This window comes from Temnothorax nylanderi, unplaced genomic scaffold (genome assembly GCF_030848795.1).
Source record: "Temnothorax nylanderi isolate EJ_2023f unplaced genomic scaffold, tnyl_v1.0 TNYL_tig0185_pilon, whole genome shotgun sequence".
Classification (NCBI taxonomy): Eukaryota; Metazoa; Arthropoda; class Insecta; order Hymenoptera; family Formicidae; genus Temnothorax; species Temnothorax nylanderi.
The window spans coordinates 288,359-350,482 of NW_027249247.1; the positions used below are offsets into that span (position 1 = coordinate 288,359).

Below are 62,124 nucleotides of genomic sequence, written 5' to 3' on the forward strand. Positions count from 1 at the left end.
TCTTGCTTCAACATCGTGTAAATTCAATGCAAAATAATCTATTAACATGGTGACCTGATTTAAAGCAGAAGTCATTGCATCTTCAATAGATTCATTTTCGATGATAACATTATGTTCATTAGGTAGATGAACTGGTAAACGTATTATAGCGTGACTTTTATCTTGTAATTTCTTACCGAGTATACGCCAGCTAGCTTCTACAGGTCCAACATAACGCGCTTCGATATAATCACGTATTTCATCATGATCTATAATTACATTTTCTGTTATTGGTTCAATTGTTATAGCTGCAGCATCATGACCTTTATAAATATATTTATACAGATATTTAACCGATTTAATACTGGAAACTATTTCGACGTTAATATGGCAATTAAATGTAATTGATAATATAGGACAGTATGGAACAACATATCGATTATCAATTATATATCCGTTGGGTCTTTCAAAAGTCTTTCCAGTATCTCGTCGACGATAATATAGATAGGCATCTTCATCCATTCTGGTTTCTTCTAGAAACGCTCTCGGATAACGTTTCGAACATTGTCCATCTATTAAACACCAATCGCCACAAGGCCCATGAATCATATGTTTCATGACTATATCATGCAAATTACGATTCTCACTTGGATCAGGAATTTCTGCAGATATATATTTATCAACAATTTCTGGAGTTGTTATTTTAAAATTGTGTTTTAAAGTTATCAATATATGGATATGTGGCAAACCACGTTTTTGGAATTCAATAACATATACATATGCTGCAACTAAACCAAAAAAATTTTGTTTAGTAATCAAATCTATTAAATAGTCTTTTTTAATATTAAAAACACGAGCGCAAATATCAGGTCTATCGGAAGCTTGTTGTCCAGGCAAAAGATTTTCCTCGATTTCACGCCATTTTGGATTACAGGTCATTGTGATAAAAAGATCTGGTTTACCAAATTTAGCAACAATTGCCATTGCATCTTGATAATTTTGTTGCATGTTACGCGGTGATCCGATAAACGTAGAAGGAAGTATAATCATTTTTCCAATACGTCCATTTAAGTTATTCGCCATATTTTGCATATAATCTATTAAACCTTGATATGTTTCAGAGCGTAATTCTTTTTGATGATTCTTGCAATAATCCATTCTATCTTTTTCAATTTTTACGTAATTATCTACAAGCCATTGTTGGAATAAGCGTCGTCCTAATAAGAAAACATTGAAGTCATTACGAATAGCCATACGATACTTAATATACTGTCCTCTTGTTATTCGTCTCTCGCTATTTAATTTCTTTAAATGACAATGCCATCCTTGAGTACCATATGGGTAAAACAATGGATATATCCATGGTTCAACATTTGGATCCATAGTACTAACTCTTTGCAAAGTTTTAGTATTTTTATTACGTATTATAACATATGATTCTGGAATTTCTCCATCAGCAGTTGTTGAAAAAACTGCAGCAACTTCATTCGTTCTTTGGATATTATATCGACGTCGATCCATTCCTGGCTTTAAAGTGAATACTAATTGTAATTCCGATAATGATTCATTAGATGTTAATTGTCGTTGATTTTCTAATTCTTCGCCCATCATTTGATATGATTTAGCAAATATATTACTATTTCGCATTATATGCTCAAGATTTTGTACGATTTCGAAATCTAGATTCAAATTTTCTTTTAGACGATGGTCTATCGCTTCGTTCGAATCTACAATAAAAAGTTGACCATAAGCTGGACTTTCATTTTGTGCAGCATATAATGCTGTATTAATCTGATAATATATTTGTCCTTGTATTTTGAAGCAGCATGGACCAAGTCGTCTATTTTGAAAATTAATTAAATTAGCGTTAAATGACGCAAATGAAAATGAAGTATTGTAAAATTTGAAAGATTACGAGATTTAATGTTCAGAATCTGATTCAGATGAACCATCATAATCATCTTCAAAATAATTATTTAAATATATCTGAATATTTTTCATAAATGGTTGACGTAGTTAGTAAAGAAACAGAACAAAAATAAAAAGATGTGACTGCATATATGTGTATATACAGAAAGTATAAAAATATATATATGTATGTAATAAAAAATATGTATTTAAATGTAATAAAAATATTATATACAATTTCATGATGCAAAATTCATTAAATGGAAATGTAGTGCTTGTTTTAAAACGTTTCACCTTTTATTAAACCGCTCAAACACAGTTACTTTAACAGACGTTTTAAACACATTATTATAGATTTTAAAATATTTCCCGTGGTTTCCTGGGTAAATGACTATTATTTCCTTCTTATTTCAACCTTAAATAAGGTGGAAAAAAATGTTTCACAGGTTTCCCAGCGGGGCACAAAACGGCCATTTTTGGACCCCCTCCTTTACTTACGGTCGCAAAAAACTTTCAAGTTGATTTTACGTCAACACGGCTGGAGCAATCTTAACACTGTAAACACACCAAAGATGGGCATACACTAACACGTTTTGGGAATGACGGGTGCTGCCCTCTGGTTATTAGTTTTTTAAATAAAGCCGATGTGACAACGTGCCCCGTGTGACAACGTGCCCCGGTCTACCCTATAAAACAGTTGGGTATATTTATACAATACGTAATTGAAAAGCTAATGTTAAAAGTATACATCGTTAAAAAAGACCTAATATATTTATACAAACTAATATTATTAATACAATCAAAGCGATAATGATGCTTAAGAGGAAAAATAAAAATGAATTAAAAAATTGTATACATTAAAATATAAATACGTTGAAAAATTCTCAGAATTGTCCTAAAGTCTATACTACTTATCTTAAAAAATTATTGTCTAACTGTAATTCAACGATGATAAAAATTTAATCAAAATTATCTGTTTGAAATAAGACCAAAATTATTTTGAAATTATACTTCTTAATATTTTTTACTTTAAAATACAGAATGATATATAAATAAATAAATATGTACCTAAATATTGATATAAAACTAAGAAATAAAAGTTTGTAGTTAAAAGAAAATATATCAATAAAAAATATAATCCAAATAATAGACTTTTACTTCGCGAATAATAAATAACATTAATATCATTTTTTAAATTGACTTTAACTGACCAATTTTTAACCGTTATTCCGATACGACAATATTTGGAAAACTACGTAGCCGACTTGGTTTGTCAGATTCAACACAGATATTTTCCAATCGTATTGTCAAGATGTTTTTGACCATGTGTTTTGGTCCGTTGATATTATATATAAGCATCCTATTTTTTAATAATTTTAACTTTGTTGCAAAAAATATTACCTTAGCCAGGAAAAAATTTAATAATTATTGGAAATTATTTAAATAGATTTTAGTGATTTTGTAAATAACATTGAATTTCTATAAACAGGAATTATAGTATATTTGTATGTTTAAGGCCTGATTTTATCAACGTCACGTAACTTTAATCCTTAGTTTAACTCATTCTTCATCTTTTTCTAAGGCAGACAGTTAGAAAGAGACGGAAAGTATGTTAAACTAATGTTAATGTTATGCACGACATTGATGTAACCTGATCTAAGAAAAAGAGAGGAAAAGAGATAAAGAAAGTAACCACATTTTTGAAAGATATTAAGAAAACTTACCCATACTGAAGGAAACAGGGAATAGGGAATACGGTACAGGAACAGGATACAGGAAATTGCTTTTGTGCAAGCTGTCAATACAATAAAGGACGTTCTGAAAATATACAATTTTTTGAAATACTTATGTAAAACTATTTTTTAAATAACACGTATAAAATATGTTCATACGTGTTAATCTTATTTTGAAATTTATATATGTTTAATTTGTTGTGTAATTGTAAATTAAAGAAACATATGTAATAATAGTACAATGATTCTAAATATTAAGAATATTTAACGAATATTACAATGTCAAAAAAGAAAATAAGATAATAGGAATTAAAATATGAAAAAATAGGGAAGAATATAGCGTATAAAATATTTATATATCTCAGGTTTTTAATATAAGACTTGAAAATAATAAATACAGAACATTTTATGTAAAATAAGTTAAAAATTAATTTTAATAAAATAAAATCAATAATAAAACAATTAAAAATACATTTAAACAAAAATATATTTTAAATGGTTTCATCAACGTACAACATGTAAGGTTATATTTATACAAACTTAATTCAATCAGATTGAAGATAAAGATGAAAAATGATGAAAGATTAACCTAATCTATATTTTATGATATAAATAAGAATAAAATTTTACAAAAATATACTTTATATCAAGAGTATGAAACATTTCTACGTAAAAGCCTATATAATTATCTCATGGTAAGTTAACAAAAAAGTAAAAATAATATATTAAAAATTATCTGCTTTAAATAAGAAACCCAAATTGTTTTGGGAATCACAATAAATATTTCCTTCAAAATCTTCTTTTAAGGACGAATGCAATAATGATACAATCTGTAAATAAAATTATGTGAATTTCTGTAGGAAAGCAAAAATTCAATAGTTACAAAAACAATTGAAAGAAATACCAAATAGAAATTGACTGCAACTTCAAGAAATCTCGTAATTTTAAATTAGGGTTATACACAAAATGCATAATATAACATAAGCATAGCATAAAACCGCTGGACAAATGAACATAGAGCATAAAGTTGCCATATTAATTTATATAAGATGCTTATTGGTCCAACGGTCTTATGCTATGCTTATGCGACATTACGTATTTTGTATATGATGGTCAGAGCAATGATACTAACAAAGCAGCAAGAATAAATGGATTAATTTATATGTAATTGTTTATATGTTTCATATAAACACTTACATATTGTATACTTACAATTATTTATAGGCTTCATATAAGCACTTTCATATAAATTTATGCATTTATTCTTATTTCCAACTTTGACTTTAAATAACTCTCAAACGGATCAACGTATCGACCTTTGGTTTGCGCCAAAATTTTTCTTATATTATGTTCTTCTAAACGGTATACTATAATATGGGGGTTTTACATAAAATTTTTTAGTGTCCCAGGGGACTCAAATTCAAAAGTTTGAAATAAAACTTTTCCATATTGTAGTGTATTATTTGAAAAGGTATAAAATAAGAAAAATTTTGGCGCCAATCAAAGGTTGATATGTTGATTCGTTCGGGAATTATTTAAAGTCGAAATTGGAAAAAGTCAATATTTTACCCTAAATAACTCCCGAACGGGTTAACGTATCAATCTCTAGTTTGCGCCAAAATTATTCTTATTTTATGCCCTTTCAAATAATATACTACACTATAGCGTGTTTCATTTAAGAATTTAAAGGTGACATTCATGTGTACTTTAAACAATCATCCAAAATCCAATCATTGTCACTATCTTATATCTCCCTTTCAATCATACAACTTTTGTCTGAATACAATCAAATAAAAGAATAAAAGTACACAATCAAATAAAAGAATAGAAAATATAATCAAGTTTGCTCTTGTCAATTTATGTTTGTTTAATATTGGCTTTACGATTGATTAATGTTCGAATTTAGAGGAAAATAATGATATAAAATAATGTTTTTAATTGGAAATAAAAGAATGCATGTTTATTTTAAATTTTACAATAACAATTACATGATAGAAATATATTAAAGTTATATAGATTTTAATTAAAAATAAGTAACAAGAATAATTATAGACAGATAAATCATATGCGACAAACAACAATAAATTAATAATATTTATATGGCTTTATAAATATCATATTTATATCTAAAGTTTCCAGTTTTTTGTAAATCGACGAAACTATTATAGATTGGAAACCAATAATATAATTAATTAAATCACACTTGTTTTTTCCTAAATTAATATATCTGTATATCTGTATATAGATGTAATGTCATGCAACCACTGATGAGATGTTATTAAAGACTGATAGTGATAGAAAATTATTAATTGACAATGCATAATTAAAAATAGGAATAGAATTAAAATACAAAAATTTATTCATATAGCAAAGTAAAATATAAAATATATATAATAAATATAAAACATTGTTAAATCATAATTTTTTTTATATACTTAAAATATCTATGAAATTGTCATTGATTTCAAGTAATCGTTTCGTTGTCTTTAGGAAAATCGCCAGAAAACTTAGCATCTACAAGAAAGTTCCTCACCTAAAATAGATAATGTCGTTATTCATTATCACTACATAATTTATTCTTTTAAAACGTCATTTATTCTTTATAACAGGAGAGATAGTATTTATTAATCCTTTATTCAAGAGACGAAAAAATAATCGAAGAAAAGGTCGAAATAGAAAATTGTGGAAAAGAAACCAAGAAGAATTTGTTTTGATAAAAAAAGAAAATTCCGAAAAAAGAAATTTGTTAAGTATTTCTCGATGAAGAATCGAGGAATAAAAATAGCGATAAAAAAAGAAAGGATAAGAGAGGAAATTGTGGGAAAAAATTAAGAGAAATCCTGTCAATAAGAAATGAGAAGGAAGAAAGAAAGTAGTCAATGTTTCACACAGAATAATCTACCTTTAATGACAGTCTTTAATTCAGCCTTGTTTGGATCTATATTATGTAGAGCTATCAATAGGCGATGTATGTTTAAGCGTAATTCTTCACTAATTTTCTTGACCTGTATATGCACCAAACTAAACAAATTGATTACCTAAAATAGATATTTGCAGTTTATTAATAATCATTTTGATAATTTACTTTTGTTAGTACATTATAGAGAATATTACCTGTACAGTAGGAGGTTTCATCCAATTGACAGTTATAGTTGGTATATAATCTGCGATATACTTCAATGTGGCAACGGATTCTAAGTCTTTAAGATTTACTTTTAGTTTTATGCCAGTATCACAGAGAATAACTTCTATACCGTCTTCCTTCACGTATATTACAGTAGCTGTCGCTTCAAATCCACCTGCAAGGCCTACCATATACGCAAAGCACACCTCCGTGCTCTGTTCCTGAGCTAATTTCGCACTATATTTCTTCAAATTACAATTGGCTGCAATTCTGTCGCAAATTAAATTGTCCAGCGGTTTTATGCTATACTTATGTTATATTATGCATTTTGTGTATAACCCTAATTTAAAATTACGAGATTTCTTGAAGTTGCAGTCAATTTCTATTTGGTATTTCTTTCAATTGTTTTTGTAACTATTGAATTTTTGCTTTGGTACAGAAATTCACATAATTTTATCTACAGATTGTATCATTATTGCATTCGTCCTTAAAAGAAGATTTTGAAGGAAATATTTATTGTGATTCCCAAAACAATTTGGGTTTCTTATTTAAAGCAGGTAATTTTTAATATATTATTTTTACTTCTTTGTTAACTTACCATGAGATAATTATATAGGCTTTTACGTAGAAATATTTCATACTCTTGATATAAGAGTATTCAAACTTTTGAATTTGAGTCCCCTGGGACACTAAAAAATTTTATGTAAAACCCCCATATTATATATATATATATATATATGGGAGCTTTCCAGCAAGCGACACAAGTCGACACAAGTGTCGTTTTGTCTTTGTTACTCATTGCTAAAATAGAAAGATAGAACGACGTTTGTGTCGACTTGTGTCGCTTGCTGGAAAGCTCCCTATATTAACCCCCATATTATATATTCCCTGTTTTTTATACTTTATGTTTTATTATTTTTTTCTCTATTGTTGGCATTACTCATTAATATATATAATATCTACAATTTTTATTTTCATTTTGCTGTTTGAAATATAGTTTTACATATTTCAAGTACATACAGTATTTCAAGAAATTCTATATTTTCAGGACGTTCTTTATTCCTATATACTGAGTACATATAAATAATTGTATTGAAGGCACAAAAAGTTTCCTATTTATATAAGTGCTTATCTTTAAACGTTCAATATAGGTAAGTTTCTTAATTTTTCAAAAATACCCAGTAAACAATTTGTCAGCAAATTGTAACCAATTTGACACCAAATACGCGCAAAACTTGTCGACAAATCCGGTGCGATCTGTGTCTGCAATACGCTTGTGTTTTGCTAGCAAAGCTTGTGTACATGACTTGACACCAAATTGACGCCAAATATCGAGCAGAACAGGGCAGCAAAAGTTCAACGGCAAATTTGCGCCATATTGTAAACAAGGCTTGCCAACAAAAGCTCGACAGCAAATTTGTGCCAAATTGCGAGCAAACCTTGACGAAAAAACTTGACGCCAAATTGACACCAAATACCGAGCAAAGCTTGCCAGCAATCTAACAGCAAATTGTTGACAAATTGCTATCAAAGTTTGTTGACAAAACCCGACGCCAAATTGATATCAAATATCAAACAAGATTTGAGAACAATACTTAACAGCAAATTGGCACCAAATACAGAGCAAATCTTGATGACACAGCTTGACGCCAAATTGCAGCAAGCCTTGTTACGTAGCCATTAATAAATACTAAAATATATTTTTTTTAGGAAAAATTAAAAGCATTAAATTATAAAAAGCATATAATTTTTTATTGATTTACAATAAATTATTTTATACATATGTTAAAAGAAATCTTTATATTTATAAAACATTATAAGACATTTATAAAATCTAACGGTGGCAATAAAATAATTAATTATATATTAATTACAGTAAATGTTATACAATGTGAATTTACTGACATATGCAAACATTTAACTTTGTCAACAGCACATACAATATTTGTAAACACTCGAGAATCTTATATAATGCCTGGAACACATACTCCGTGCGCAGATAATGCATTGGCCGGTATAAGAAGGATTTATAGAATCTTACTGAAAACACGAGTATAATTTCTATGAAAATGCATCTAAAACAATATTCTTATAAGCCTAATACTACTAACTTTCCTTTCTTTAATCATACAATAATAACTACCGTGCATAAAACAACTAGTTCAAACTTGAAACACGATTTATTATTTGCAAAAATGCAAAATTAAAATAAACAAATGTTCATAATGTGCATAGTTCGTCGATTACGATGGAATAATGCAGTACTGTTGTCAGAAAGAAATAACAAAAGAATAATATACATCATTTAGGTGCAAGCAACCGAAGTGAATTTTGTAGTGTTTGATGTAATAGAAATTAATATACAGCAGAAAAAAACTGTTTAAACAAAACTTTTAAACCGTTCAAACAAAACTTTTAAACTATTCAAACAAAACTTTAAACTTTTACAGATAAAAAAATACACGATATTTCATCAACAGTTTCAAGATTATTTTGAGAAATATTTTAATCAAAGAAAGAATATGTAAAATTTTTAATATTGCAAGAATATGATAGTTATAAAACTAAAGCATTTCCCTTGTATTTTAAATTGTTTTAAATTGTTTCTATTTCAAACTAATATTACAATTTTGCCTTAATCAGATTCAAACGGCAAGTAGAATGAAACATTTTATTACATAATATTACATATTCTTTATATTCTTATAACTCTTCTTTAAGACTATAAGAGTATAACTCTTTATACTCTTATAACTCTTCTTTATAACTCTTGTTTTCACGAAACATTTCGAATATTTTTTATTCTCATCACTATTCTCGCAGTTTTCAGAATTATCATCGTTGTCATCTGAATGAGCCTCGTTATTGTTGCCGGTGTGTCTGTTAATGTTAAATATATCTCTATAATTATCGTTATTTTCGAAATCAAAGTGTTCAGAGTACTCAAAATGATCAGAATTATTAGAAAATTCAGAATGGTGAGGAAGTTCAGAATGATGAAAAAGTTAAGAATAATGAGAAAGTTCAGATTCTTTTTGATTATGAAGAAAATCTGGTATTACGGAACTTTGGCTTTTAACGGAAGCATGTGCTTGCTGAATATGCGACTGATCGAATTCAATTAAAGAATCTGTTGAATTGAGTTCTTCTACAACTTCAACATTCACTTTCTGCCTTTTAACTTTCTTAGAAAGCTTATAAAACGGTGTTTTTTGGCATGTTCTAAAATAAACTGCAAATAAATTTAAATGTTATGTTTACATAAAATACATAGATTTCAAAATATAGTATCTTTACTCTTTAAAAACATTTATTTTTTCAGATTTTCTACTGCACAATCACTATAACAAATGGAATGTTAATGGAAAAAAATATAACTAAATTAATTAAACTAACAGTACAAAATAAACTATAGGATGGAAGGCTGGCTGATTTTCTCGAGTTATAAAAAGGTCATCAATTTAAATTTAAAAACAAAATCTCGTTTAATTAAACAAATTTTAAATACAATTAACGTTTTACGTTTCGACTTTATATACTTAGTCTTCTTCAGAAACCTGATACATAAGAGATAATACATAAAAAATAATTAAAAAATAAAAAGAAATAAAATTGCTACAGATAAAAAGGATAGAGAACAAAGCCGCATACTTTGGACTGACTTGCCAGAAATGTAGCTAAGATCTACACTATGACATAGTATAGACCTTAGCCACAATTAATGTATATACGAGTTGTCAAAAATAGAATGAAATAAGTCAAGTAATAAAATTGTTACTATTATCTATACTGTTGTTATTATTATCAAACGATATTATTTATTATTTGACAGTGTAAAATTGTAATGCATATATTAAAATTACATTAGGGCTAGAATATAAACCAGACCCACAAGAATGAGAGCAATTCCAAGATCTCAAGACGAGAATTAACCAGATCTTACAGGGCGGAATTAAGGAGTCTGGATTACTGATTGAAATCAAAGTAAGAAAAGAAAAGAAAAGAAAAGAAAAGAGAGGGGGGCCTCTGCATTTGTCTACGAGATCAATTCTAGGGCTAGAATATAAACCAGAGCCACAAGAATGAGAGCAATTCCAGATCTTAAGACGAGAATTAACTTTGCAAAGCCCCTTGTACTACCACGATCAATGTCGATCTTCCAATATGGCGTCCCAAATGAGAATATCGGAAGGGCCCTGCTCGCTGGACCGGACTCCTCGCCTCAATCCTCCCTCACAAGCTCTCCTTTTCCTGGCGGTGAGCTCTCCTTGGGAAGTCGAATCTCGCTCGGTTGGTCTCCAGAATACGTGCCGCTTAGCTCAATCAGTTACGAAAGAAGGAAAACGTACTCGTCTCGTCCGAAGAAACGCAGCAAGAGCGGCCATGACACTGAACAAGAGCGAGGCCAGAGATCCCAGGTTTAGGTCGCTGCTGCATAGCCGTGGCTGTGGAGGGGATAGGATCGCGTCACGTGACGCTGACGCACACAAGCCAAGCGCCCCGTGTACATGTGCGCTCGGCGTTCGGCCAGCCTCGGCCAGCTAGAGAGAGCAAACATGCTATGCTCTTTCTCTTTCTCTCTTGAACCGGCGCGTCGTCAGCCACGCGGACGAAATACGTATATTAACGGCTTGACTGTCGCGTGCCTCTTTCTACACTACATGCGATCAGATGCGATACACTATCATATCGCTTAATGATTTTACAATTTAGAAGTTATAATGATAATCATTAATTAATTAAATTATAATTTCTTGTGTATATAAAAAGTATTAACTTAAAATTAAGGAAGTAAAGGATAGAAAAAGAAAATGAAATCCACTCTTGGCCAACGTGTACGTCTTTTTCTTACAAAATCATCTGTTAGTAATTTAAAAAGATGATTTATAATTAGCACAATAAAATGTAAACAAAGAATTTATATTAAGGTTTTATTACATGCTAGTGGATAAATTATTCTAATAATATATTTGTTATTTTACTAATAGAAAATATATGTAATAAAATAAAAGAGAGAAATTATTTTTACAACAAAATAAATAATTTTTTAAATAAAGCTGAAGGTTTATTTGAGCCAACGCATGATATTTCCATACAATGTACTTATTTAAGATTTCATATTTGAATATGGTTCGTCTTTTCATTTGGAATTAATGATTAAAATAACAAAATTATCGATTTATGGTAAAATTAAGAAAAATATCGAGTAAAAGTAATTAAGCAAGGAACAAATATTTCTGTTATGTAAATTTTTTTTTAATAGACGACGTACACATTGTTGCTCAACGGAAACCGCGAGAAGGTGGTGGTCTCTTCCGTCGGTAGGAAATGTAAAAGATTATTTTCTTTAATATAATCCCTTACGGAAAGAAACTACAGCCAGTAAATATTACACTTGTGTAGTTACTACAGGACCACCTGTAGTTATCACAGAAAGGAACACAATAATCTGTAGTTATTACACGCTGTAATTACTTAGTGCGTGAAATCCCTGTAATATGGAATACACGTCTAATCATGAAGGGTGAAATCCATTACACGTGTAATCCACTATATATGTAATATACTACACGTGTGGTAAGTGACTTGTGTAGTAGACTACACGTGTAATCCATTATATGTGTAATATACTACACGTGTGGTAAGTGACTTGTGTAGTAGACTACACATGTAATCTACAAAATGTGTAATACACTACTACACATGTGTATTAAACGTAATGCTACCAGTAATCCATAAAATTTGAAATAGCGAGTCTTATCATATATGGAGGGGTAAAAACCACAGTGGTGTAAGTCAAATTTTTAAAAATATTTTCTCGTGTGCATAGATGCAATTTATATATTGTACAGATTGCATCTATACACACGAGAAAATATTTTTAAAAATTTGAGTTACACCACTGTGGTTTTTACCCCTCCACCTCCATATATAGTATACTTTTACTTCAATGCAGCTGTATATATATAAATTATTTCTATAAATATTGTTTGAAATTTATTAGATTTAATGTATCACTTTTTAACCACATTTTATTATTTTTTAATTTCATATTTTATAAGTAATTTCATAATGAGCCGGCACTGGTTTCTGACATTCACCCGACTTTAAGAAATATTATATCATATATCCAATTTAAAATTTTATTACTCTTTTTAAACTGAATTTGTTTCTTAAGATGATTTTTGAAAAATTATATATTTGTGCTGGTTATGACATATGTAGACTATATATAACACTTACATCAAATTAAGAAGTAGTCTACCACGTAAGGCAGTTGGCTCACGATCCAGAGGTCCCGAGGTCCCGAGTTCGAATCCCACCAAGGTAAGTGTGTTTTTCAAATACAAGAAAATATTTATAATCATAGACTGCATCTTAAGAAACAAATTTAGTTATAAAAAAGTAATAAAACTAAGAAAAAAATAATTTTTTTTTATGCCGGGTGAATATCGGAAATCAGTGTCCTCTAGTATTAAGAGGACTGCAATCTTGTAGTCCTGTAATCCTGTAATATTTTCCTGTAATCCGAGCGTATAGTACAAAAATATTACAGTATATTACAATACTTCAGTCTGTAATTTTGTGTAATACTTTTATGTAGTTCCTGTAATATAATTTTCTGTAATCCGCTGTAGTTTCTTTCCGTAAGGGATATTAAAGAAAATAACTTCTACATTTCCAATGAATGAATGAATGAATGAATGAATGAATATTTAACGTAAATAGGATAGAAGATAGGTAGAAATAGATAGAATAGATAGAATAAAGGATAGTTGAAAGGATAGACACAAGATAGATATAAAAGAATAAAATCAATTAGTAGTAGACCCTCAAAAATTTAACACAGAATATGACAGGGCTATTAGGGTCGAACGCAGATTTCGGTGCGTGATGTCAATCAGTAGATTTATTCATCTAAATACATTAGTCCGAACGTTTCGGCTCCATTCGAGCCATCCTCAGCAATAACAATCATGTGTCACGCGTTCAAACTGCCATATGGTAAGTTTACCGATTAAATTGTCGGAAACATCGACCAAATGATCGATATCAAAGGGCCGAACAACGCGGAAAATAAAACGGTGTATGATGAATTCATCGTTGTTTGGCGTGTCGATGAGACTGTTGAGTCTCCTCGCGAGTTATTCTGTTTATACACCGTTTTATTTTCCGCGTTGTTCGGCCCTTTGATATCGATCATTTGGTCGATGTTTCCGACAATTCAATCGGTAAACTTACCATATGGCAGTTTGAACGCGTGACACATGATTGTTATTGCTGAGGATGGCTCGAATGGAGCCGAAACGTTCGGACTAATGTATTTAGATGAATAAATCTACTGATTGACATCACGCACCGAAATCTGCGTTCGACCCTAATAGCCCTGTCATATTCTGTGATAAAAGAATAAATAAAATAGAAAAGAATATAAAGGATAGAGAATAGAAAAGCAAAAGTAATATATAGAGAATATTATAATAATTTTAAGATCACTTTACACAATTTATAATTAACAGAATGTGGAATAAAATCATATATATGTATATAGAAAAAATTACATTTATAAATGTATGCATACATTCATAAATGAATTGTTTTCTATATTATACGATGCAAAAAATTATTAACATAATTGTATTCTTTATCTGTTGTGAATTATAAATTGTGTAAAGTGACCTTTATACAAGAAGTACTAAATAATTTAAAGCGTTTCGATTTTTTAAATAAATATCGATAATAAAATGACTATGAGAGTCAGACGCTGTTATCGGTGCGTAAGTGATCAAAATCACTAATTTATTCCAAGTAAATTACAATCGAACGTTTCGGCTCAACACTTCGAGCCATCTTCAGCGATGTCAAATTACGAAAATTAAAATGTTACAAAGTTCTCCATTCCAACGTGGTAAGTTTCCTTGTTTGGAGATTTCAGGAAACGAAATTGAAAAATTCTACAAGATCCATATCTGTAAAGATAGTTACCCTGTTACATCAAGTATTCAATTAAAAAATCCATGGCAACTCACCAAGTAGTCTGGAGAACGAATGCATCAGAACAAGCCTTAACGAGGCGAGAATATAAATGCGGAGTGAACATCACAAAGAAAAATAATCTGTACTCAGGGATTCTGAGATCCCGACGACGGCACAACGCACGAAACGGTATTAACAGGAAAAATGTCTTAAGTCAAAAATATAAACGTGTAGGTCAAGCAAGTAAGAAATAAAACTAATAAATATTCCGTGTATAAACAATGAAAATTATAAACGTGTAGGTCAAGCAAGTAAGAAATAAAACTAAATATTCTATGTATAAACAATGACAGGTGATACGACGCAAAATGTTTATGGACATGGTTTACAATTTGTTTAGAATAGACACGTATGCATGGTGCATAAACTCTGTATCGGTTTGCAAGTTGAGACTATTCTTTTGTATAGCTTAATATGTGACATCTCTGAAACAAGTCGTTTTCCTAAAAATTGTTCCTTATCTAGAATTTCAATGTTCTCCCAATCAAATTCGTGGTCGAAATTGATTCTATGTTCGGTAATGCCGGACTGGGTTGTTGTATTTCTCCGAATATGGTTACGATGTTCCGAAATTCTCGTTTTTAATTGCAGCCTCATCGTCTGACCAACATATGACGCGTCGCAATTCTTACATGAAATTTTATACACCACATTTTTATTTGATTGGATAGGGAGAATATCCTTCTGCACTTTAATAAACTTCTGAAGTTTATTCAGACTATAGAACGACAAGTTGACATTAGCATCTGTAACAACTCTTTTAAATTTCTCGGATATATTAGAGACATATGGTACTGTAAACCATTTACATTGCCTCTCTTCGTTCGTAGATGAAGATTCATTCTGTTTACGAGTGCATTTGTTTAACAAAGATTTAATTCTAGTATTAACAGTGTTAAAAATGAATGTCAACGGGTAGTTGTTCTCTAAGAGAGTGTCTATTACGAATTTCAGATTTTTTAAATGGTATTTCGGATGTGAAAGTAAGAATGCCCTATCAACCATGCCCATAACTGTGCCTCTTTTTTAGGAAATAGGGTGCTGCGAGATAAAAAATTAAGATAGCGGCCCGAGAACGTCGGTTTGTGAAACCAGTCGAATTCAAGCACATTATTGTTTGGTTCTCCCATGGGCTCTCCGTTGTCTCCCATCGTTGTGGATATGGTGATGCAGAATCTGGAGAGTAGGGTGTTGCGATTACTTACATTTTCTCTACCGTTTTACTTTAGATACGTAGATGACATTGCTATGGCTGTACCGCCTAATTCGATAGACACAATACTACAAGTATTTAATTCGTACCACCCTAGGTTACAGTTTACTTGTGAAATAGGAGGTGACAAATTGAACTTCTTAGATGTAACGATGATAAAAAACAATAATGTGCTTGAATTCGACTGGTTTCACAAACCGACGTTCTCGGGCCGCTATCTTAATTTTTTATCTCGCAGCACCCTATTTCCTAAAAAAGAGGCACAGTTATGGGCATGGTTGATAGGGCATTCTTACTTTCACATCCGAAATACCATTTAAAAAATCTGAAATTCGTAATAGACACTCTCTTAGAGAACGACTACCCGTTGACATTCATTTTTAACACTGTTAATACTAGAATTAAATCTTTGTTAAACAAATGCACTCGTAAACAGCATGAATCTTCATCTACGAACGAAGAGAGGCAATGTAAATGGTTTACAGTACCATATGTCTCTAATATATCCGAGAAATTTAAAAGAGTTGTTACAGATGCTAATGTCAACTTGTCGTTCTATAGTCTGAATAAACTTCAAAAGTTTATTAAAGTGCAGAAGGATATTCTCCCTATCCAATCAAATAAAAATGTGGTGTATAAAATTTCATGTAAGAATTGCAACGCGTCATATGTTGGTCAGACGATGAGGCTGCAATTAAAAACGAGAATTTCGGAACATCGTAACCATATTCGGAGAAATACAACAACCCAGTCCGGCATTACCGAACATAGAATCAATTTCGACCACGAATTTGATTGGGAGAACATTGAAATTCTAGATAAGGAACAATTTTTAGGAAAACGACTTGTTTCAGAGATGTCACATATTAAGCTATACAAAAGAATAGTCTCAACTTGCAAACCGATACAGAGTTTATGCACCATGCATACGTGTCTATTCTAAACAAATTGTAAACCATGTCCATAAACATTTTGCGTCGTATCACCTGTCATTGTTTATACATAGAATATTTAGTTTTATTTCTTACTTGCTTGACCTACACGTTTATAATTTTCATTGTTTATACACGGAATATTTATTAGTTTTATTTCTTATTTGCTTGACCTACACGTTTATATTTTTGACTTAAGACATTTTTCCTGTTAATACCGTTTCGTGCGTTGTGCCGTCGTCGGGATCTCAGAATCCCTGAGTACAGATTATTTTTCTTTGTGATGTTCACTCCGCATTTATATTCTCGCCTCGTTAAGGCTTGTTCTGATGCATTCGTTCTCCAGACTACTTGGTGAGTTGCCATGGATTTTTTAATTGAATACTTGATGTAACAGGGTAACTATCTTTACAGATATGGATCTTGTAGAATTTTTCAATTTCGTTTCCTGAAATCTCCAAACAAGGAAACTTACCACGTTGGAATGGAAAACTTTGTAACATTTTAATTTTCGTAATTTGACATCGCTGAAGATGGCTCGAAGTGTTGAGCCGAAACGTTCGATTGTAATTTACTTGGAATAAATTAGTGATTTTGATCACTTACGCACCGATAACAGCGTCTGACTCTCATAGCCATTTTATTATCGATATTTATTTAAAAAATCGAAACGCTTTAAATTATTTAGTACTTCTTGTATAAAGGTCACTTTACACAATTTATAATTCACAACAGATAAAGAATACAATTATGTTAATAATTTTTTGCATCGTATAATATAGAAAACAATTCATTTATGAATGTATGCATACATTTATAAATGTAATTTTTTCTATATACATATATATGATTTTATTCCACATTCTGTTAATTATAAATTGTGTAAAGTGATCTTAAAATTATTATAATATTCTCTATATATTACTTTTGCTTTTCTATTTTCTATCCTTTATATTCTTTTCTATTTTATTTATTCTTTTATATCTATCTTGTGTCTATCCTTTTAACTATCCTTTATTCTATCTATTCTATCTATTTCTACCTATCTTCTATCCTATTTACGTTAAATATTCATTCATTCATTCATTCATTCATTCATTGGAAATGTAGAAGTTATTTTCTTTAATATTATATTAAAGAAAATAATCTTTTACATTTCCTACCGACGGAAGAGACCACCACCTTCTCGCGGTTTCCGTTGAGCAACAATGTGTACGTCGTCTATTAAAAAAAAATTTACATAACAGAAATATTTGTTCCTTGCTTAATTACTTTTACTCGATATTTTTCTTAATTTTACCATAAATCGATAATTTTGTTATTTTAATCATTAATTCCAAATGAAAAGACGAACCATATTCAAATATGAAATCTTAAATAAGTACATTGTATGGAAATATCATGCGTTGGCTCAAATAAACCTTCAGCTTTATTTAAAAAATTATTTATTTTGTTGTAAAAATAATTTCTCTCTTTTATTTTATTACATATATTTTCTATTAGTAAAATAACAAATATATTATTAGAATAATTTATCCACTAGCATGTAATAAAACCTTAATATAAATTCTTTGTTTACATTTTATTGTGCTAATTATAAATCATCTTTTTAAATTACTAACAGATGATTTTGTAAGAAAAAGACGTACACGTTGGCCAAGAGTGGATTTCATTTTCTTTTTCTATCCTTTACTTCCTTAATTTTAAGTTAATACTTTTTATATACACAAGAAATTATAATTTAATTAATTAATGATTATCATTATAACTTCTAAATTGTAAAATCATTAAGCGATATGATAGTGTATCGCATCTGATCGCATGTAGTGTAGAAAGAGGCACGCGACAGTCAAGCCGTTAATATACGTATTTCGTCCGCGTGGCTGACGACGCGCCGGTTCAAGAGAGAAAGAGAAAGAGCATAGCATGTTTGCTCTCTCTAGCTGGCCGAGGCTGGCCGAACGCCGAGCGCACATGTACACGGGGCGCTTGGCTTGTGTGCGTCAGCGTCACGTGACGCGATCCTATCCCCTCCACAGCCACGGCTATGCAGCAGCGACCTAAACCTGGGATCTCTGGAGCGAGGAAGAAGGTGGGGGCGACTTTGAAAGTGGCGACTCACGTGTCGCGCCATCTGAATGAAACGATCGGGCGTTTGCAAAACGCGAAGGAATTCGAGCACAATGTCTGAACCCAGTGAACACAGTAATATAGCAGCAATGTAACGGCAATGTAACCGAATATAACAGGTTATATAAACCAGAATGTTACATGTAACTTACGTGTAAGTTACAATTTCCGACTCAGCAATATAACATGTTATGTTACCTGTTTTCTAACTGTTGCATAACAGTTACTGTGACTGTAATGTAACAACTATGATAACTGCTGTATAACTGCAATATTGCAATTGAATATAACAGTTAACCTAACTGTGACATTGCTACTATATTTACGGCAATATAACATTAGATTAACTGTAATGTTACAGTTATATTGGGACAATGAGCGCATTACGAAAGTTAAATAAAAGTATATTGATTCACAATTACTGTTTATTAATAAAATGTATTACACCAAACAAAATAATTTATATAATGTGTATTAAATCAATATATAGTATCAAAATGTATAAAAAACTTACATTTAGGAACATATGTTTTATATTAGGAACATCTCTTGCATTTCCTACAAACTTTGCCTATCGACTAGATATACTAATAGGGCGACTAATAGATACTAATCGACTAGATACCGAGTGATGATGACCGTGATCAAGTAATAATACGTAAGTTTTTGCAGTGTCGCTATCACAGTTACATATAATACCTCACACCAGCTCTATCGCGTTACACTAAACGCATTTATTATTAATTATTTATACTTAATATTACGCAATTGGATCACTCGTTAAGGTTAGTAAGTGTTTTCGTGCGAGGTCGCCTATAAGGCACAAGAGGACCTTCGATTCAATCAATTATATTGCGCGTGCCAGAAGGCAGACAGAAACTAACAGCACAGCAATTCCGGTACAAACTGTTTTTAAATTCTGTCGTAAGTTTCTTTAATCGTTTAAATAGTAATAATTATGTTTATGAATAAAAAAGAAATAAAAAAAACTTTTTTTGACAAAGAACACAAAAGCATTTTTCCACGGTACATTATATGACCTAATTCGTAAGTTTCTTCAATTGTTTAGATACTAATAATTATGTTTATAAATAAAAAAAATGAAAAAGATTTTTTGACAAAAAAACAAACATTTTTCCACGGTACGTTATATGACAATTATAGAAATAAAAGTATCTTATTATCTTGTATCTAAAGAAGACTCTGTAACCTTGAAAGAGTACGTCCAGACGCTTTGTTATCTTTACTTTCTTCTTTCTAATTTTTTCTTCTCTTTTTCTGCTGTTCGAGTTCGTCGTTGTTTAGCAAACCGGAACCATTCTGCGACAATCTCTTCAAATTCAATTTCCTTTGTTGCCGGATATGTATTCAAAATAGCTTCTGTGAACAAAGTTACTATAATAAATTATGTAAAAATGTATGAAACATCTAAAAACTCGATAATAAATCACAATAAATTTAGATCCATTAGAGTTGACGGGACTAACTTTTAATATTGGGATTATTATGATAAACATTTAGAGGTAAAGTAATCAATTATTTTGCATTCTATTCTATTTACATTGAGATAATAAAACGATTATAGTATAAATTATTTGTTTTTTTTTAACAAAAACCAGCCATGTTTGCAACAGCCTCAATACTACACACAGTTCTTATGTTAGTAAAAAATGTTAAAAATTAAACTAAAAAAAATATAACTTTTGTAAAAGTATATTTATAAAATTTTTGTAACGAAAACTTATAATTTGACATTTTTTTCATATGGCAAAAATTAAAATTTTCTACAATATTACTACGGAACGAAAAATCTTTAAACCTTTTCAAATAGCATTGCAAAAAATTATCAAAACAATTGTATAAAAGAGTTACTTTTTCGAATCGATATCGGCAACGCTGACTGGGAAAATGTACCTATATTATTATAATTATTATGTAGATTATTGAATTGTCTGTTTGCAGCAAGAGCATTATTGTCAACATTTGTGCCAAACACTGGACAATAGAAAAGGAGAAACCCTATTTATCAAACAACGTTAAAATGACATTTTCTGGTGCTAAAACCTCAAGATTATCACTCACCTTGCATTATTTTAATAATACATAGACCTTCAATGCAAAAGTTTTCCTTCCGTCCTTTCCATGAACACAACTCTGCGCAGGAATTTGTAAAAACCTTTGTGCAAGTTCTTTGGATGTCCTCACGCGCTGTATGACCTCCGATTTTCCGTACAAACGTATTCTGCAATAGAAAGATTATTACTATACTTGCAACAGTTTCAACAAAAATTGATCTCTCTTCGTGGGGTATTTAAAGAATTTACTTACGAATTGTTCTTTCACATCTGGATTTTCATGGATTTTTTTCTCGAAAGCTTCAATCTCCGCGATTGACTTTAATGGCAGAAGAGGCGTTACGAGGTTAATATTTCCTGAAAGCATAGGTCTTCCACGGTCGACTTTCTGATGAAGCTCTCGTAGTCCTACTTGAATTGACGCAAGCATCCGAATAATTATTCTTGAATATTCTACATCAGAATAAATAATAGAGAATATCTCGAAAGTATTTAAATGTTCCTTTTGTAAATGTCCAATAAGTCCAATAGGTTTCACCTTCCGAACTAAGGTCCGTCGCTTCTATGCCATCAAGGGCCTTTCTGGCAAGTGTTGCAACTTCAGAAAAATGTTTTTTCTTGCCGGTTGTTGGCGTCGCAACCGGAGTCGGAATCCTCCTGTATGAGTCATCCACGTCTTCCGCTTCCTTGTCTATGTCGCATTGGTCTTGTATAGCACAGCACAAGACATCATCACTCAATTTTTGATAACCTAATATCAACAATATATATAATTCAATACAATTTTATTAGTATAACATTATATTTTTTAAATAAAAATTATTTTGTGAATCGTAAAAATGAGATTTTTTGTACAATGCATACATTTCATATGATTTTTATGCTTTTCATCTGACTCGATTCTCTTAATTTTTTCTACTTTTCGGAAAAAGTTAATAAAAATTTGAATTTAAATGGACAATATTTATAATTAACATTGCAACTACTTACGACCTGAAACTGAAGTACCGTTGTTCTCACAGCTTAAAACAGTGTTATCCGTTCCACATGCTTCTGTCTCTTTAGGTTGCACTACCCTTGTGATGTCGTGCGACTTTGTGACCTGTTTTGATTTTGTTGCGACATCGTGCGAGTATTTAAATCTTACAGATTCTGATGTCTCAACAGAGCTGTTTGGAATCGGTGGAATCGGCAGGTCTAATAATATGTTTCGACCTGCAAATCCATATTTGATTTTCGATGATGTTTCATTGTCACTTGGGTGTGTGTGTGTGTGTGTGTGTGTGTGTGTGTGTGTGTGTGTGTGTGTGTGTGTGTGTAGACATGATATTGTAAGACCATCACTGAGATTTCTACACAAAAATTTACAAACAGCCTCATCTTAAATAGCTCACGATGGAATGCGCAAGAGATAATACGTAAGGATTTGAAATTCATAGAAATTTCAAGTTCAATCAAATTGTAAAAAGTTCAAATTGCGAAATGGATTCAAACAGGAGAAAATACGCTATATAGACTCCCCTTGTGACATTCGAAGAATAGACGACGAGACATATATAACAATCTTCAAAAAATTTGTTAAATCAGAATATACGATGGCTAGAACTTACGCGGGTCTCGTGGCTTTATCCGCTTGAAAGTCTTAGATTGATTTTCATTTTCGGCATCTTCGGATGAGGAGCTCGATTTTCGTATGGGCATCACAGGTCTGCGTCCTTTCCCGAGTTGGTCATCATCAGTAGTTATATAATTTGCATCCTCCGCGACCTTTCGAGCCTTTTCATAAGACGCTGCAAAAAGTATTTATTATAAATAAAAATATCGCAGATGTTCCTTTATTCTATGATAAAGAAGTATACCTACTGCAATATTTTTCGATGGTTACAGGCAACTTATCCCACGACTTTTTATTTGGTTCAGATCTTTTTGCTATTAGCGTACTGGCGTTTTTGCAATGTACCGGCCACCAACATAACGATTCTTCGACATTTGTTTCAAGCCAATTAGATGGTACCTCGGAAACTTCGTTGTCACCTTTGAATATTACGACTGCATACGCCATGTCTACCACCAACCGTAAGTGAAAACGAGGTAATTTCAAAATGGATCAAGAGGGAATGGAACAAGAGGGAATGAGATTGCAGGAAGGGATTTGAAAAATACGAGGAATGATCTTTTTTATTAGATTGGATTCTAAATGTCAATAATTATATTGCAGTAAAGGGATTACTACACTCGAGGTGGTTTCTTCAGGATTTTGCAATTTCAAGCACTTTCTCTGTATTTGCGATGCTAACAATGTAATCCGTTCAGATATAAATCCTTCATTAATCAGGGAGATGCCAAATTTCTCAGAATCGCACGGCACTAAAAAAAGTGATCTCGTATTGCTATACTTATTACCTCTTACGTAAAGAACGTTATTATCGCTGAAAATTTTTGTTACAATAAAAATCGAATCATTATTCAATTGGCAACAATTCTCATAATCTTCTGTTGAGATGGAAAATCCATCAAACTCGAGACGTTTGATCTTCATTGCAGACCTCGAATAGTGTACGATTGGATACGATTTGCGATATTGAGTTTGAATAGGTAGAGCATTTTCTTCTGTTATACGATTCACGATTTGATGTAATGGTCTTTGCGAATTCTTAACCTGTTTCTTTATTGCCTGCAAACAGTTTTCGAATTTAAACGCGCTGAATTTATCTAAGCAGCCAAATCGGGTTACATCAGAAGCAAGGTGCACGAGATTATGTACATTATACGTAATGTATTCCGGACCATACAATTCTCCGTAATGCGAAACAAACCAGCACAACAGAGATCGAGCATAACCATTCATAACCAAACACAGTTTAGGATCAGATAAAATACGGATTGCTACGCTCAATGAAAGAAAATGATTATATAAATCTTTCCGCAAAACTGATTTCAAAACCACAGGGCCGGTGTAAAGAAGAAATTGACGCAGCTCAGTAGCCTTCCATCTATCGATATCGTTAAGACTTCTCGGTTTTCTGCAAAATTCTTTAGTTATGAAGCATTTCATTGACTGTATAATTCTTGATGCAGCCTGCAGCTGTTCGTTAGTAAGTCGAACATTTTTAGTGCCTTTAACCCAGAACTGAATAAGACGTTTGATAACCCCCAAGCATACAAGATGCATATAATCTAAAACAACTTGAGAAACCATACCTATATTTAAATTTAATAAATCTGAATAACCCACGTGATGCTCAGGCTGTTGTTGATATTGAAAGGAATGATCGGTTCTTAATTCGCTATCTATTTCAGGAAAAGTAATGCGATGGCCCACTACATCTCCTTCTTGAATACATTTAGAGCATCCAAAGTATCCATTGTGACCTTTCGTATACGTGAGAAACGACTTTGCAGGTGCATCGCAAACAATTGCCTTGATAATTACACAACACTTATGACCATCATTATCAAGGCCGTTGTCAAGAATTTCAGTCATGTCAATGATAAATTCTTTCAGATAAATATTAGCGTCAGCAGGTTTCTTGTCACCATAGTATATGCCAACAACGATAGGCTCCGTGTAGAAATCAGTTTCGATTGATACTAAAATTGGCCAAAATTGAGCTCGCGAACTTTTAAACAGAGGTAAACCGTCACAGTTTATATTTATTTCTATTTTATAGGGGATAACTTGAAAGTACTTTGCAATCGAACGTTTCAGTCCACCTGTTAGTCCGAAATGCACGTAATAGCCATCATTCATTGGCTGAATCTTGTACGACACATTTCGAGGTGTTTTCATAAGAGTTCGAACATCTATTGGTAAATCAGAATGACCATAGAAAGAAAGAATTTTCAACAATGCATTTACGTTTCTGTGTGGCACATTATTTTGTACAGTCCAGTAGCGTAATTGGTCCGCTAAACTCATATCGACACTATTTGGAATGTCATAATTAGTTTCGACGAAGGACTCATTACTAGAGTCACTTGACGAATATTGGTGAACTTCGAAACGTATGGGACTTTCCGCTTCCGCTATACGATTTGTCCCAATATCATCAGCATCGTCCGTGTGAATACAGACATTGCTTTGAGTTATAGGAGTATCAAAATCCGTGGAAGAAACTGATAACTGATCGTTATTGTGTATCTCATTGGCAATTGAATAATTGAGTGGACTGACACGATCGATGTGGCAATTACGAGATAAAGGTGTTGTATCTGATGTAACCCGAGAAGCAGATGGCTGATTGTGATCTGTCATGTACCGTGCGATTTGTGCATTGAGCAATTGGTTTTTTCTACGTTTAGATAACGAGGAAATATCTTTTGACATTTTTGAAAACAGTAAAAAATTCTTAGTAAAACTATTACGTTTACTACTACTTTTACTACAATAAAAAATACTTGATATCATAAATTTAAACTTATAATGGATAAAAAGGTAGTGGAGGTGTATATAATATTGAGGATATTAAGTTCAATTACAGTTGGAAAATCTGTAAGATTAAGAGAAATAAAAAATGATAATAGTTTCAAATATCAACAGTTTTCTCTGTAATTTGCCTTTAGTTACACTACTATTATGACAATAATAGAAAGCATTTATTGGTATTATTACACAGTAAAAAACATTTTGTATTTGTGTTAAAATTTTCCTGTGTAGAAAGTTTAGTGTTAAATATCTGACGCAGTTGTATGTTAATTTAACATATCGTTGTTGTGTTACTTAACTTTTCTATGTTAAATTAATATTAACCATTTTTAAGAGTTAAAATAACACAATTTATGTGTAAGTGCGTTAATTCTTGGTGATATATTTTATATGTTAAAGTGAACAGATAAATTGTGTTATCTTCCTTTTTATAACAGTTAAGCGGAGAGCACAGATTTTTGCATAACGCATAATGCGTAGGCATAAGAAAATTGATTGGTCTATTTCCTTATGCACATGTATATGGACCAATCAATTTTCTTATGCTTACGCATTATGCGTTATGTAAAAGTCTGTGCTCCCCGCTTTACTATGTGTTAAATTGACATAATTCTTATGTTATTCATCATAAAAAGATCGTCGTCTTCTATTTTCTGGTTCCCGCTAAACGCGATGTTCTTGTGTTATGTTATGGCTACTGCGCACGGAATACGGATACCAGTGAAGCAAAGTGAAGCTCGTGCTTGCCATAAACACAGAGACGCTCGGTCTATCCGCGTGGTAATGTGCGTAGCAAGCGCAGGCCTGTTACGTTACTCACGTGCTAAGAGTGTCGCTTGGCATTATACTTTTATAGAAAGTGAAGAAAAGTGAAATACCGAGTGTGTTGGAATAATATTATAATGTAAGTATTTACCTCTGTGAAGTTAGCACCCCATCTTTCAAAAAATCATTTTTTTCTTCAAGTTCTGAATGCACCCCGAAGAGTTCTAGAGTTCCTTAATTGTTAATATTAGAAATAGTTCCGGCGAATAAAGCTAAAAGAACCGTTGATGAATCTTGGGGGTGCTAACTTCACAAAATGAAATCACTAAATCAGCGATAACAATAAAAGTATTAAAAATATTTAATTTTGCCATTAGGATTTCTTTTAGAACTTTTGAGGTGCTACCCAGAACTCTCAACAGAACTCCCAGAACTTAAAAAAAAAATTTTTTTATTTTACTCAAAAACGGAATATATCGAGAACTTTTTATATATCGATCGTAGCGCTTCGAACATTAATAGTTTTTGGTAGAACTCGTGAGGTGCTACCCAGAACTCAGATGAAAACGCCCGGTTTACAAAAAAAAATTTTTTGATTATACGAAAAATCGCGAGAACTTTTTATATATCGGTCGTAGCGCCTCGAACATTAATAGTTTTTGGTAGAACTCGTGAGGTGCTACCCAGAACTCAGATAAAAACGCCCGGTTTACGAAAAAAAATTTTATTCTTCGAAACTTAGAAATTTTTCTGATTTAATCACTAGGTTTATACTATAATAAAGTATTCTTTAATGAAAACACCTTGGTTAATTCTAATGCCGGCGGTAATATAGTAACTGTCAAGCTCCATAACTAAAAAAGTAACCTCATTAAAGAATACTTTATTATAGTATAAACCTAGTGATTTAATCAGAAAATTTTCTAAGTTCCAGAGGATAAAATTTTTTTCGTAAACCGGGCGTTTTTATCTGAGGTCTGGGTAGCACCTCACGAGTTCTACCAAAAACTATTAATGTTTGAAGCGCTACGATCGATATATAAAAAGTTCTCGATATATTCCGTTTTTGAGTAAAATAAAAAAAAATTTTTTTAAGTTCTGGGAATTCTGTTGAGAGTTCTGGGTAGCACCTCAAAAGTTCTAAAAGAAATCCTAATGGCAAAATTAAATATTTTTAATACTTTTATTGTTATCGCTGATTTAGTGATTTCATTTTGTGAAGTTAGCACCCCCAAGATTCATCAACGGTTCTTTTAGCTTTATTCGCCGGAACTATTTCTAATATTAACAATTAAGGAACTCTAGAACTCTTCGGGGTGCATTCAGAACTTGAAGAAAAAAATGATTTTTTGAAAGATGGGGTGCTAACTTCACAGAGGTCATTTTTAAAATGTATTTCCAAGATTTTTGGATACTCCTGAATTGGTAAGTAATGTTACCGTGATTAATTCCCGTTTTTCCTAATTAATTCTTATTTTTTCTAATTTATTTTTGTGCAAAATTTTTCATAGTTTATATATTTTATATTTTAACTATATTTTTTAGCTTGCTTGGAATTTATAAAACGTATTCCTTTAATTTTTAAAGCTATCCAATTTAAGAAATATATATATATATATATATATATATATTTAGATTGATGTAGAATTTAATCTACTTTTCCCTGAAGTCGAAAAAGATAAATTTTGCAAAATATATGTAGAATATGTCCCTGCTATTTTAACAGTATATGAAACTGAAAAGAACAATATTTCTCTTGGTACGTTTATTTCTTCATTAAAATTACGTATTAATGCTGTTAATTAGTTTTAATATGTTCAATCTTTGGTATAATCTTTAATATGTTTCAATCTTTTATCTTTAAGAATGGAGTCGTATTACTAACTCATTTATTGCCTTGACACTATTATATAGTAATAACTACCACCAACAGCAAGAGGGAAAAAGTAGGCTACAAGAGATAAAGCAAACAATATTGTTAGAAAATTGATTGTTTTTGTACAGGTATGTATATTTAAATGTTAAAATTATATTTTAATATTATTGACACAATAATGACGCAATATAATATTTATTATTTCTTTCATTTTCCAGAACGGAACACCCTTACATTCGAATGAAAACGTTAATCAACCAAGACTTATCCTAGTCGGTCCTAATAAAATTGCACCGGAACAATGTTTTCTTGAAATAGACAAGAAATTTATTTTATTACCAACAAATGATATAATTAAGTCAATTGATTACCTTTTTAAAGCTCACTATGCTTTTCATGTGGAATTTGAGAATGATCTTAAGAATTTTTGTATTTTTCTAAGACCTTATTTTTACAAAATTCCAAGTAGGTGTACAAGCAAATTGATTGAAGTACACACGAAACTTGAGGCCGCAAAAAAAACAAGTTATCATCTTCTTGAAAGTATTATTCAAAAATTTATTATAAGAAGAGTATTTTTATGTTAATTTTTTACATATTATGTTTGTTATTTTTTTACATATTTGCTTTATGTTAAATTAACACGAAAATTTGAGTGGATAAATTTTGATATGTGAAATGTGTTAAATATTTAACACAAAATTTTTTACTGTGTATAATATTTGTTTTACAATCTATAATGGTTTATGCAAATGCGACTAGCTTCTAACTTTGGCTATTTGGAAGCCACAAAAAATACAAGGTTAGATAATAATGCAGGGTAATAACTATACTATAATAGACTTGAGCTAATCTGTTTACGAATGTGGAACCAACAACGAAATGACACAGAGACAATAGTTTTTATGTCTATTTGCTTAATTATTACTACACACGTACCTGATTAATAACGCGAACTTCTGTAAATTGTCCTTTATAATTGTAAATTATTGATATATATGTCATCAACGTCTTTCACTTTTTGGTGTGAAATCATCCACAATATATATATCACCAGAAAGATTGTTTCTCATACAGCAAGCGCGGAGGATCTGTGAAAAAATTATCAGGATTATTAAATTTATTTGCTAAGATGTAACTATTTAAGTTAGAAAATTGACAATGAGAAACATGTAGATGCCAGACGGCAAACGGTTTTGCAGCTACTAAGGGCCAGTTTCACAAGTGTCGGTTAACTTTTAATCTTAGATTAACTCACTCTTCGTCTCCTTCTAACGTCCCCCTTAGAAAGAGACGAAGAGTGAGTTAATCTAAGGTTAAAAGTTAACCGACACTTGTGAAACTGAGCCTAAGAGCGTAAGCCGTACACGGACGTGGACTCATATGTACGTGTGTATCTTCTCCACATGTTTAGTGTGGCTGCAAACGTCTGCCGTCTCAGCATATATATGCTGAGAAATAAAAAGTATGCATTTTTAATATGACTCGAATTATAAATGTGGTCAAATTGAGGTTATGTGATTATGTATGCGCTACCTGAACGCATTAAATCTCACAAAATTGCGAAAAATATTATAATTAATTCCCATAACGTTTTCTCTATGTTAAAAAAAAAACGATTATATGAGTGTGTACGGGAACGAGGGTTGTGACTGGACATAGGTCTGTGCTTCTGATAATTACAGTGAAATTACTCACTTTGATGTTGTTACGGTCGATCGCCACTTTGTTTTATTGCGATTACACGCTTTCAGGCTCGGTAGACTTCCGGATGCCTTGTGTAACTTCCTTCTTCTTCCTCAGCTTTATCGTACTTCCGCTGTGCGATAACGTTGTTGTCGACGACGAATTTTTACGAAGTCGCGCGCTAGTATTCGGATCTGGATAGCACTCACTGGGATGTGAATTATCGAAGGATAATAACTTGTTAATGCCGTATTTATAACAAATAACAAGTATAATTAATTTATTTTCACGAATTACAACGGATTACGGCTGCCACGCCCCGATTGCATCACTTTCCGTTTTTTACAATAATCGTGAAAATAATGTTTAATTCCGGCTTAATATTTTTTTCCGGATGTTGACTAGCTTACAAGCCCGCGGATAACGTACGCGCCCGGATACTTATTTTCTCGTCGGATGTTGAACGATTTGTACACGATGTTTCGGTGACACGATGTTAACCCGGCGATGGTTGAGAAAGGAAAGACCTCGTTTCCCTCCAAAATCTCGCCAACCTTAACTTTCGCGATTGCGCGGCGCGCGGATAGTAATATCACCACGCGCTAGGAAGTTTTGTGATGCGCTACGAGCGCGGGTCATTCAAATCACTCTATTATTATGCAGTTTCTATGTTTTATTCTGAAAATGCGCAAATTGTTTATTATCGCTGTTATCGACTTACTATTAATTTTATCATGTTTCTAGACTCTAAATTCCGGATGATAAATTATAAAATGTTTAATTTTATTAATATTAATGATTTTGCGTATTTAGCGCTACGACGTCAATAATATATTTTAATTAACTACGAAACTGCGTAATAATGCTCACACACTCTGTTTCTCAATTATTCTATAGCTGGAATTAAACATAATTAAGTTAATTATTAATTATAAATTATGTATTTTGTAAATTATAATTTTTATTGCCTTAAGGCGAACTAAAAAGCAGGCCTCTGCACAATATTAAATAACCTATTTCAAACAAAATATATATATTTAAAAACAATTGAAAATTTATGATGAAAAGCGCAGACCATTATTAGCTCTAGCAAAATAAAACGATGCAGGGTTTAAGAGCCCGGGCACATAGAAAAACGTGAGCAGTAAGCAAATCAACAGTCTTATATTGTATATGTTATTCCGTTACACCCCATTAATATTACCAGAATATTACTAGTTATACTAACATTGATACAAGCGTGTTACGTAACAATTACACAATTTTTGTTACATAACTGTAACGCCAAAAAGATGTATAACAGTTATATTACCTGCATATAACAAATGTTAAATTGCATGTTACTTTCATGTTATGTAGCCCTTATATATCACAAGAATAACATTGTGATATTACATGTAACTTCCATGTCATATTGCCGTTATAAAATGTGTTCACTGGGAACACACACATACATATATAATATATATGTATCAGCTTTATATAGGTACGTGACGCGGAAATTTGCCACAAAACGGCATTTATAGAGCAAAACGACAACAGAAAAATAATAAAACACTCTTATAATGAAATAATTAATATAAAATAATATTTGAAGTAAATATTATATTAATATTAAATAAATGTTAAGTAAATGTTTCTTTAAATCATTATTGCAAATAAATAATTAATGTAAAATAAATATTACATTACTGTCGAATAAATGTTAAATAAACGTTGTTTCAAATCATTATTGCAAATGAATAATTAATGTAAAATAAATATGAAATTAATGTCGAATAAATGTTACATAAACGTTTTTTTCAAATTATTACAGTAAATAAATAATTAATGTAAAATATATAAATATTAAAATAATGTTAAATAAAATAATGTACATCGATGTAGTAACTTCGTCGTAAAAGTGCGTTTACATGGCATTTAACGTCAGTAGTTATAACATCGATTGTTATAACTTCGGCGTAAATCGGACCGTATAAACGTAGTCATTATTTTCAAACTCGAAAAATTTTTGCATACGTAAATATTAACGCTGTATGATCACTGATTGGTATATAATTTGAGGTCTAATAAAAGATATAGACTAATCAGTGATAAAAGATATAGACTAATCAGTGATTGCGCAGTTATTTTCGTATGCAAAAATTTTTTTGTACAAGTTTGAGAATTAACATATTGCACACAAGGCTGTGACAAGCTTGTCGCATGGTGGAAATTCGCATAACAACCATGTCAATGACTACGTTTACACGGCACCGTTAATCGGGTTTTATAACATCGGTAGTTCTTAGGCCGGTCAATCACAGCTATTCCATTCTTCTGAAGAATGATTACGATTGGTCTTCCTGACAACTACCGATGTTATAAAACCCGATTAACGGTGTCATGTAAACGTAGTCAATGTGCTGTTTTTCTATAAGAGCTAGAAGAAAAAGATTGTGCTTGCTTTCTGTATAGATCAGATGGAAAGAATATCCACATAAAATTTGTCATATAGGACTGAAGAGACTATTGGCGTTTTCGACTGAAGCAGGGTTAACCCATTTCAGGTTCTTTTCTTTTATAACTGACCAATCACGGTTATTCCATTCTTTAGAAGAATAACTGTAATTGTTCAATCCTTGAAGAAAATAACCTGAGTTGGGTTAACCTCGCTCCAGTCGAAAACGCTATATGTCATTTTTGCATTCATTGCAATATTTGTAACATTTTTAGTAACATCTTTGTAATTAATAATTGTATTTACTTTATATTACATTTTATAATAATATATGTCATAAATGTAAAGATTTTTAATATATGTATAAAATGATTTATTTTAAATTAATAAAAAAATTATATTTATTTAATATGCCTTTTAAAAAAATATTTTTCAAAAAGTATTTTGTTATTTATAAATGGTTAGATAACTACAAGATTTGCTGATTTTTGCTGATAAATTTGTTGTCAGGCAGTGTTATCACGATTTGCTCTGTATTTGGCACCAATTTGCAGTTAAATATTGTCCCTAAACATCGCTTGGTATTTGGCGTCAATTTGTTCTTAAGTTTTGTTACCAAAATTTGCTCAATATTTGGCATCAATTTGGCGTTATGTTTAGTCAACAAACTTTAACAGCAATTTGATGCCAATTTGTTATCAGGTAGTTGCTAAGCTTTGCTCGGTATTTGGCGTCAATTTGTTCTCAAGCTTTGTCACCAAAATTTGCTCAATATTTGGCATTAATTTGGTGTTAGGTTTTGTCAACTAATTTTAGCGGCAATTTGATGCCAATTTGTTATCAGGTACTACTAAGCTTTGCTCGATATTTGGTATCAATTTGGCGTAAATTGTGTACGCATGTTTTGATACGTATTTGCTAGCAGTTTGTCGACAACATTTGATAAAACAAATTTTGATGCAAATTTGTACCATTTCTGAAACCAAAATTTGTAGCAAGTATTTGGCATTATTTGTTCGAACAGATTTGGCTATCTGGGAGTCTCTCTCTCTCTCTCTCTCTTTCTCTTTCTCAGACATACAGATACACTAATTACTTTATAATTAAAATCTTAATACTATTTACAAATTAATAAGTTTACCTATTTAATTAATTTCTATTAAATATTGTATTTTTTATTGATGTATGTTTTTGTTTCTTTTAAGACATTAAACTTCTATTTTTAAGCTATTTTTCAGCTTTATATCATTAATATTATTATTTATGTATATATTTATTTATATTATATTTTATATATTTTTTAAAATTATAAAAAATATTTTAAAAAGCATTTTTAAAATTATTTTGATGTGTAATTTAAAACAGATAATTTTGATTATTTAATTTTAATAAAACTTTTATTTTACTGTTGAAATATAGCTAGATAATTTTAAAATAAATATATAGCTTTCAAAATAAATGTTATACATTTTTTAGACAATTCTGTAAATTTTTAAACGCATTTATATTATTTTATTATATAAAATTTTTTAACCTTTCCTAGCTTTTCATCTTGATTAATTTTGTTGTAAATTTAATTAAATTAATAATATTAGTTTGCATAAATATACATGTCTATTTTTACACATAAATATTTTGGCATTGCTTTTTTAATGAGTTTTATTTTAAATATTGTCCTAATAGATTTAGTTCAAATTTTTACTTTATTACAATCAATTTTTGATCTAATGTAAATAAAATACTCAAAATATAAGTATTTAATTTGATTTATTTATTATTTTTAAATTTTATAATAAAGTAATAAAATACATATGTATTTTATATATTATATTTTTCTCCTCAGTATATTTTTTACCTTACTTAAAACCAGTAATTTTTATTTAATCAAATTTTTACTTCTTCGTTAAATGACGATAAAATTATCATATAAGCTTTTGCAAAGAAATAATGTATACTTTTACAGAATATTTCTGTAAATTTTTATTCTCATTTATATTGTAAATGTAAAATATAAATTATGTTAATCTTTAATCATTTTTTATCTTTATCTTGCATCTGATTAAATTAATTACATTAGTTTAAAATAAATATACTTATACTTCTTATACATAAACATTTTTAATATAGTCATTATAATTATGTAAATATATATTTACACTTAAATGTGTCTAATTGTTTTATTATCAACTTTTATTTTATTAAAATGTATCTACTAAAATAAATATTTTACTTAAAATTTAGTTAAAATGAATGAACATGATTTCTGATGAACAAGTTGAGGAACTTAAAGATATAAATCCTACTGATTTATTCACTAAAAATGATGAAATTGATGCAATTCAAGAATTTGATTCTACAGTGTAAGTATTAATATATACGCATATATATACGTACATGTACAAATCCGTACACACATATTTATTTATATACGTACATATGTATGCATACATACATACATACGCACAACATGAATAAATACATACATATATTTTTAACCAAATTATTAAAAGAAAAAGTTTAATAAAATCAATATTATACTTGTCATTTTTATCTAAAACAATGTTTTTCTATAAATATATATTTTAAACATTCTATTCTAATGAGTATATTATTTACAATATATAGAGAAATTATTGGCTATGTTGATGGAATTGAAGCTCCACGCTCAGTTGGTACTAATCAGCAATACAAATATTTTAAATTCTTTTTGAACAATGGAAGTAATAAACGTATACAAGTAGTAGCGTGGAACGAGAATATTGAAATTGTGGAAAAATTTATACAGGCAAATTATGTAAGTTATGAAAAAATATAAAATTTAATAAAATAAAACAATAACATAAAGAACGACAAGGAATAATATAAAATAACATAAGATTTATTGTATATTTCAATTCTTGTTTCAATTCTTTTAATAAATAAAAGAAACATTCTTTCTATTAATCATATATTTAGTTATAAATATAAATATTAATTTTTGATATATTTATTATCATTACATATTATTTATAAACAGTTATAAATAATTTAATAAATTAAAATGGTATATTATATATAAAATTATAACTGTAATTATATCTATTAATTTTAATTATAATTTTAATGTAGATTATACACTTGGATGGCGTGCAAGCCAGGCAACCCAAGAATTCTAGATTTAATACTGGAAACGTACCTTTCGAATTGCAAGTTCAAAGTAATACTATATGTTCTACACTGGGAAAACATTTATCTGTATTTTCATCGAATACAAGACCTGAGAAAGTCAAATTAAGCGACGTATTAAATACATCTAACCGTATTAGTAAGTTTCATATATTTCTTTTATATTAATTATATATAAAAATATAATAAATTAATATAATAAGAATTAAATATAATAATAATAGTAATTATATATAATTATGTAATATGTATATATATATATCTATATATATAAAGGAAGATGTCCTGACTGACTCACTCACTCATCAACGCCCAGCCCAAACCCCTGAACCGAATTTTTACCAAAAGTATATGAAATAGGGGTAGAATTTTCCGGGGAGTGCCACTAAGAAGGGATTTTTAGAAATTCAAGCCCTAACGGGGTGAAAAGGAGTAAAACGTGTTTTCACGGATTCTTTAATATCGCCCAGGCCAAAGCCCTGAACCGAATTTTTATCAAAAGTATATGAAATAGGGGTAGAATTTTCCGGGGAGTGCTACTATGTGTATAGTTTTTCGTTACCGATTTTCTTGAAACCGGTTTTTCTAATTTTTTTAATTTTTCGGGAAATAATTGATTGAATCTCAAAGAATTATAGACCAAACAGGGGTAGAAATTTCCGGGGAGTGCTATAAAGTGTATAATTTTTCGTTACCGATCTTTTTGGAAGCCGGTATCGAAATTTTTTCAATTTTTCAGGAATTAATTGAATCTTAAAGAATTGTATATGAAGTAGGGGTAGAATTTTCTGGGGAGCGCCATGATGTGTACAGTTTTTGTTATTGATCTTTTCGGAAACCGGTTTTTTTAATTTTCCCAATTTTTCGGAAAATAATTGATTGAATCTCAAAGAATTATACATGAATAGCACTAAATGCTATGGACATAGTAATTTTATAAGACTATAGCATTTAAACTTGGGCGTCTTGATGGTCCGCAGTTGGTGCGGCAGCATAGTAAAATTAATTAATTTAATATAAAATTTTCTCCGTGTAAGAATTGACCAATCACAGTCTATTATTCTTTTTGCGGTCAAAGAATAATTAACTGTGATTGGCCAATTCTTACGACTTACGACCTACAACATCCATTGTAGACCGGGCATTAAGAAAAACGACAATTAATAAATGAAATTGGCAACTTATGAATTTATGAAGTTGTCTTTTCTATAGATTGAATTTAAAATCGCGCATAATTTCGTACTGTATAAAAGAAATAAAGGATTAAGAGATCGTGATATTAAGAGAAACGGGCTTATATTTTAATAGTATAATCGGATATATTGTCGCGAGAGAGAGAGAGAGAGAGAGAGAGAGAGAGAGAGAGAGAGAGAGAGAGAGAGAGAGAGAGAGAGAGAGAGAGAGAGAGAGAGAGAGAGAGAGAGAGAGAGAGAGAGAAAAAAGGTAAGGGTGTATTTTAAATTACCAATCACAGTCAATCTGTCTATCCTTTTTGGCATTTGCCGTTTCTTTACTGGGATAAATTGTTTTTCTTATAGCAAAATTATGAATGTGTCAAACATTTTACATGTTATTTCACAATTTTGCAGTTTGTAATCGATTAAAGAAGCGAGAAAGAGAGAGAAGGAGAAAGAGAAAGAGAAGGAGTGTGTATATTATAAAGTATTTTTCACGTTTATTTCGTGTTGGCAGTTATTCAGGTAATAGTCTTTTTGTGTTACAGCATTATAAATTGTTATCTGCTTTATTTAAAGCAGTAAAATGCTGATATATTGAACAGGTCTTTTTGTGTTACAGCAGAAAATAGTTGGTATAGAAAAGTATATATACAAAAATATATATAGAGTGCTTTAACTGTAATTGTATGATTATAATTGTAAATTATTTTTAATTGTACAGTTTCATATCAACTATTTTTTGCTTTAATAAGACGACTGTTCAATATATCAACGAGTCTATCAACTATTCTTTGTTTTAATAAGACGACTGTTCAATATATCAACGAGTCAATGCTTAAAATATGTAGTTGATTAAATTAAAGCAAAATATATAATAATTTATGCTTTTATGATTTTAAATCATCAATCTAATTTTGTCAATCTGTCTATCTTTTTTGGCATTTTTTATTTTTTTGCTTTGATATATTGTTCCTCTTAATATATTTATGCTTGATTTTGCTTTAATTGTACAGTTTCATACTAACTATTCTTTGCTTTCATAAATATAATTACCAATCACAGTCAATTTGTCTATCCTTTTTGGCATTTGCCGTTTCTTTACTGGGATAAATTGTGTCTCTTATAGCAAAATTATGAATGTGTCAAACATTTTATATGTTATTTCACAATTTTGCAGTTTTTATTTCTTTGCTTTTTTTATTTCTTTGCTTTGATATATTGTTCCTCTTAATATATTTATGCTTGATTTTGCTTTAATTGTACAGTTTCATACTAATTATTCTTTGCTTTCATAAATATAATTACCAATCACAGTCAATCTGTCTATCCTGTTTGGCATTTGCCGTTTCTTTACTGGGATAAATTGTTTCTCTTATAGCAAAATTATGAATGTGTCAAACATTTTATATGTTATTTCACAATTTTGCAGTTTGCAATCGATTAAAGAAGCGAGAAAGAGAGAGAAGGAGAAAGAGAAAGAAAAAGAGTGTGTATATTATAAAGTATCTTTCACGTTTATTTCGTGTTCGTAGTTATCCAGGTAATAGTCTTTTTGTGTTACAGCATTATAAATTGTTATCTGCTTTATTTAAAGCAGTAAAATGCTGATATATTGAACAGGTCTTTTTGTGTTACAGCAGAAAATAGTTGGTATACAAAAGTATATGTACAAAAATATATATAGAGTGCTTTAACTGTAATTGTATGATTATAATTGTAAATTATTTTTAATTGTACAGTTTTATATCAACTATTTTTTGCTTTAATAAGACGACTGTTCAATATATCAACGAGTCTATCAACTATTCTTTGCTTTAATAAGACGACTGTTCAATATATCAACGAGTCAATGTTTAAAATATGTAGTTGATTAAATTAAAGCAAAATATATAATAATTTATGCTTTTATGATTTTAAATCATTAATCTAATTTTGTCAATCTGTCTATCCTTTTTGGCATTTTTTATTTTTTTGCTTTGATATATTGTTCCTCTTAATATATTTATGCTTGATTTTGCTTTAATTGTACAGTTTCATACTAACTATTCTTTGTTTTCATAAATATAATAGATTTTTTGCTGTAATTTAATCAAATTATAAATTGTTATCTGTTTTAGTTAAAGCAGTAAAATGCTGATATATTGAACAGTCTTTTTGTGTTACAGCATTATAAATTGTTATCTGCTTTATTTAAAGCAGTAAAATGCTGATATATTGAACAGTCTTTTTGTGTTACAGCAGAAAATAGTTGGTGTAGAAAAGTATATATACAAAAGTGTATATACAATTTTATGTCTTATGGAAAGCATAAATATAATGTATTCTCTGCTTTAACTGTAATTGTATGATTATAATTGTAAACTACTTTTAATTGTACAGTTTTATATTAATTATTCTTTGCTTTAATAAGAAGACTGTTCAATATATCAACGATTCAATGCTTAAAATATATAGTATACAGATAACAATTTATGCTTTTGATTAAATTAAAGCAAAATATTTAAATCATCAATCTATTTTTGTCAATCTGTCTATCCTTTTTGGCATTTTCTGTTTCTTTGCTTTGATATATTGTTGATTTTAAATTCTCAATCTATTTTTGTCTATTTTATATGTTGTTTCACTATTTTGTAGTTTGCAATTGGTTAAAGAAGCAAAAAAGAGAGAGGAGGGAGAGAGAGAAGAGAGAGAGAGAGAGAGAGAGAGAGAGAGAGAGAGAGAGAGAGAGAGAGAGAGAGAGAAGTGTGTATACTACAAAGTATTTTTCACGTTTATTTTGTGTTCGCAGTTATTCAGGTAATACGATCGTTTTTGCTTTAATTGTACAGTTTAATACCAACTATTCTTTGCTTTCATGAATATAATTTATTTTTTATTTTAATTTAATCAAATCATAAACTGTTATCTGCTCTATTTAAAGCAGTGAAACGCACGCAATACTGCTTATCCCATCAACCTGAATGTGCTTTTGCTTAGTAAAATGGAAATAATCTTTTTTCGTAGGTGTTGAATCTTATAAAAAAATTTAGCAATTTTGTAAAGATTTCTTTTAAGAAAATTTCGATAATTACTGTCAATGTAGGATTGCCTTAAAGGCTTATGTGTACTATAGTGGGTGAACCATAGTGGTATACCCAGACTAATAATTAATTTTGGCTTTATGCATTTGATTTTTTTTACGTAATTGTTTTTTTGGATATTTTTGATGATCATATAATAAAAAAAATTATTTTATGGAAATTGGGAGTGGGTGCAAAAACGGCTTTAAGGATTCTTTTCCTGGCGTCTACTACAGGTTGTTATTTATATTTAGGGAAAAATTGTTTTACTTTTTAGTACGCTTTGTCTCTTCTCTTTTTTTAAATCGATATGGCACTTGAGTTTTTAAATGTTAATGGAGAGATGGTGCTTCACACTATTGTCCCGATCACAGGGGATGGAGCTTGCCTGTTTAGGTCCCTCTCCTATCTCATGTATTACAATCAGTTAATGGCTAGGGATGTGCGTGAACTAATCGTAAAACATGTGGTGGATAATTGGGAGGAATTCTCTATTATGTCCCACGACAGCGAGGGGGACAATTACACCAGCTCTGCTGAATATCTCGCTCACATGTCCCAACCATTTACTTATGGTGGTTTATGCGAGTTGGTGGCGGCTGGGCAACTATTTAGGTTTGTCTTCGAGGTTTACCGCAATGGTGAGCTCTATAAGAGTTTCGGTGTTGAGGGTCACCCTGTTAAGAGGCTACGTTTTACGCACGCGCAGGACCTTTCTAAGGGACATTTCGATGCGTACGTGCCACGTAAACCTGAAGAATTGACCACCACACCACTCTTCTCTCAGTCTGACCACGCCTCAAACGTTTCACAACCATCACCTCTTTTTGTTCACAAAAAGGCTTCTGGCAAACGTCGTGCTAGATATACCAACGTTAAAAGAAAGAAGCAACTTCAAGATGCGGCAAGAAAATATGCGCAGAATAACCCCGAGGTGAACAGAGCAGCGGTAGCCAGGTACTCACAAAATAACCCCGAGGTAAACAGAGCAGCGGTAGCCAGGTACCAACAAAATAACCCCGAGGTACACAGAGCAGCGGTAGCCAGGCACCAACAAAATAACCCCGAGGTACACAGTGCGAAACAGTTTCGATATGAACAAAGTCATCCTGGAAAACGATTAGAAAGGCGAGCACTTCCGTGGAAGGTCAAAGCTTATTCAGGCATGGCATATGATCCTGATGTGGCTTATGAAGCAGACAGCATTATAGCTCTGGGTACCATGAGCCACAAGTGCAAGTACTGCAATGCCCTCAAGTGGAAGGAGGAGGCCCCCGGCATGTGTTGCAGCGCTGGAAAGGTGCAGCTTTCACCCTTCGAACCTCTGCCCGAGCCTCTCTACAGTTTGGTAATGGGCAGTCACCCAGAGCACGTCCACTTTATGAACCGTGTTCGGAAGTACAATGGCTGCTTTAACATGACATCATTCGGAGCCAAGCAGGTTCTACAAGATGGCTTCATGCCGACCTTTAAAGTTCAGGGGCAAGTATATCACTTGGTAGGAAGTCTGCTGCCAGCACCTGAACAGGAAGCCCAATTCCTACAAATTTATTTCGTGGGCGAGGATGAAAGGGAAGTGCGTTTGAGATGCAGCAATTTTCCTGATGTCAAACAGGAATTAGTCAAAGAATTGCAGAGGATGCTACATGAAGTCAACAGCTATATAAAAGACCTGAAAACCACTCTAGAAAAAGTACCTCCAACTTGCAAAAAATTCGAGGTCATTATTCATGCAGATAAAAAGCCCGTTGATGTTCATGGAGGACGCTTCAATGCACCAACAGCAAATGAAGTAGCTCTGGTGATTGTTGGACAGCAATTCGAGCAGCGAGATATTGTGTTGCAGAGCCACGACAACACACTGCGGCGCATCAGCGAGATTCACCGATCATACGACGCCTTGCAGTACCCGCTTTTGTTTTGCCGTGGCGAAGATGGGTACTCTATTGCCCTGCCTCAGCGTGATCCTCAGACTAAGTTGCCCCTCAAGAATACAGTTTCCGCAGCGAGCTTTTACTCGTACCGTGTCATGGTCAGGCAAGGGGAAGTCAACCACTTGGTGTACTTTCGTTCTCTTTTTAGTCAATTTTTGGTTGACATGTACGCCAAAATAGAGACTGAAAGGTTGAACTATATTAGGAACAACCAGGCGCAGCTGAGGGCAGACAGCTACATTCACCTGAGAGACGCCGTCGGAAAGCAGGATGCTGACGTTGCTCAGCTGGGTCAAATGGTGGTGCTTCCGTCATCCTTCACTGGAGGACCACGCTATATGCATGAGCGGACTCAAGACGCTATGACATACGTCCGCTACCACGGCCGTCCTGATTTGTTCATCACTTTTACTTGTAACCCTAAGTGGAAAGATATCACAGATGTACTGCTGTCAGGGCAAAAATCTCACGATCGTCACGACATTATAGCTAGGGTATTTCATCTCAAGGTGAAGAAGATGATGGCTCTCTTAAACAAGGGCAATCTGTTTGGAAAAGTGTGGTGCTTCATGTACTCTGTAGAGTGGCAAAAGCGAGGTCTGCCTCACATCCACATCTTGCTGTGGCTAGAGCAGCGCATCTTCCCTGATATGATCGACAAAGTCATCTGTGCTGAAATACCTGATCCCGTGCAAGACTCTCTTCTTCATAATATTGTCAAGGCCAACATGATTCATGGTCCCTGCGGGGGCTTAAATCGTAATTCGCCTTGTATGAAAGGAGGCAATTGCAGCAAGAGGTACCCACGGCTACTTCTCAAAAACACTCAGACAGGAAATGATGGATACCCGCAATATCGGAGGAGGTCTCAAGCTGATGGTGGGTTTATCGTAAAAATCAATGATATAGAGCTGGATAACCGCTGGGTAGTGCCCTATAATCCTGTTTTATTACGTATTTTTAATGCTCATATTAATGTGGAATTATGCACTTCAGTCAAGTCCATCAAGTACATTTGCAAGTACGTGAATAAGGGCAGTGACCAAGCGACTTTTGCTTTAGAGAGTGAGAGAGATGAGGTAAAGTTGTACGAGAGTGGGCGGTACATCAGCAGCTCAGAGGCAATTTGGAGAATCTTGGCGTTCCCTATTCATGAGAGATATCCTACTATCTTCCATCTCGCTGTTCACCTCGAGAATGGTCAGCGTGTGTACTTCAATTCCAAAAACTTGGTTGAGAGGCTTAGCAACCCACCTCAGACAACACTCTTGGCTTTCTTCGAGCTGTGCAAAACCGACGATTTTGCAAAAACCCTCTTGTACTGTGAGGTTCCTTCTTATTTTGTGTTTAAAAATAACAAGTTTGAGAGAAGAAAGCGGGGGATGGATGTCGACGGCTGGCCAGGAATAAAGAAGGACCATGCGCTGGGAAGAGTGTATACCATCCATCCAAATAACACCGAGTGTTATTATCTTCGCTTGCTGCTGCATGAGATTCGAGGTCCAACGTCCTTTTTAGATCTAAAGATTGCAAATGGTGTCCTTTGTTCAACATTTTAGTCTGCATGCAAAGCATTAGGTTTGCTGGAAGATGACAAACACTGGGACAATACCTTGGAAGAAGCTGCCTTATGTGATTCTCCTTTCAAGTTGCGAGAGCTCTTTACAGTGATGTTGGTATTCTGTCAACTTACCGAACCTCTGAGTCTTTGGGAAAAGTACAAAGACAGCCTTTCAGAAGACATTACACGACAGGTGGAGAGAGAGTTGCAAGGCAATGCACAGCAGGTGATGGACGAGGTGTATAACAGATGTTTGGTGCTGATTGAGGACACAGTGTTGGCTTTGGGAGGACAGGAGTTACACCAATACGGCCTGTCTCAGCCAAAGAGATCAGGAGAAGTCTTGAAAAATCGAGATTATCTGAGAGAGACCAACTACGACGTAAACACCTTGGCACAAGTGGTATCGATTAACGAGGGTTTGCTGACAGATGAGCAGTTCGCTGTCTATCGGCAGGTCCTTAGCAGCATTGAGTCAAGTGCTGGTCAGGTCTTTTTTCTGGATGCTCCTGGTGGTACTGGAAAAACCTTCCTGATCAACTTACTCCTGGCAAAAGTAAGAAGTGAACGTGGCATCGCCTTGGCTGTTGCATCTTCTGGCATTGCTGCTACGCTGTTGGAGGGAGGCAAGACCGCTCACGCTGCTTTTAAGCTGCCCCTCAATCTCAACCATGCAGAAACACCCCTATGCAATATTTCAAAACAAAGCAACATGGCTCAAGTGTTGCAGGACTGTAAGCTTATTGTTTGGGATGAGAGCACCATGGCACATAAAGGAGGTTTTGAGGCACTGAGCACAACTCTAAAAGATATTAGGGGCAACGATGGAGTGATGGGGGGAGTCACCGTGCTGCTGGCTGGAGACTTCCGACAGACTTTACCAGTAGTGCCAAGGGGAACTAGAGCTGACGAGGTTAAAGCATGTATCAAGGCATCATATTTATGGCCCCTTATCTGGAAACTCTCTCTCAGAAAGAATATGAGGGTATACTTGAGAGGCGATGTCTCCGCGGGGCAATTCTCCAAACTCCTACTTAAAATAGGGGATGGAAAGTATCCCGAGTCTGAGGGAAAGGTGATTATTCCTGAAGGTCTAGGCTTAGTAGTGACAACCCTAGCTAACCTTATTGAAAAGATATACCCTGATATCGCCGATATCAAAGATAAATCTATGGACTGGCTGTGTGAACGTGCCATTCTGACCCCTAAGAACGACAAAGCTGGCGTTATTAATGACACTCTACTTAACTCATTTGATGGGATAGAAATGAAATACAGGTCTGTAGACTCGGTAATACAAACAGATGACGCGGTCAACTACTCCGTAGAGTTCCTCAACACTCTGAATCCTCCTGGTTTACCAGCTCACAAGCTTCTACTTAAAGTGGGGGCTCCAGTAATGTTGCTGCGAAACCTCAATCCGCCCAAACTTTGTAATGGAACCAGGCTACGAGTAAAGGCTCTCCATAGGAATGTCATCGAGGCCACAGTGTTTACCGGCTGTGCTCGGGGAGATACAGTGTTTATACCACGCATACCTCTCATACCATCAGAGTACCCTTTCGAGTTTAAGAGGCTGCAATTTCCTGTCAAAGTCTGTTTTGCGATGACCATCAATAAGTCCCAGGGGCAATCGCTGAAAGTAGTAGGGATTGATTTAAGTGAGGATTGTTTCTCACATGGGCAGTTTTACGTGGCCTGCTCAAGGGTAAGCTCACCTAGCAGTCTGGTAATCCTAGCACCTGAGGGGAGAACTACCAATGTGGTCTATAAAGAAGTCCTTAAGTAGGAAAAAAAAGGTCATACTGGTGTTAAATGAAAATATACACTATTACTTATTTGCATGTCTTAATACATATGTCCTCCGGGGCGATGTTCTTCAACTCAAAAAAAGGATAAATTTCGATCGTGTTTGAACAAGGCATTGTTGTCTGAACAAGACATCGTGTTTAAACAAGACATCATGTCTGAACAAGGCATCGTGTCTGAACAAGGTATCAAATTTGTCACAAAGACGAGTGTGTAAACAATATAATGTCTGCGCAAAATATCGTGTCTGAACAAGACATCGTGTCTGAACAAGACATCGTGTCTGAACAAGACATCGTGTCTGAACAAGACATCGTGTCTGAACAAGACATCGTGTCTGAACGAAAATAATATGAGAAGTAGTATAATAGGGCTTAAGGCGAAGGTCTACTATAAAAAACCTAACGCGCCAATAGGTGGAACCTCAAGGGTGGTGTGGAAGTCCATCATTTTAATATCTTAATTTTTTTATATAAATAAAAGTGATTAAAAATTACAAATACAGAATGTAAACGTGATTTGAATGATGATTGATAAAGGAATTTACAAAAAAAAAAAAAGCTTCAGAGTTTTATAGCTTTTAAGCTATCTATATATATAAAGGATTAAAAGAGAGACTATTTGCGTGTCTTACTACACATGTCCTCCGGGGCGAAGCCCGGGTAACCAGCTAGTCTATATATATAAAGGAAGATGTCCTGACTGACTCACTCACTCATCAACGCTCAGCCCAAACCCCTGAACCGAATTTTTACCAAAAGTATATGAAATAGGGGTAGAATTTTCCGGGGAGTGCCACTATGTGTATAGTTTTTTGTTACCGATTTCCTGGAAACCGGTTTTTTTAATTTTTCTAATTTTTCGGGAAATAATTCACTGAATCTCAAAGAATTACAGATCAAATTTTTACCAAAAGTATGTGAAATAGGGGTAGAATTTTCCGGGGAGTGCCACTATGTGTATAGTTTTTTGTTACTGATTTTTTGGAAACCGGTTTTTTTATTTTTTCGGGAAATAATTGATTGAATTTTAAAGAATTGCATATAAAATAGGGGTAGAATTTCCCGGGGAGTGTTATAAACTGTATAGTTTTTCGTTACCGATCTTTTTGGGAATCGGTTACGAAATTTTTCCAATTTTTTAAGGAAATAATTGAGTGAATCTCAAAGAATTGTATACGACGGAATTGAATTTCAGTCGATAAAAAAGTAATATTTTTCAATTTATAGCATTTTAGAGAAGGAGAGAGAGAGAGGGGGGGGGAGAGGGAGGAGAGAGAGGAGGAGAGAGAGAGAGAGAGAGAGAGAGAGGAGATAGAGAGAGAGAGAGGAGAGAGAGAGAGAGAGAGATTAGAGAGAGAGAGAGAGAGAGAGAGAGAGAGAGAGAGAGAGAGAGAGAGAGAGAGAGAGAGAGAGAGAGAGAGAGAGAGAGAGAGAGAGAGAGAGAGAGAGAGAGAGAGAGGAGAGAGAGAGAGGAGAGAGAGAGAGAGAGAGAGAGAGAGAGAGAGAGAGAGAGAGAGAGAGAGAGAGAGAGAGAGAGAGATTGATATTTATTAGCTTTCTCAGCTATATACATTACACAAAATCTTACAGTTTTGTCACATTTAATACTATGTATTCTTTTAGCCTACGTTTAAACACTTCGATCCTCTCACTCTGTTTCAATTCTACCGGTAAAGCATTATACACATTCACACCTTCATAGAACAGACTCTTTTGCGCGTTTCTTGTTCTGCGAAATTGCATTGCAATATTATCAGCTTGCCTAGTGGATCTTCCACTCACATTACCTACTATTTCCAGTCTATTATTTAAGTGACCAGGTAACATTCCTCTCACTATCTTAAAAATAAGAATACATACATTATAATACAACCTCTGTCTTACAGTCATAAAGTGCAACGTTTGTAACATGTGTTCTAATTAATAACGTTGCACAGTACTCGAAATGCGGTGATATAATTGATTTATACACAACACATCTTGCATATGCTGAAATATCGCTACCTATTCTATTCAAGAAGCTTGTCTTTTTCCCTATTTTCTTTAACATATAATCACATTGGTCTTCTAATCGAAGTTTACTATCAATAATTACGCCAAGGTATTTCATTTTCTCAACACGCTCTATCACAGTTTCATCCCCGCATTTTAAAGTAACATTACCCTTCATTTCTTTCCTTATACTCCTGATTATCATATATTTCGTTTTACTTGCATTTAATTTTAATTTATTTGCATTCATCCACTCTTCTATTATAATAAACACCATATTTAATTTCATTTCCAACTCCTCACAACTGTCTCCCGTTACATATATTAATGTGTCATCCGCAAACATTTTTATGTTATACCCGTATGGCATAATTTTAACTATATCATTAATATATGTAATAAATAGCAGGGGCCCCAGTACCGATCCCTGTGGAACTCCGTACTCAGTAGCAAGCAATTTCGATCATTTATTATTGAACTTAACTTGTTGTGTCCTATCACTTAGGTACGAGAGAGAGAGAGAGAGAGAGGGAGAGAGGGAGAGAGAGGGAGAGAGAGGGAGAGAGAGGGAGAGAGAGAGAGAGAGAGAGAGAGAGAGAGAGAGAGAGGGAGAGAGAGAGGGAGAGAGAGGGAGAGAGAGGGAGAGAGAGGGAGAGAGAGGGAGAGAGAGGGAGAGAGAGGGAGAGAGAGGGAGAGAGAGGGAGAGAGAGGAGAGAGAGAGAGAGAGAGAGAGAGAGAGAGAGAGAGAGAGAGAGAGAGAGAGAGAGAGAGAGAGAGAGAGAGAGAGAGAGAGAGAGAGAGAGAGAGAGAGAGAGAGAGAGAGAGAGACTATTTGTGTGTCTTATTACACATGTCCTCCGGGGCGAAGCCCGGGTAACCAGCTAGTATAAAATATACATATAAAATTACTATTATTATTATTATATATATGGGAGCATTCTCACTAAAATTTTCATATTTTCAACCTGATCTACTGTAATAATTTTTGATAATTTTTTTCCGAGAAATATTCTGAAAAAGAGAATACACGTATTTTTTAGTTTGGACCTACGATTGATATTTCCAACAGTATGATTTTTGTAAAAATTAAATTTTTTGGTAACCACTTTTTAAAATGTTAATATTTTAGAAATGTTCAATCTTATCAAAGAATAACTTAAATGAAATATTTGTTCAGTTTAAAATGAATTACATTATATAATACCATAAAGTTATCAAAAAATTTAATTCTTACAAAAATTATACTATTGGAAATATTGATTGTAGGCCCAAACCAAAAGATACTTGTCTTCTCTTTTTCAGAATACTTGTTGGAAAAAAATTGTTAAAATTGTTTATTATATTCTTCAGTCTTTTCTATCCCTATTTCATATATAATTCTTTAAGATGTGGTTGATTAGATCCAGCTTTATACGCAATTAAAGGTCAATAATTTTTTGAGAAATGCCTGTAATAGCTCTAATTTCCGCAAATTTTAAGATATTGGGCTGTTTCTAATTTTATTATGTTCTTCATTCTTTTCTACCCCTATTTCATATATAATTCTTTAAGATTTAATTTATTAGATCCAGCTTTATACGCGATCAAAGCCCAGGTAGCAAGGTGACGTCTATTTAACGTTATTTTTTGGTCATGTTCTGACGATTGCGACGTTATGAAATGACGTCAAAGTGCCGTAAAAATGACGTACTTTTGTCTCATCTCCGTGACGTCATATATTGACGTCACTAATACGTAATTAATGACGTCGACGGGACGAAATAAAAGTACGTCAGATTTTGAACATTTGGACGTCATCTTGGAATGGCAGTCACAAGACTGACCATAAAATGTCGTCAAATAGACGACAACTTTTTAATCTACATTATTTTTTATGAAATTAAAATGTTAAAATGTCCACTTGATAAACGTTTATAAAAAAACGTTTTTCTTCTTTATCTATAAAAAAAAACGCTTTTTTAACTGTTTCTTTACGTATCATGTGCATATAGCCCCGCTTTCTCAAGGCGGTCACCTATCCTAGTACAGTACCGCGCCCGTGTTGCTTGACTTCGATGATCCAGTGAACAGTGACGATCTTCTGACCCTGATGCTTCCTTAGTAACTGTACTTGTCTATAACAAGTACATCTTTAAAGTGTTCAAGAATCTTGTAATGATATCTTCTTGATAGCTATAACACTGCATGAAATAGTTATCATTGTCTTATAAACGTCCATTATTAGTCGCCGACGTCATAGACCAAAAATGACTAAAAATAGACGTCATTATGTCGATGTCGTCTTCTGACGTCACTTTGCTCCTTGGGTTGGATACTGGTCTACAAACTGACGAACCAGATACGTCGTGTTAAAGTCAGTCAACTAACGTCTTTTATTAGTCTAAAGTCTGACGTCTCAGGTACGTCGTGTTAAAGTCAGTTAACTAACATTTTTTATTAGTCTAAAGTCTGACGTCTCAGGTACGTTGTGTTAACGTCAGTTAATTAACATCTTTTATTAGTCTAAAGTCTGACGTCTCAGGTACGTCGTATTAACGTCAGTTAACTAACATCTTTTATTAGTCTAAAGTCTGACGTCTCAGGTACGTCGTATTAACGTCAGTTAACTAACATCATTTATTGGTCTATAATCTGACGAACCAGGAACGTCGTATTAAAGCGATTTAACTAACGTTTTTTATTGGTCGAAATTCTGACGTCTCAGGTACGTCGTGTTAACGTCAGTTAACTAACATCTTTGATTAGTCTAAAGTCTGACGTCTCAGGTACGTCGTATTAACGTCAGTTAACTAACATCTTTTATTAGTCTAAAGTCTGACGTCTCAGGTACGTTGTGTTAACGTCAGTTAATTAACATCTTTTATTAGTCTAAAGTCTGACGTCTCAGGTACGTCGTATTAACGTCAGTTAACTAACATCTTTTATTAGTCTAAAGTCTGACGTCTCAGGTACGTCGTATTAACGTCAGTTAACTAACATCATTTATTGGTCTATAATCTGACGAACCAGGAACGTCGTATTAAAGCGATTTAACTAACGTTTTTTATTGGTCGAAATTCTGACGTCTCAGGTACGTCGTGTTAACGTCAGTTAACTAACATCTTTGATTAGTCTAAAGTCTGACGTCTCAGGTACGTCGTATTAACGTCAGTTAACTAACATCTTTTATTAGTCTAAAGTCTGACGTCTCAGATACGTCGTACAATGGATAAATATCTAACGTCATTAAATTGTCGAAGTGTTTTTATGGTTATACAAATGACGTCAATGGTACGTTATAATGAGGTCATTCTACGATTAGTTATTATTTCGTCAAAAAAGTCACGACATTTATATGTCTTAAGTTGGTAAAATGACGTCGTACCCAAAAAATGACGAATTATTGACGTCATATTAACGTCACCTTGCTACCTGGGAGGTCCATATGCAAAAGTCCATATATAGACCATGTAGCCTGAACTCCCAAAGTCAATATAAATTTGACATTGCGTCAATTGTAAAACCTCACTTGTGCTACTAAGCTGACCCTTTTTCAATTCATAAGAAGGTTAAATTTAAAATGGAAAAAAGTGTGCAAATTAGAAACTTGCACATTGCTTCCTCATCATTACAGATTGCTACCATTACTCCTATTTTATTTCGCTCATAAAGCTTTCTCTATGAGGAACCCAAACTAATAAATACTAATAATTATGCATCAAATAAAATACAAACTTCTTCATAAGAGGAACTTTGTGAGCGAAATAAAATAGGAGCAATAATAACAATCTGTAAGGAAACAATATGCAAGTTTCTAATTTGCACACTTTTTTTCTTATTATATTAATTTCTCATTATTATATTCTTATGTATATATTTTTTACAGCATTAGAAGGATATATAAAGACAAATTTTAATAGTATACACATAACAGCAGATTAAATAAAGTAATAGGCTGTGGATCATTAACTGACGGAACTTATAAATTGGAGATACATATTGTAAATTTTGATGATAAAGAGTAGGTAAGCAATATATGTTCTAACCCACCGCGGGGGTATCGGGTTACACAAGGGTATCGGATTTCGCGGGGAGGGTCGGGGGGGGGGGGGGTACCGCAGGGTGAGGGTCGGGGGGGGCATACCGCGGGGTGAGGGTCGGGGGGGGCATACCGCGGGGTAAGGGGCGGGGGCGGGGTATACCGCGGGGGAGGGGAGGGGGTACCGCGTTTTCGGGCGCCGCGGGGGAGGGGGAGGGGAGAACCGCGTTTTCGGGCGCCGCGGGGCGAGGGGGAGGGGGTACCGCGTTTTCGGGCGTCGCGGCGGAGGGGAGGAGGGTACCGCGTTTTCGGGCACCGCGGGGTGAGGGGATCCGCGTTCGCGTTTTCGCCGCGCCGCGGAGTCCGCGTGCAATGGCCGCGTCGGTCCGCGTGACGTCACACGGCACGCTCCCGCTCGCGTTATCTCCCCCTCGTAGATGTTCTCTCGCGCGCCCCCCCCCCGTCCCTTGTTCGCGCGCGGTCCCTCTCGCTCCCGGCTCCCGGCCCCCCCGTTCGCGCGCGTCTTCTCGTTCGCGCGGTCTCTCTCTCCCTCGCGCGTTCTTGCTCGCGGCCCCATTCGCGCGCGTCTTCTCGTTAGCGCGCTCCCGGCCCCGTTCGTGTTCTCGCTCACGATCGCATATCTTTTCTTCGCCAACGATATTTAATCGTTTAGATCTTAATATTTAATTCGTATAATTTATACGAGACAGATGAGAAAACGTTTAATGATCGCGCGACGAATGCGGCACGCGCATTCTTATCGAGAGTTACCGCTCTGTAATTCTAAACCGCTGACGGTGGACAAGGGAACGGTAGACAGAAGGAAAAATAATTTTAGATACAATGATATGCATTTTAATATACATTTATTTCTCATATGCGAATCTTGCAAATAGCGCCAATGTACGGCTGCTGCATGGTGACCACCACCACATATATGTTAAATGTGATATCTTTGTCAAGAACATTTGTGATGAGATCACCTCATCGGGCAATAGCATCAAATATGATTTTTTTTCAAGAGCATACGTGTCTCGCGATGATTTCATCGAACACGCGCAAAACTGCAAATTTTGCAATTTCGCATAAGTCAATGGAGCGATACCGTTTTCAAGAACATACATGTCTCGCGATGATTTCATCGAACACGTGCAAAACTGCAAATTTTGCAAATAGCACCGATGTACGGCTGCTGCATTGATACAGATCAAATCACCGAAAGTCAATGGCGCGATATCGTTTTCAAGAACATACATGTCTCGCAATGATTTCATCGCACACGTGCAAAACTGCAAATCGTAGATTTTTCGAAAGGCGCAAATGTATGGATGCTGAGATCACGATGAAATTAGATATGATAAAAAAGCAAACGATGCATCATTAGTAGAATATAAAATGACGAATCTGGGGGATACGCTCAGCAGTCGAGAATCGGAAGTCGTGAGTGCAACAAAGTGTGTCAGGAAGAGGAACATGGAGCAAGAGTTGTTGGAGCAATCCACAATTATAAATTCGAGGGAAGACTTTACCGCGTGGGAGCAACGATGCGACGAGTTTATCGAATCGTTGGAAGAACAAAGCCGAATTAAACGGCCACGATTATCGATCGGTCTTAAACAGTCGTTGGTTGCTTGTATCGCACGACTCGAAGGTCTGAAAGACTCGGTACGTCAACGTTTCGTGCATGTGGGTGCCGGATACAGTGCGAGTGAGACAGGACTCAGATGGCGCGAGACAGATACGGCCTTTGAAAGTCGTATACTGACTGGTGTGGTAATAAATTCCAAACACATCGACCCTCATCAATTTCTCAAAGATGCGAGAGACATTGTACTCATTCATGTGCGGAACGTCATGCAACGACATAACAATGTAAAGATAAACACAATGTTTAATGGTGAATTTGTTGCGGGTGACAAACGCGCGAATAAAAGTATCGCTACGAGAAACAATGAACTTTTTCGTGAGTCCGATCTGTGTGAGTGGTACAAGCGACACGTCATCGAGCCTACCCTAACATCGCTGGAGGAATTCCAGGAACGTGATAGCGGATGGGCGTTGTCGCGTATACTTAATTTGACAGTTAACGTAAACAAATACAATCCATTGCACGCGGGGTGTCTTGTGGAAATACCGCGAGAAATTAAATTGAAGAGAGCGGTGATAAACGTGCGATCAATGGACAATGCATGTTTCGCATGGTCAGTGACGGCGGCTCTGCATCCTGCCGAGAGACATGCAGAACGAGAATCGTCGTATCCACATTACGCGTTGGTGCTAAATCTTACAGACATTAAGTTTCCAATGACGTTGGATCAAATTAAACGGTTTGAAGGTCACAACGACATCTCCATCAACGTGTACGGTGTCGAGAAAAAAAACAAGGAACTTGCAATTTTGCCAATACGGCTCACCGACCGAAAGATGGATAGACATGTAAATCTGCTGTACGTGCACGACGACAACGTGGGACATTTTGCATGGATCAAGAACCTATCCCGCCTCGTGAGCTCGCAATTGAGCAAGAATACGAACAAAAAATACTTTTGCAATCGGTGAGTATACATCCGAATAAATAATAAAAATAATTTTTACGTAAAAGATATATAAAAAATTTCTTTATTTACAGATGTTTGCACTACTTCGGCTCCAGCGAGAAATTGGAAGCCCACACCGTCGACTGTCAGAAGATGAACGACTGCGCGATCAAGTTACCGAGCGATAACGACAAGTGGTTGGCTTTCAAGAATCACAACAGGAAGGAACGAGTTCCGTTTATCGTATACGCCGACCTGGAATGTACCCTGGAGAAGATGGAAGCGGATCCGGAATCGTCCAGGTACACATATCAACATCATCGCGTGTTTAGCATAGGGTACTACGTGCGCTGCTCGTATGACGACTCGCTATCAATGTATCGGTTTTGTCGCGATAAGGATTGCGTCGCGTAGTTCGCTGAGGAGCTAAGACGTTTAGCTCACGACATAAAGACAATCTTGTCCACTAATATACCCATGGCGGATTTCACGCGAGACGAGTGGGAAAAGTTTAACAGCGCAACGCACTGTCACGTGTGCGAAAAACCGTTCGAGCCAGACGACGTGCGAGTACGCGATCATTGTCATCTGACCGGTCAGTACAGAGGTCCCGCGCACTCAAACTGTAATTTGAACTACAAAGATTCGCATTGCATTCCCATAGTTTTTCATAATTTATCTGGCTACGACGCGCATTTTATTATAACGGAAATAGCAACAGCGTACGAAGGACATGTAGACTTACTCCCAATCACAAAAGAGAAATACATTTCATTTACGAAAAATGTTAAAAGTACCGAAGATAAAGATAAGAAAACTTGCGTCAAATTGCGATTTATCGATTTGTACAAGTTTCTCACCGCTAGTCTCGACAAATTGGCATCTTATCTAAGCAAGGATAAACTGCGAATATTGCAACGCGAATTTTGTAAAATATCCGCAGAAAATTTTGATTTGCTGACACGAAAAGGCGTATTTCCATATGAGTACATTGACTGCGTCGAAAAGTTGGAGGACTCGTGTTTACCACCGCGCGACTCGTTTTATAGTTCATTGACAGGTGACACCGTATCCGAGAGCGATTACGCGCACGCCGTCAACGTCTGGCAGCGGTTCTCCATTCGAACGCTCGGTGACTACAGCGATTTATATCTCAAAACCGATGTCTTGCTGTTGGCCGATATCTTTGAAAATTTTCGCGATAGCTGCGTCGCGAGTTATGGACTCGATCCGGCATATTATTATACTCTACCAGGTTTTACGTGGGACGCTATGTTGAAGCATACGCATATCAATTTCGAATTGCTCACCGACATTGACATGGTCATGTTTATCGAACGCGGTATACGCGGCGGTTTGAGTCAATGTTCAAACAGATACGCGCTGGCCAACAACAAGTACATGCAGTCGTACGATCCATCGAAACCGTCGTCGTATCTGATGTATTTCGACGTAAACAACTTATACGGCTGGGCAATGTGTCAACCATTGCCTTACGCAGATTTTCAATGGGTCGACGACGTAACCGATTTTAATGTTACCGATGTTGCGGTGGATTCCACGATAGGCTACATTCTCGAAGTCGACTTGGAATATCCGCAACATCTTCACGACGCGCACACTGACCTATCGTTCTGTCCGACGCGCGATAAACCACCCGGTAAGCGGCAGGACAAGCTCCTCGCAACATTATACGATAAGAAACGTTATGTCATACATTATCGCAACCTGCAGCAGTGTACTCGTCACGGTCTCCGTATATCAAAGATTCACCGCATATTGAAATTCGCGCAATCTCCATGGCTTCGCGATTATATAGAACTTAATACGAAATTTAGAACATTGGCCAAGAATGATTTCGAGAAAAATTTATACAAATTGATGAACAATGCTGTGTTTGGCAAAACCATGGAGAATGTGCGCAATCACGTTGACGTGCGACTCGTGACTCATTGGGAGGGTAGATACGGCGCGGAGGCATTGATCGCGAAACCAAATTTTCATAGCCGAAGAGTCTTTTCGGAGAATTTAGTAGCAATAGAAATGCGAAAACTCGAGGTGAAGTTCGACAAACCAATCTACGTGGGTATGTGCATTCTCGATATATCCAAGACATGTTTGTACGAATTTCATCACGAGTACATGTTACCGTTGTATCACGACAAATGTAAAGTCACGTACACCGATACGGACAGTCTCATTTATCACATCGAGTGCGACGATGTGTATGACACCATGAAGCGCCACATTATTAGATTTGACACTAGCGATTACGCGGTCGATAATGCGTACGGTATCCCACTCGCCAATAAAAAAGTTCCGGGCTTAATGAAAGACGAAAATAACGGTGCGATAATGACCGAATTCGTCGGGCTTAGAGCAAAGATGTATGCCTTGCGAGTAGACGGTAAGAAAGATACGAAAAAAGCTAAAGGTGTTAAGAGTAACGTCGTAGCCAGGTCGATAACGTTCGACGATTACACGCGGTGTCTGCGCGACGAAATTGAAATGACGCGACAGCAAGCCTGCATAAAATCCAAACAGCACGAGGTATACACCGTGTCCGAAACGAAAATAGCTCTAAGTCCGTACGATGATAAACGATACATTATACCCGGTTCTACCGAGACGCTGCCATGGGGGCATTATAAAATACCATTGTAAAATACAATTGTAAATACATTTAGATATGTATGAAAATAAATGACTCATTTGTATGTATAATATGTTTTTATATTGTAATAAATTTTTACAATACATTATTCTTGTGTATCCATGAATTTTGTGAATTATCAAATCCTAACCACTTTACATAAACCTCATCCCCCCTTTTGCGCAAAACTTTTTCAACGAGATACACGTCGGGATTAGCAACGCAATGTAACTCCTATTCGTAGAAGCCGCCGGCGACGGGTTTTCCGCAGGAATCTTCCAATAGATACGTCACGGGATTAGTTTTCTGCACTTTGACGATTCTAAACACCTCCGTGGTCCAATTTGGCGTGTATCCTTTCTCGAAGATTGTCTTGAATTTACTCACGCGTACCGAGTCGCCCACTTTGAATCGCGCGGGAGCAGCGATCTTTACGTGGCTGTACACCGTTGTTAGGAGCTTGTCGGCGATCGCGGGGGTAACATCGATGGGTCGCATGCCGATAGTTCGATGCTTTCGCGCGTTGTAATCCGATACGAGACCCGGCAGCGAGTCGATCCATTTGTAATTTCCGTTGAGCGTAAACATTTTCCACATATCGTTCTTGAGCGTGCGATTGAATCGTTCGACGACCGATGCCTTCATTACGGAATAGGTCGAATAGTGATTGATATTATGTTTCTTCAAAAGTTTCTGCACGTTTGCGTTGTAAAATTCTTTGCCCTTGTCAGTCTGCAGATTTTTCGGGCATCTTCCGCCGTCTCGAATTATTTTCGCTATCGCCAGTAGGTATACTATGTTAGTTCTAGGCCAGTTTGTGGTGGGGGGATGACGTCACCGGCGTGGTGGGGGATGACGTCACCGGCGTGGAGAGGGGGTGACGTCATCGGCGTGGAGGGGGATGACGGCGTGTTTGCATCATTAATTAAATATATTAATTTATAGGTTATAAATAATTAAATTAATTGAGTTAGGTTATAAAAAAATTATAACCTAATTTAATTAATTTAATTATTTATAACCTATAAATTAATATAATTTTTTATAACCTAATTTAATTAATATAATTATTTATAACATAATTTAATAAATATAATAATTTAATTTAAAAAAAGAGTGGAAGACAGGAACGGACAAGTTCATACGTGCCATGATGCGATTATTCTATTTTAGATAAAAGTTTTTATCTATATTTTAATAATTTTATTAATTTTTTAAATTTATAATAAATCGGTTATATAATTAAAAAGGACATTACCGCAACATATATAATTAAATATAGAGGAGGCTAATGTTAGATGAAAACGGAAGAGATAAATTGAAAAATAATTTTGCCACTATTTATGATAATATTCAATTTTTATTCGTTATTTACATTTTTTGCTTCATATACAATGTTATCTAAGCCGTAAGCTAATAGTTCGCAATCTATGAGCGAACTTCCATCGGACACCTCACTCAGTACTTTTCTCGCCTGACATTTATCCGTGATACGATTTTGTCGCAAGATTGTTACAAAATGTTTATACTTATTACTAACATGCTGTATATCTTGACATAAATTGAAATATACATGTTCGACACATTGTTTGATTTCAAACAAAAATAATACAGTTGCTGGTATCATGTATAAGCATGTATCGCGCAACGTAAGTTTTACAATATTAGCGTCACGCATTTTAACAAGTTCTATGACTAAATCTCGAATAGACAGCGATAAACCGACAGTCGACTGCATGAGTTGTTCGATATCCATGCGTCTTTCGATGATCGTTGTTCACGTTGCATGAGGAAGCACGATCTGATTTCCCCGATTGTCGCCAAGAATCAATTCCACAAAGGATGTAGATCCCACATTGATTCCGATATCCAAATATTTGTAAGCCGTGACTGTCAGGGCAAATCGTCTGCCCAAGATACGAGGCGTATAACGAGGTTCCGATTTATTGAAACTGTAAAAAAAATAAAGTAGATAAATTAATAAAATTAGAAAAAATAAATTTTAAAAATTTATCCAAAGTAATACTTACGTTTTGCGCTCGTCCGATGAAACTTCACGAGGCTTAGGCGTATAACGAGGTTCCGATTTTTCACGAGGATACGGTACGTAATAATTCATACTTGTGCTGCTTCCCTCGAAGCCGCGAAGTCCCTTATCGGGAATATCGCGAGTGAACATCCACTTCTCAGAATTATTTACGTCTTCACTGCGACCAGCCATTGTTCTTATTTCTCCGTAAGAGATATACTTTTTTCACTGTTGAAGTTGTCGCTTCGAACGATGAGACTCGATTGATTTTGACTTCGTAACACTAGTTAAAACGTTAACTCCGTCTGCAACGTTTTAGAATATTGGACGGTGTGCGCAGATTAAAAATTATAAGGGAAGGGATAATTCCCCTTCCTTCAACATTTTCAAGCACCAATGTCAGCGCTGCTTACATAGAAGTTATAAAAAAAATTCATACAAATGACTAAGAAGTGGAAAATGAATCAAGTATACACGACAACACCCTACCTTCAAAATTATGATGTGGTGGGGGAAATTAGGAGAGAGAAACCACTAACAACTAATGGGAATGGGGAAAAGAAAATAAAGCATTGTAAAATTATATATATAATTTATTTTTTTTTAAAAGATCCCAATTCTTCTGGCGTCGCGACCACCAGTTAAATAATTTTAATACATTTTGTAATGCGCAATTCTTAACATGTTTTCCGCATCGCATAGTGTTAGTAACATCTAGGTTATTTAAAGATTTGATATCTTCGTAATCCGCATCCAAAGTCTCGATGATCAGATTTTCTTTCGCATAATTTTCAAGCAGATCCACAAGCCATTCTTGTTTCTGGCATCCCTTGACGTACACGATAGTCGGCGTCTCGTCATCCTCTTCTGTACCAAGCACGGCTGACGTAATTAGGCGTTTTACTATACCGTACGGCACGTTCCCCTCATCCCATGGTAATCCATGGTGATTTGCAATCAACCAGGAAGCACATGACTTGTCAGATTTTGTGAGAAGACTCCACGGCATGGGGCACGTAAAGATGTAATGTTCCAGAACGGTCCCGTTTCTCAGCACCGCTGCCTCCTTTACGACAAATTTCATCCCGACGATGAATCCTTGCAGATCGACAAACGTTGGCACGATCATGATGCAACGAAGGAATGATCCGTACTGTACCGTATCGCGGTACATATGTCGCTCTTATATCGGAATATTTGTCAACATGGCGATTTACATGAGTTTGCGCACTACATTAGACAACGGGCAGTATTCGATTATGCGATCGTGCAAGATGAGACAATAGGCGGTAGTATTTGCGGGTACATTTTCTTTACAGTCAAATTCTATTCGCACATCCACGGTGGCGCTCTTGACAGACTCGTTTTGTCGCGAGCAATCGATGACAACAAAAGGTCCATCCATCAGGAATGTATACAAGCTGCAAAGCGTATCACTGGAATCGTATCCGTAATAAGTTTTACGAAAACGCGCGTACATATCAAAAAGAAGGCCGTATCGATTTTTAGTAAAATCTAGGTTCAAGTCATCGTACGGATAAAATTCGGAGTTTAGATAAAGCTTGACATTGGTCAAATTACAGTCATCGAATACGCTAACATTTTGAGACATGATATTCTTGTGGCCGGTCTGCAGCGCAAAAATAACGTATCGCGGCTTCTCTAGCTGAGTCGCAGTCTTGACAGCCCACGAATGCTTGGTCGTGCTCTGCAAGAGGGGATACTCGTACAGATCCCACGAACGAAAACTGACACTAAGATATCGCCCGCTCCCCAAGGTCCGTAACAAGGATAGTTTATTAACCTCGTTTAACGTAACATGAGGCATTCGCCTCTGTACTTTAAACAGTTCGATTTCCGGCTCCCTCGCCGGATTTCCTACAATACAATTGTTGTCGCTACGCGCACGTATCAAAATTAATTCGTGACGGGCATTAACAACGACGCGTTTGTAATCTTCACAAAAGCCCAGCAACGTCTTGAGCGGTACGCAAAAGTTGAAGTATCCTTCCGGTATGCTCGATGAAACGTCCCATCCGGCATTCCGCATGAGTTGAGAATCATTATACGATAGCGATACGTAGTTCTTGATGGTACTGGTTATTCCAACGTTTCTGCTGCGATCAATCTCCACACCGTTGAGCTCGTATCGAATCTCGTCGAACATGAACGCTGCACAATTATTTACAAGCGTTGCCTGAGACTCGTCCTCGTCATTCCTTCTCTTTATTACCAATCTTCCTTCGACGTAGAGAAAGCTTTCACACGGCAACGTGTATAAATCTTGCTGTTGTATGGGTATTCTTATCTCATCGTTGTGTCCAAACGTCGTATTGGCGTACGGATTGTACGTGTGAGTCTCAATCTTGACGACGCTATCGTCAAAGATCGGTTCATCTCCAATGTTTAAGATATTAGCCATTTCGTACGACGAAACCCAATGATTTCAAAAATTCAACGTTCGACGCAGTGAGTTTCTTCTTTGGCGATCGGATTGTCTCTCTAATTTTGTTACTCGTCTGTCGCACCTTCTCCACTTCGTTCAGTACGAGCATCTCACGGTTTACCACAGTCGTCGTCTTCGCACATGCAGTCTAACGGTGATCTCTTCTCCGCGAAAATCAATCAATCGACCGTCCTGATCCACGACGCGAATCGTTAGATCAGTAATGCTCCGTACGATGATCGGAAGGTAAATGATCTGCGCCGGCGTTTCCGATATCTTATATCCTGGTGGCACATTCGGCGAAAACTCATGTATCGTGTGCACATACTTGTCGTTGCTGTATGCACCCGCGGTCACGTTACACTCTATGCGAATGATGTTTACACTGATGATATTTATCGGCACGTCCGATTCGTACCATTGTCGCGGCTCCAGCACGCGATTCGCTGAAAATTCCAGCAACGATCCAATGTTGTTCGGTTTGGTGAAATTTATCCGATAAGCACATTTGATCTCACTCTTCATCGTATTGTTGTTGGCTCGAATGATCAACGGATATTCTTCATCTTCGCCGACATGTTTCTTTCTCGCAATATTATTATTATTGGATTGGTCCAATTGTAAAATTGATTGTTTCAAATACGTGTCTATGTCACGCAATTCGTACGATCCTTCGGGAACGGTAATCTCCTTATCGTCAAAGTAGAATTTATTGTTCGAAGAATTTACGTTCGGTATCGTGTAATAGGTTTCGAAATCTGTCAGACCGAGCTCGTAATCGCCATCGCTCAAATCCACTGTGGGAAAGTAGCTTACCGCGAGGATGCTACTCTTGCCGGTGAGCGTAAATGTCAGTGACATGTTTGAATGAATACTGAGTTCAAACAATGCAACGCCAGTCTTTAAATTGATCGTCAACCGTCTGTAGAAAGCGCAGACACAGTTGTCCACAATTGCTCTGATCGTATCGTTGATAAGGTGTGCGATTGTACTCGATTTGCGTCACGTTGTTCTTTAGATACAGCACCAATTCTCTCGGTGGTCGAAGATTACCATAACTGTCGAAATATATGGCTCGATCACCCCTCTTCGCGTATGCCACCCAGTGAGTACCCGGTCCCTCAGCGTTATCCAAATTCACGATGCCACTCTCGTTTCGACGCACTCCATCCATCGGTAAAGTAGTACGCATAAAAATACCTCTAAAATATGGAATGTGCATACGCTTTGCAAGTTGTTGCAGTTGTACGTTGGTAGTTACACCTTTCGGAATTTTTAACGTTTCCTTGACATTTTTTTTTTTACTCGAGACTCCACGCCCGCGTTTGTATGGAGTGAGATAAAGTCCGTGACCTTCCATGGCGCGATTGTGACGTTTAAGTTCTTCCAGCTGACGCCGCGCGACTTTGTTATCGTT

General features: G+C 34.4%; 2 protein-coding genes and 2 pseudogenes across 4 annotated transcripts; 2 read left to right on the forward strand and 2 right to left on the reverse strand.

The window, feature by feature from the left end:
• Positions 1-19,467: 19,467 nt before the first annotated feature.
• On the reverse strand, positions 19,468-30,385 carry LOC139778491 (uncharacterized). Of its 3 annotated transcripts, XM_071716421.1 has the most exons (9): positions 29,897-30,385; positions 29,138-29,289; positions 22,995-23,195; positions 22,742-22,921; positions 22,122-22,346; positions 21,670-21,882; positions 21,385-21,584; positions 21,139-21,298; positions 19,468-20,436 (listed from the first exon to the last, which is right to left on the reverse strand). In XM_071716421.1, exons 3-9 carry the CDS (start codon positions 23,191-23,193, stop codon positions 20,300-20,302), a joined length of 1,314 nt encoding a protein of 437 aa, XP_071572522.1. In that variant the 5' UTR covers positions 23,194-23,195; positions 29,138-29,289; positions 29,897-30,385; the 3' UTR covers positions 19,468-20,299. The 3 variants fall into 3 exon arrangements, with proteins under 3 accessions (XP_071572522.1, XP_071572523.1, XP_071572521.1); XM_071716422.1 differs by lacking the exons at positions 29,138-29,289; positions 29,897-30,385 and having other exon boundaries at positions 22,995-23,332; XM_071716420.1 differs by lacking the exons at positions 19,468-20,436; positions 21,139-21,298; positions 21,385-21,584; ... (1 more) ...; positions 22,122-22,346; positions 22,742-22,921 and having other exon boundaries at positions 23,189-25,621.
• Positions 30,386-34,580: 4,195 nt separating this feature from the next.
• Positions 34,581-51,028, forward strand: LOC139778483 (uncharacterized; annotated as a pseudogene).
• A 1,409-nt stretch (positions 51,029-52,437) lies between these two features.
• Positions 52,438-53,601, forward strand: LOC139778484 (uncharacterized). The gene has a single exon (XM_071716415.1). It carries the CDS (start codon positions 52,438-52,440, stop codon positions 53,599-53,601), a length of 1,164 nt encoding a protein of 387 aa, XP_071572516.1.
• Positions 53,602-57,592: 3,991 nt separating this feature from the next.
• Positions 57,593-58,453, reverse strand: LOC139778485 (uncharacterized; annotated as a pseudogene).
• Between the last annotated feature and the right edge of the window lie 3,671 nt (positions 58,454-62,124).

What these genes read in the sequence shown, in the direction of transcription:
- LOC139778491 (XM_071716420.1), bottom strand. Translation starts at nt 25,539, where the DNA reads ATGATATCAAGTATTTTTTATTGTAGTAAAAGTAGTAGTAAACGTAAT.
- LOC139778484 (XM_071716415.1), top strand. Translation starts at nt 52,438, where the DNA reads ATGACGAATCTGGGGGATACGCTCAGCAGTCGAGAATCGGAAGTCGTG.